Below are 71472 nucleotides of genomic sequence, written 5' to 3' on the forward strand. Positions count from 1 at the left end.
TATTTAATTTTCTATTGCTGTGAAATGAATTATCACAAACTTAGCAGCTTCAAATGATGTTTATTTATCATCTCACTGCCAGCAGAGCTTTTATATAGGGGCAGTGGGGAAGAATAGGCTTCCAAATTCATTCAGGTTGTTGACAGAATTTAGCTCATGGTGAGTGTAGATGTGACACCATTTCTTTGCTGTCAGTTGGGGGTAGAGATTGCTCTCTGCTTCTCCAGGTGACCCACATTATTACATGAGGTGGCTTCCACTGTCAAAGCCAGAGAGAGCGGCCACCTGTTCCCCTGATTGAGTCAGGCCCACCCAGATAATCGTCCTCTTTTAAGGTAGGTTTAGAGCTTTAATTAAATTCTCAGAACTCCTTCTCCTCAATACCTGTGTGGGTATTTGGTTGAATAATCAGAAGAAGATGCTCTTGGCAGTGGGTTGGGGTTTAGGATCCTGCCTACTACGCAGCCATTCTTAAACTGTGTTTCAGAAAGGTGAGACCACATGAGACATTCAGTAAAGAAAGGAGTGGTAGCTGGGTCGTTTGGGGACTCTCTGGGTTGAGCAGAGTGAAACCAGTTCTGTGAATGAATGGGTCCCAGCCACTACTATGCCCTTGTGTCATCAAGATATGCAGGTATTCTGCCAGAATACCTGTTATTCTTGATAACTAGTTTGGGATACACTTACCAAAATTTTTAAAAAGGAATTTTAGCTATTCGTATAGGCAAAGAGCCAGGATGACTCATCAGAAATTTCCTATATCTTTATAGGTCAGATTTAGAAAATCTGGTTGTCCCCACTGGCCCCATTATCCCCAGGCACCTCCAAGGTGTAGTCCTGGATCACCCATTGCTAGAAGGAGATAGTTGTCTGTGACCAACAAAGGGACCTGTACTCTGCCTCTTCCAAGTACTATGTCCATAATACATTAGGACTCCATTATCTGTGGGGGTGCATTCCAAGGTCCCCAGCGGGAGCCTGAAACTGCTCATAATACCAAACTCTATAGAGACTATGTTTTTTTCCTATACATACCTGCACTCCTATAATAAAGTTTAATTTATTAACTAGGCATGACAATAACTAATCATTAAATCGAATAATTATAGAAATATACTGAAATAAAAATTATGTGAATGAGTCTTCTCTCTCAAAATATCTTACTGTTCTATATTCGCCCCTCTTGTGGTGATGTGAGATGACACAAGGATGAGACACACCATGAGACAGGGATTTGAGTGACAAAGGCATTGTGATGTAGTGTCAGGCTGCTGCATTAGGGCTACCTGCACACAAGTACAGACATCGTGACAGCTGATCTGAGAACCAAGATGGCTGCTAAGAGACCAACAGGCAGGTGGTGTTAACATGGATATGCTGGACCAAGAGGTGACTCATGTCCCAGGAGGGACAGAGCAGGAGGACACAGAGTTGCTTCACACCATTTCGAATGAAATGCAATTTAAAACTTATGAATTTTTTATTTCTGGAATTTTCCATGTCATAGTTTCAGACAGAGGTTGACTGCGGGTAACCACAGTAAAACCACAGATGAGGGGGACAACTGTATTATGACACTAGCAACCCAAGAAAGCTACAGTTCCCAAAGTCTAATGGTGCTGGGAGGCAGCCCTCAGTTTGCTGTGGTCAGCCCTGACAGGCCAGAATGAGGTCAACACCTAGGAGGGAAGGGAGACAGGAGAGTTAGGCAATCCCATGAAACCCAGCGGCTGTCCATCTTGCCCTTCTAGGTGAGCTTCTCTGATTACACCCACAAGCAGAGGCAGATAGGTCCCTAGCAAGCTGTGGTCACTTCTGCCTGCCCCAGGGCCGTGTCGGCAGCTCTTTCAGCAACTATCCTACGGATGTACCTCAAGCAGAGCCTGCAGTCACTCTGTTGCATCCAGGACAGGAAACTGGTGTGTTTTATATTATAAATCTACTCTGACATCAACCCCCAGAGCATTTTCGCTTTGAATCCAGTCAATGTCCCTCTATGCTTGATTTCAAACTGTGGTTTGTTTTCCCTTTAAGAATCCCCGGGCCATCTTTTGGGTAAATTGCAAATGTGTTGTGGGCACTCTGATAGACTGCAACTTCAGGCTGAAGTTTTGTCTTGCTGGAGGCAAGTGATTAAACATTTTAATAGTGCAGCCAACTTATCAATAGACCTACCATAAATAAATAAATAAATAAATAAACGGATTTCCTTCTTTCAGTTTGTGTGTTTCAGAGTATTGTACTTTGGGGGTCAAATGTCTGTCAAAAGGGCTGGGCACAGTGGCACACACCTGTAATCCCAGGGGCTCAGGAGGCTGAGGCAGGAGGATCAAGAGTTCAAAGCCAGCCTCCGCAAAAGTGAGGCACTAAGCAACTCAGTGAGACCCTGTCTCCAAACAAAATACAAAATAATACTGGGGAAGTGGCTCAGTGGTCAAGTGCCTGTGAGTTCAATCCCCAGTACAAAAAAAAAAAAATTCTGTCGAAGATTTTTGAAGGCCAAGTTTGACTCTGAACAGCCTCAGAGTTTCTATAGGGCACACAGCGTCATGCCCATCATACACAGCCCAGGACGGTCCCCTTGCCCGTCTAACTATCCAGTTCAATATCACCATGGTGCTTAAAAGGTTTTTAATACAGATATTAAATATATCCACATCATCGCTTCAGTGAGAGTGTGAGCTGTGCCTTTTTCCTCTGGGGTCTTCTAAGCTATTTGCTGCTGACATTCGCTATTAAAAATAAACCTACCCCGAGGAACTAGTCATTTTACATGGTATTAGGACTAATGTTATCATTTAAGTAGCTGCAGAGATTTTCCAACTACAGAGGCCCAGATAATGATGGAAACATGATCATGTGGGATGATCTTTCTCGCAGAAATGACTTCCATCAACAGTAATATGTCATTTGGATGCTTATTTAAGACTTATGCTATTGAACAAATATTGATGCCTTCAACTGAGTAAAAAGGCATCAATGCCTTGGTTAGATAAAGAATCAGCTGTGCTTCTGGGGCTCGGGACCAGGCTGCATATGAAACGATATCCCGGAAGCCTGTGTAGTGCGTAGAGGGAGAAGGAGGAGAAGAAGGCAACCCACTTCAATCCCCCCACCTCCCATTTAGGAACATGCCAGACAGGCTATAGATAAGTTTAAGGAATCTGCATAATAACCTTATTAAGGAGATAATATTTTAATACATTTTATGGAAGAGGAAATTGAAGTTCATCCAGTTTTCTTAATATGAAATTCAAACAAGGTCATGCTAATACATGGCAAAACCTAGAAGTGGAGGTGGCTCTGACTTCAAAGTCTGTATGCTGGGGCTGGGGATGTGGCTCAAGCGGTAGCACGCTCGCCTGGCATGCGCAGGGCACTGGGTTTGATCCTCAGCACCACATAAAAAAAAAGATGTTGTGCCCACCGAAAACTGAAAAATAAATATTAAAAAATTCTCTCTCTCTCTCTCTTCTTAAAAAAAAAAAAAAAAAGTCTATAGGCACTTTACCAATGTCGCTCTCGCCCACTGTGGACAGAGCAGGACTCTGACAGCTCTCCCTACTTTACCCATAGGACAGGGAAATAAGTCTGCAAGGTCATTCACCATCCACTCTTCTCTTCTGTTGATTTGTATGATTCATCTATTCAGCTACCAGTAAACACATATTTATGGAGTTTCTGCAATGTACTGGGTGTTCAGTTAGATACAGAGCAAATAGAAACTAAAAAGGCATTAGGTCAGCCAGGTGTGGTGGCACCCATATAATCCCAGCCTCTCAGGAGGCTGAGGCAGGAGGATCACCCGTTCAAAGTCAGCCTCAGCAATGTAGGGAGGTCCTGAAGCAACTTAGTGAGACCTTGTGTCTCAATAAAAAGGGCTGGAGGTGTGGCTTAGTGGTTAAGCACCCCGGGTTCAATCCCCAGTTAGGTCCCAGTCACAACTAGAAAACCAGGTGCCCACGTGCAGGCCTGCATCCTTTGGTGGAAACTGGATGCTCCTGCTGGGTGACTGTGCCCCGTGCAGTTTTGTAGCCCTTTGACAGAACAGACGGGAGCAAGGGCCTTTCCCATGCCTATCAGACAGGGAGTTTCCTCAAAGACACAGACTCCATTACTCCACATCTATAACTAGCTCCTGTTTAGTGGCACCTGCGACCTGCTATGACTGTCACTCAGCCCTGTGACATCATCCACAGTCTACTGGGATCCACTATCTACTAAACCCAGTTTACAGATGAGGAAACGGAGGCTTAGAAAGATGAAGTAATTTATCCAAAGGCACGTTGATGGAATGATGCAGGGGAGTGAGGATACCGGGCCCCATCCTTGACTTTCTTCACCTTCCCATGAACCTCTGAGACAAAAATAATGTCACCTGGGAGCCACCATCTTGACAGACCCTCAGAGGGAGGTGACGTTATCGAGTCCATTTTAGGATGAGCATCCCTAGACGGGGAGCTAGATCACGGCCCAAGTGCCAGAACTTAAAGCTGAGCCAGAAGGTTCCCACCCATGATCCCTCTCTGAGAGGGAGTAACTTGGCTTTAGTGATGATGGATCTGCCTGTCTGGCCATGATGCTGTCACCCTGGGGACAGAAGTCTTGTTAAAGGTGAAACATGGAAGGGGCTTCCTCCCCTGTGTCCCTCACCTGCTTTTGAGATGCCAAGATCCCTGCGGCCCCAGAAGCTCTGGGGCTAGTGAATGTGTCTCTTCAGAAAATCAAAGGGCTCTATTCCATACTTTAAAAGAACACCAATTTGCAAGAGGGGTGCAGAGGGGAGGGAGGGGCTGAAGAGCAGGCTGCAGAGCCCAACTCCTGAAGGCCGGGCGGCGACAGGGGTAGCGCCTGGTTAAGCTGCGCAGCTGGCCTGATGGGATTTGGCACACGCGGGCCTGTCTCACTTCCAGTCATTTTTACCTGCTGCATTTGCATATACATATGATATCTGTTATCCTAATTATATCTATTTTCCCAGGTACAGACAGACATACCCCAGAGTTGGGGTGCCCATTAGCAAATCACACGGGCCTCCGCAGCTGTGTTTTGATTAGCAGAAAAGGTTCTTTGGCATCAGAGAACTGAAATCACCTTTTTAGGGTATGACAAGTGCAGCCGAGCGCCTCGCAAGTGAAAATCAGAGGTTTCTCCGAGGAAGGAGCGAGAACGACCACAAAGAATTAAAAGCAGAATAACCTTTAATGGTTTCAACTGTGAAAGCTCAGTCACGCTTAAGGCCTGCCATCCATCAGACAGCGTGGCCTTCCAGGATCTCTTCAGGCCAAGATTCCCACATAGGCCTCCCCGGAAGGAGGGGACAGAAAGGGGAGGCCCAAGGGGAGAGGACCCACCGCCTTATGCAGATAAATGTGAAGAGGCCAGGGTGGTTTCAGGGGAATTGTGAGAGCATCATGGAGCTGCCCCAAATGACTTGCAAATGATATGCAAATCATCATGCAAATCACTACAAGCCCTCCTTTATACCTGTGGCTCATGAGCTCCTTTTTAGTCTACATGTAGGTAGACTAAAAATTTTACCACATTGATTGTTGGAAATTTTTATCCCAATTTTTTTTTTTTTTTGCAAAAATGTACAGTTGCAACTATTATGTAAAGCTTTTAAAAAAAGTGTGATGGTATTATTTAAAAATCATTTATTACTACATTGTCTTTGGTGCAAGACTAGGGTGCAGGAAGTACTCATGAATATGCTTTAAAATTGAACAATCCAAATCGACACATATCCTTATCATTTCCTCTTGACATTTTAGTGAACATTTTTCTGGTCTAGGAAAAGAAAAAGTTAACACATTAGTTGTTATTGATTTGTTCATTAGGGTTGAAATATTACACTGGGGAAAATTTACTACAGTGTTGTAATTTATGGACTTGGAAATCTTAATCTGCGTCCAAAGGTTCTGTGCTGCTGTCTTTGGTTTCATTGTCTGACCTCATCCTCAGTGCCACGTGTCTACGTTAGTTCCCTAACCGCAGCACTCCAAACAAAACCACGCAAGTTGGGGCTTTTGGCAATTCATTGACAATGCGCATGCGCGGAGGATTCTAGGCCTTTGGCCCTCAGTGTGTGGGAAGACAAATGGGCATCCATTCGCAACCACGGGGTGCACTGCTGCTCTGTTTACCTTTTAAGCAGAGTGAAGAACAGACGGATACCTTGCGATGGTTATATAATTGGTTATAAGCCAGTTTGGGGACAGAAGAAACCAGGGTGTGACAATTATGCAAAATACAATAATTTCATGATTGCATGTTCTAACTTGCACTTGTAGACCAAACTCCCTTAACTTCCTTGAAAAGGTTGCACCCCTCCTTTATGAATGGGTCAATACCCGAGGTGTTAGGCAGAGTCTCTGTAATACAGGTTGTAATACAGGCAATGTGACCCCCTATTGTACTTACCTAAAGTCAAAAAGCCAGACTGCAGTTGAACCACTCCTTGAACCTTGATGCCTTAACTTCAATACCAAACTATTCCTCGTGGGGAATGATAGATAAAAATAGCAATAAATTAAAGAAATTCTAGCTAGAATAGGAAATAAGATTCTTCTGACTGATGGCTTATCTTGGCTGGGATGGTTTAGATGTGGTGTCCCCCAAAAGCTCATGTGTGAGACAAAGTAAGAAGGTTTAGAGGAGAAATGATGGGGTTGTAGCCTTAACCTAATCAATTAAGTGCTCCCTGATGGGATTAACTGGGTGGGAACTGGAGGCAGGTGGGGTGTAGCTGGAGGATGTGGGAATTGGAGGTGTCGCTTTGGGGTATATATTTGTATCTGGCCAGCAGAGTCTCTCTCTGTTTTCTGATCATCATGTGAACTGCCTCCCTCCACCATACTCTTCCACCATGATGTCCAACCTTATCTTGAGCCCCGAGGAATGGAGCCAGCCACTATGGACTGAGACCTCTGAAATCATGAGCCCTTAAATAAACTTTTCCTCCTCTACAATTGTGCTGGTCAGGTCTTTTAGTTACAGCAGTGAAAAAGCTGACTAAAACATTGGCCTTTACTTATTCTCTTACTGCACCCCTGAAAATACTGTGTTGCACTAATAGAGCCCAAGATGGCGCACCAAGCTGTCTGCCACCAGATGTGGTGCTCAGGAACACGCTGGCTGCTGAGGCAATGCCTCCACGGGCTGGTTCTGCCACTGTACCACCATCCTCTGGGTGTGTCATTCAGTCCTTAGGACACAAGCCCCCTCCACTGAGGCACCCCATGCTCCAAGGATGTTCTGCACGGGCCTGTTCGTGGTCTCCTCTGCAGTCTAGCCCTGCTTCTCCTGGGAGCTGTTTATTCCAGAGCCGCATGGGAAAGTGAGGGTAAATTCCAACCTCTCTCTCCCTAGCCAGTCCTGACGTCAGCTCTAAGAGTGGTGTCTGATCCCATTCAGGACAGCACTTCCTTCTCTCAGAAAGGCTAACAGAAAAACAACAGCCTGTGGAAGCTTCTATTCATTCACCCAGGCATTTCCTCACTCCAGTCTTTACCAACCCATACTGTGGGCAAGGCCCTGGTGGGACCCCCACGAGGGTGAACACAGGTCTCACCATGGGGTCACTTCCCTGCAACTCCCCCAACTGTGGCTGACTTAGGCCAACTGCTCTCTTCTTACAGTCTTGGTGTGCCCAGCAGAGCTCAGTGGGAACATGAGGTGTTGGTGCTACAAAGTACCAACATCCAAAAGAAGAGGGACTGGATCCCATTCCCCCACTTTATAATGAGAACTTGGGGCCCAGCAAAGGGAGGGGACTTGCCCAGGGTCATGTGGTGTGTGGCTGGCAGCACTGTCTGGGAGGCTGGCTGCATCCTCAGAGGCTTCCCCCTTCCTTGTGCAGCTGCATGTAGCCCCTGCCCTCCCACCCCTCCATCCTGACCCCCAGGGCTCTCGTGAGAATGAACAAGACCATTCTCCCAGGAAGGCATGGTGGATACCAGCAGGGTACTGGTTTCTTGGGACATTCCAGTTTAATCGCTGTGACATAGATGGTGTTCCAGGGAGCACCTAGGGTTGCCAGGGCCCAGCCAGTGACAGAAGCACTACAGAGCCTCCAAACCCATCCAGGTGGAGCTGATCCCCCACTTCATCATTTCCCATCTATTGTGTTTCTACTGATCATGACGTAGTTCAGCAGGTGCCACACGGGTGACACCTTCTCCAGTCGACCAGAACTGGACTGTTTCGGTCAATGAAAACCTCATGTTTATCTCAAGTCATCCCTCCCAGGGGACATCACAATAAATGACTAGCACTGAGCCTGAACATGCGCCAGGCCTTCAGGGAAATGCTTCCCAGTTAAGCTGCACAACAACCTGCAACCAAGGCCCTTTCATCTGCCAGCATTGCTGGCTGCAAGCAACCCAAGCCGACCGCTATCACAGCTGGAGGAAGTTCATGGGAAGCATGGTGTGGGCTTCCAGAGTTGTCAGAGGGGGGTGGATCCCGAGGCTGGGGAAAGGAGTAGGGATTCCGTGAGCCACAGGAGCTAGGTGGACTGCTTTGCCCTCTGCAGCTGGTCATGGACCTCTGCCCTTGAGTCCTGTTCTTTTGCTGACCTGATTCCTTGTGGGTGTCCCCACCTCTACTTCGACAGTCAAAGTGGCTTCCATTCATCTCCATGTCTTCCCTCAATCAAGATTTTCTGAGCTTACATCAAGATCTTCCATCTGACCTGGGTGCAGTGGCGCATGCCTATAATCCCAGTGGCTCAGGAGGCTGAGGCAGGAGGATCGCAAGCTCAAAGCCAGCCTCAGCAAATTAGCAAGGCCCTAAGCAATTCAATGAGTCCCTGCATTTAAATAAAATACAAAGTAGGGTTAGGGGTGTGGCTCAGTGGTTAAGTGCCCCTGATTTCAATCCATAGTACCCCTCCAAAAAAAAAAAAAAAATCTTCCATCTGGCTGGGCCAAGGCAGAGAAAGGGATCTCATGGGTTGATATTGTAGTGCATGGAACTAATCATAGGCCTTTCAGGGACCCTTGAAATAAGAACTAAAATAGAACATCCAGCATTCTTGAGTAAGGCGACCTCTTCTAGGTAGCCCCATTTTCTTCCATGAGGGAGTTAGAAGTAGAAGAAGCCAGTGTCTAGGGGGATAGGATGGAAACAATGCTCAGGAAGAAGTAGAACAAGACTTGTGGTATTGCAGTGTCCAATTGTGAGGGGGGTTATTGAGGCCCTGTTGCATCTTTCCTGAGATGCCCCAGTGTGTTTTAGTCCCCTTCTTTTATAAAGTGTTTCAACTGGAGTTTCTGTTGCTTGCAACCCTTGGCTTCCTAATGATGCAGCACTGCTCTGGCAAGTCTCTGCCCTCGGCCAATGCCAGGCCCTTGGTTCCTTGTCTGCCTACCCCAAAGTAAGAGCCATCAGGGGTCGTGCCATAATTATATTTGAAGGAAACCAAGTCACTGGCTATGTTTAAAGACCACATAAAGAGAACCTCCAGGGGTCGGGGGAGCTGGTTAGCAAGGCTCCAGGGCAGGGTGTCTACGATAGATATGCTTTGGCCAAAGATGGGTAAGATGTTAGAGCTGAGGCTGGGCAGAGCCATGGCACCTCATTCATCTTCATTCTATTTACACCACTGCTATGATAAAAGCATTATTAGTTACAGAAAGAGCTGATCTTGATCACAGGTATCGGTACGGTATGTGTATTGACTCGCCCAAGTTCTTCTTCTAAGTGAAAGATGAGTTAGACTCACACACACGTATGGATATTTAGGTGCATCTTCCTTCCATGTAGTGAATTAGGATCAACTCCCAATCTCCATTCCACCCCTCTGTCTCCTTCTAAAGGCCTTGCAGTTTGGGATTTGGCTCCAATTCCAGCCCTGGGTCTGAGGCCACGCACATTCAGCAGGTGTTTGAGCCATAATCATGCATCCCAAGAGTATTGATCAATGAGACTCAAAGAGGTGTTTGCATGAAGGATCTGAGAAAGTGTTTTTCATAAGCTTTAAAGCAAGCTTTTCCCTTTTCCCAGTGGGACATCAACAGGAAAGCAGGGAGCCCCGACACCTGCAACTGCCACCTCAACCTCAAGGGCCCCACCCTTCAAAAGAGGCTGGGTGTGGGTCCTGATGCCATGCCTGAGGCCTTGGATTAATGAGCTCCAAGTATGGGGGCTGATAAATGCAGTCCGGTCACTTGCCGCAGCGTATCCTGCTACTGTGTGAGCTCACCCTAACAAAGACAGAGCAGCTCAGCCATCGGGAGCTAAAGCTCTGGAATAAGAGAATTCTCAGTGCAAATCCCAGCTCTTGTCCCTGTTGCCTGTATGAAGTAGGACAATTCGCCCAACTCTCTTGAGCATCCATTTATGAATCTGTGCCTTAGGGGCATTCATGCCACTGTGGTGGTCACTTATCAATTTGGACTAGCTAGTCCACCATCTTCAAACCTCCTTTTGGTGACGCCTCAATATTTGCAGTCCCAGTGAAAGAGAGCCCGTTTGGGATGCACAATGGATAAGACCTCTTTTTCTGCCTTGGCCCAGCAGATCTTGATGTAAGCTCAGCAAATCTTGATTGAGATGAATAGAAGTCAAGTTGACTATAGAAGCCAGAGGTAGACACACCCACAAGGAAGTCAGGGCAATGAGAGAACAAGGACTCCAAGGCAGAGGTCCAAGACCATCTTCAAAGAGCAAACCACAGTCCGTCTGGCTCTTGGAGCTCACTGAGCCCAAACTCCTCTTCCCACCCTCATGTTCTGCCGCCCTGACAACTCTGGAAGCCCACAGCATGCTTCCAATAACTTCCTCCTGCTGCGATATGAATCAGCAATGCTGGCAGATGAGAGGGCCTTGGATGCAGACTGTTACGTGGTTTAAATAGGAAGCATCTCCCTGAAGGCCTGGCGCATACTTGGGCTTGGTCCAGGTGATCTATTGTGCTGGCGCCCTTGGAAGGATGACCTGAGATAAGCATGAGGTTTTCATTGACCAAAAATGATACCCAGAATCCTCGACACAGAATTGGCAACATTTCCTCTATGCTTAGACCTTGGCTGCTTGGGGTCTGGTGCTTGCCATGTTCACCACGAATTGGCAACCCTTGGTGGACACAATAATACGGAGTATGAACCACCCAACAGCCCAGAGCAAACAAACGGGAAAGCTGCGTGATGATCTTGGCAGTGAATTCTCCTTCTTCACTGTGGTTTGCTAGTTCTCATGTTAAAATCTCTTTACAGCCTCAGGACACCCAGCCAATGGGTAGTACAAGGATGTCCCAGCAAGGAACGAACAAGGGCTCAGGGCAGAAGTCCAAGGCCAACTCTGGAGAACAAACATCTATCCCAGGGGTGTTCTGCAACCGCTTGGCTGAGCCTTTTATCACCAGGTATGCTCACCAGTGGTTGAACCCGTCCCTTCCTTGCCTGACAGGGGTGAGCCTCGGATCAGTAAGGCCTGTAGCCACATTTGGTGATTTGGTACATTCCAGATGCTAAGTGATCACGGCCATCATCAGGATCAACAGCATCTCTCTCCTTCCTAACATTTATTGAGCTATTGTTATGCCCCAGAGACGGGCTAAACATTTTACACGTGTGTGTTGATTTAATCCTTACAAAAACCTTCTGAGGCCAAGCATTATGATTCGTATAAACAAACCGATGCTTAGAGAACTTGAGTGATGGGGTTCATGATTCACCCCCAGGTTTGCCCAGACCCCTAACCACCCAGCTCTAGATAACCCAGCTATATTTCTCCAGGCGTGCCCCCTCCTCTCACCCACCCCCTCACATGCTCAGACTCTAATTTTAGCCTTCCCTACTCTCTGTGGACCTTTCTCTGCAGCCTGAACAGCCACAGAACAGAACTTTTGCCAAAGTACCTTTGCGTTTTTATTTGTAAGATAGGTTTTATGCCCGGGTTGGGGCTAGTGGCAGATCCTGTCTCTTCTACATTATAAAATCTTATGTACATGCCATAAAAACGTCCCCTTGGTGCTTATGGCAATATATTGATCATGGTCATTTAATCTTCTGTGCAAAGTCAGAGGGTCGGGCACACACTCCTTTCTGTGATTCCGGCCCACAGGCTTGGAGCCTGTAAATCTCCCCTTCCATTGGGGGGGGTTAGGGGGTAGGGGCAGCAAAAAAAAAAAAAAAGATTATTTATGAATGGGATTCTCAGGCATTCTGCCCCAGATTAATTGCTTTCCATCCTATTGAACAGAGGTTGGTGGGGAAAAATGAATTCCAGCCACATGACTTTGATGAGGAAAAACCTTCAGAAGAGGCCCTCTCTCCCAAAGGCTGTGGCGCGTCCAGACCAGGCCGTGTGGGGAGATGCAGAAGGGTGTACATCTGCAGTGCTGGAGGGGGCGGCGGCGACAGGGACCACCATGCTCACTCCAGGGAGCAGCTGCAGCCCCCGCAGCGCACTGCCCAGCCAGCAGCCCCGACATTTTTACTACTCTTGTCTTGTTCCAGGGAAGCAGCGGGCGGATCAATAAGATGCCTTGACAGAGGTGCCCGCAGCACGGCCATTTCTCAGGCCAGACACTGATGGCACCTATCACTAGCAATAAAAGGCTGCCGGACACAGAATCGGGTCTGTCCCAGCGCAGACCTGTCCACCCCTCTCTGATAAACATCTCCCGCGTGGGCCTGCTGCAGAGAAACCATTTCCAGGAGGCCAAGTGCCCAGCCATCGAGGGGATGCCACTGGAGAGTCTGCAGTGTCTCCCGGGAAGGTGCTTGTAGAAATCCTTTCCAAATTAAATGACTTGAGGGAGGCCAGACCTCGTCAGTCCTTCCTTTTTTTTTTTTTTTTTTTGGAGAGGAAAAGGCATTGTTCTGCCAAATTAGTTGCTTAAAGTGCTACTTCTCTCCCACCCTCTTCTCCTGGGTTTGCAAAAATAAAAACAAGGCTGTCTGGCCACTGCAGCCAAGGCGTGTCTGAAGGTTCTCTCCCCAGGTCCTGGCAGGACATCCCTCCCTGATCACCATCAGAACAAGGTGGGCAGTAACTGAGGAACTGAGGTCCGATTCTGAAGCAGATGGCAGAAGCAGACACGCATCTCCTGGGCCCTTCTCTCCCTTCACCCCACAGAGATTGGCTGGGAATCTGGATACACCCCACCGACATCATCTTTCCTATGAAAGGCAGGTGGGTAGGAAGAGAGGGCAGGGAAGCCCTCACTGACCTTGGGTTTGAACTCAGACCCCTAAGAGGAACAAGATGTAAGAAAACCACATAATGAAAAATTTTTACTCCAAAGTCAGCAGAGGAGACCTGTAGAACATTCTGAGGTACCATGAAGGAAAGCGTTCCCTACAGAATGCTTAGGGAACTATCTGAGCCAGGGTTTTCCAGTCTGGGCACTATGAAAGCTGGGATGCCATTAGTCTTAGTGGGGGTGGGGGGCATCCTGTGCATGTTCAGCAACCTCCCTGGTCTCTGCCAGTGGCACCCACCAGTGTTAACAATCAAAAATATTTCCAGATATTGCCAAACGTCCAGGGGCTGGAAGTATTGAATACTGGTGCTCCAAGCAAAGGTGTGGAGGTGGGCAGCAGGTGGCTATGTCCAGGAGCTACAGACAGACAGTCCGGAGCTGGGAATGTGGCTCAGTGGTAGAGTGCTTGCCTCGCATGCATGAAGCACTAAGTTGTATCCCCAACACCATAAAAATAAATAAATAAATAAACATGCCAAAGCCTGCGTCCTTGATGTCCAAGTCACTGACCTACGGAGAAAACTAACCACCAGCAGCAGCAGAGAAGCCATCTTCCCTTGAGTGCCTATCACATAGCAGGCATGTGCCAGATGCTCAACGCACACCGTCTATACCAAGTTATTGGTGCTTATTAATGTGAGTGCTAAAGATGACCCTTCATCACAATGAGTCTATTGCATCCCAAAACAATCATCCGGTCAGTTAACCATGTTGGGCCAGACTCAGACCCTGAACCTCTGACATGGCTGTCACAGAGGCTGTGGCCTCCCCTCTCCTCCAGGCAGACTAAAGGCAGCAGCTGGTTAAGACCAGAGAGGACTGGTCATGGATGGCTCTGGCGCTGAGCGGACCTCGTGTGCCCGCTGGCTATGAGGTGCCAGGCTGCTCCAGGGCCGCTCTGGTCCTCAGACTGGTTTGATCCGTCAGCTGGGATCAGCCTGCAGCCCCATAACTCCAGAAACAGGCTAAAAGCAAGGAGACGCTACTTTGGTAGTTTGCCAGAATAATTTCATGGTTGCTGAGTCTGTCTATACCGCAATTTGGGGGCTTAAGAGTTTGTCTGACTGTTTTCTATTTCAATTTTTTCTACCAAGATGTTTTGGTTAAAACTTACACAATTATAAATTATCATTATTTCTTAGTCTATGACTGATTGAGACAAACCCCATTGGCTTATTACCAAAGATGACCCTTCACCACCACGGGTCTATTGCATCCCAAAAGAATCATCCCATCGATCAACCATGTTGGGCCAGACTCAAACCCTGAACCTCTGACGCGGCTGTCACCAGAGGCTGTGGCCTCCCCTCTCACACAGACAGAGCATCTAACTCTGTGACCAGCCAGGACTTGACCTTTTAAGGTCTTTATGTTTCCAGGCAGAAGAACAGGGACAGTCACTACTACCCAGGACTCTCAAATGCCAGCCCAGTGCCACCTTCATCCGGCCAGTTCTTGTCTCCAGATCAAATGGGACCAAGGCCCAGAGAACTCATAGGGTTGGAGTGCTTCAATAGGACAGTGACAATTTCCCTTTCCCATTCAGATTCTTTATAGACGGTGAGGCGCAGAGACACAGGCCCTTAATCCCAGGGACTCAGGAGGCTGAGGCAGGAGGATGTCAAGTTTGAGACTGTGCGACTTAGCACCCAAAACAACAATAAAACCCTATTATTTATATACAATATCCATTTCTGATAGTTTTTGGATGAGAAAACTAATTTTACTGACATAGTGAAGTATACTGAATGTATATACCCAAAGCATACAATTTGGTCACCTTTAAAATAGGTACAGAAGCATAGAACAATGACTACAATCAAGCTAACAAGCATTTCTATAACCTTGAAAAGTTTCCTTGGGCCTCTTGACAACCTCATTCTCCCTCCTATTCTATCCCTAAGCAAACAAAAAGCCACTAATGTTCTTTCTGTCCCTGTTTTCCAGAATTTTATAAAATTTTCTAGAATTTTACATGAGTGAAATTATAGTGTCTGCACTCCTTGGGTTCTGGGCTTTTTCCACTAAGCATAATGTTTTAAATTTCATTTTATTTTATTTTGGGTACCAGGGATTAGATTGAACCCAGGGGCACCTAACCACTGAGCCACATCCCCAGGCTTTCTAATTTACTTTATATTTGAGACAGGGTCTCCCTAAGTTGCTCAAGGCCTCACTGAGTTACTGAGGTTGGCCGTGGACTTGTGATCCTCATGCCTCAGCCTCCCAAGACACTGACTGTTTTGAGATTCCTCCACATGGAGGCAAGCATCAGTGGTTCATTCCTTGTGCATTGCTGAGCTGTATTCTACTTGGTGGATATTCGACTTCTGTCTTCTCTATTCAATTGGAAAAAAAAAATTAATTTCCCTAATCCACCTGAATATATTCTAACAAGGAGGAAGGGAATTGAGGAGGAAAGATGAAAAAGGAGAAAATTCTTCCAAGCTCATTCCCACCCCAGGACCTTTGCCCTTCCTCATTGCTTGATCCGGAATGCTTTCCAAATCTTGGTATACTTAACACCTTCCTATCCACATCTCAACTCTCAGATCACTTCTTCAGAGGCCTTCCAAGATCCCCCAGATAGTTTTTCCTATGCTGCAATCCAAGTCACTCTCTGTCAAATCATTTAGTGTTATTGTTCTCTAAAGTATTTATCATTCTCTGACTCTATTAAATCTGAGTGTCTGTGTGTGTGTGTGTGTGTGTTTTGGTGGGGGGGGTGGTATTTGTTTATTTTTGTTTGGTTTTGGTGCATCCCCTTCTTTAAAATACAGGCTCCAGAAGGGTAGAGAAGGGACTTTGTGTGGTTCACCATTATATCCTTCCTGTCTAATGTACTAACTGGCTTGAAATAGATGCTCAGTAAATATTGGTTAAATAAATGCATAAGTGAATAGATGGATGAATGAGAGGGTAAATGCACCCTATAGATCAATTTGTATTTCTTAAAGTTATAAAATCTTTGGTTTGGAAAAAATCCCAGAACTCCCTAATATAAAGAGGATATTTCAATGCTACCCACCAGCACCCGCGGTTGCTTGCTGTTGGAGTCAGAGGCCTGGACGTGGAGACCGGCTTGGGGATGTGGTGAGCAGGCTGCCTGGGTGGTGCTCACTGGCTGCTGCACTCCCACAAATCATCTGAAAAGCTAAATCATGTTTAAATCCCCCTGACTGTGGCTACCGGGAACTATGAAGGACACTCACGCATAATTTACATACTGCCAAGGTCCTGAGAGCCTCTACATAAAGCCCCCGTGGGGCCCCCAGGCACTATTTTTGAGCAGGACATCAAGTGACAGATTAAATGGAGTCTGTTCCCCCAACACCAGGGGAAAAGGAAGCCTCACCCTCCACTTGCTGACATCTGCAAACATCTTAAACCACAGTTGCTGTCAGATGCCTCCTGGGACAGCCAGTATGACATGGGACCTGGGACACACATGCTCCCGTCCCTTCCATGTCACACAGCTCCACGGCAAACAGGTATGTGTGCTCAGACTCTCATTCCTATTCCAGATTCAAACCATAAAAATTGTTTTCCTCTCAATGCACAGGAGAAGGGGGCTTTGCAAGGGCACTTTGCCTTCTGCCTATAAAATGTTGGATCATATTTGGTCACAACATGATGATGACACTAGTAATGAATCAGCCCGTGCAGCAACCATTAGAGGTTCTGAATCCAGACCCAACAGACATATTTCTGAGGGCAGAGCAGCTCATAAGCGAGGCTTTGCCACCCCAGCCATCACAGTGGGCTGCAGAATGTGCTACTGTAATCACCAGGTTGAATTTTTATTATCTGACAAAATGGAAAGCAGAAAAGCAAGGCCTATGACACTCCGAGTGGTTTATATATTTGGGGGACCCAAAGAAGAATAGTACTTTTCTTATTGTTTTGTTGTGTTTGTGCACGACTCAGAGGAATCTCCACAACAGAGCCAAATAGAACGACCAAGTGAACACAGGCTGGCACATCAGCAGAAGGCCACTTACATGTCCACCGTGTTCAAGAACCTTCCAGAAACATGAAGATGGTCTGTCTCTGGCCCAAAGGACCCATATGCCTGATTGGACTTTGGTTCATGTGTGATCTGCTTCAGTGGTAAATTTCTTTGTTAGTGGGGACTTCCTGCTAGAGCATGAGATATTCTCTGAGAACTTACCACTACACTGTTCCCTTCACCCCTATCACTGAACCAGGCCATAACACACCCCCCAGGAAATCATCTATTTCATTAGTTGTTTGTAAGCAAGGAAAGGAAGGCCCATGTTGACTTTCCATTTGCATCCTCCATGCCTAGCACATTACTTTGTTGAATGAATGAGTAAATGGATGGATGGACAGATGAATAGAGAATGATGTTTTAGCCACATTATATCATTTGAGCCTTACAACAACCCTGGGAAGTAATGATAACAGTTAACACTTACATTGTGCTAATTACATGCCAGTCACTATTCTTAAATCTTCATACATATTAACTCTTTTTTAACCCTCTGGAGCCCTAAGAAATGAGGGCTATTATTATCTCCACTTAACAGATGAAGAAGCTGTTGCAGGCATTGAGGTCGCACTGCTAGCAGGAGGCAGAGCAGGCTCCGGGGTAGGTGCTGGGTAGCACTGTACTTCTCCATTAGCTGCACTTAATGGAGCAGGAAACAAAGCAATGTTAATTTCAATAAGGCTACCTGCTACGGACACACAGGCCTAGAGAGGTTAGAGCCAGGAAGTGAACCCAAATAGCCCAACTCAGAGTACACCTTGGAGAATGTGCCCCGTAGCACACATGGAAGAAGGCCGATCCACTGCAAACAACTGAGATCAGAAGAAGGAGCAGTGTCCTGGAAGCCGGGTGAGAAAACAGGCACTGGTTTGCTCTGCACCATCCTCCCAGAACAGAGGTGTCACAGGGTCCAGGAAAGAAAGAAAAAACAAAAAAGCAAACCTGGAAAACACAGGCTCCATTTCAACTCTCCTGAAATCATGTGGTTTTGGTTGCAAAAGGGGAAATTCGCGGGCATATCCCCGCGTTCAGTCCCAGAACATTCATTCCAGCCTGAGTCAAGGTCAGAGAAGACCTGGGCAAAGTTCTTGCAGAAGTTACAAGAATCACAGGCTACGCAGAGCTTGGAGAAGACCTTTCCAGAGATTGGATTTTACCACCAACTCTGCCCAAGAGTCTGGGACAGTAGGGCAACCCCTGATGACAACAGAGGCCAGGACAAAATGAAAGTTTACAGCCATGAAGAGGAAGAAAAAGCATTAGTGTGTGAGTGTGGTTGGGTTCATAACTTAAGAGACAATTGCTTCTCTTTAAGAGGGCACATGGAAGCAGGCATACATGGGTTTGGCATTTGGACAGGTTAGTCTCTTAAATTTCCAACTACACATTAAGCCAGATGTTAAGTTGAAAAAAAAAAGCAGTATTGTTACCTTGTCTGAACAGATGAGAAGATTTGGGAGAAAGAAATTAAAGTGCAATAATTAAGAAAGCTTAGTCGGGGCTGAGGATAGGGCTCAGCGGTAGAGCGTTTGCTCAGCATGCACAAGGCCCTGGGGTAGATTCCCAGCACGAGGTGGGGAAGAAAGGGAGAGAGAGAGAGAGAGAGAGAGAGAGAGAGAGAGAGAGAGAAGGAGCAAGGAGGAACAGGGAGGAAGGAAGGAAAGAAAACTTGGTCAAACTGGGAAGGAGGGGATAAAGGGGGTGAGAAGAGACAGGTAGGCTATTCCCCTCCACCTCCACTTCCCACCTTTCCTTATACATATCTGAAAAGGGAAGGCAGCAGGTTTGAACCCAAAGGCTGCACAGGACCGACTGAAGTTCATTAGAGAGACAAATTAAAGCTACAACTTTGACTCACATTGCAGTCCCAAGACTAGAAACACTTCTCTCCCTCAGAGGATTGAAAAAGAAAAAGGAAGGGGAAAAGAAAAGAAAGGGGAAAATAAAAAGAAGAAAAAAAATAAAAAGAAGATCCCTCAAAAGTCAACAGAGAGAAATCCAGAGAAATGTTCCCTCTGAGAGTCATAGTTCAGCTGAGACATGTGGGATTTGCAAATTACCACTAATGTGAGTGACAGGCAGGCCTTGCTCTCAGGCAAGTGCCTGTACCCTGGAAGGGTTCTGAAACCAGACCTTATTGTTTCATTTTTTTCTACCAAACTGAAACCAAAAGGTGCTTGGCCCCATGAAAACGGATGGGGAGAAGCCACTAGGTAAGGTTTCACTGCAAACAGCCTTTTTATAAAATCAAAGCGCACATCTCTGAAAATTTTTTGATCTACTCTTTTAAAATGAAAGTTTTGCTGAAAAAGTCATGTAGTATGATTAAAAAAAAAACTTTGTTGCAAGTGATATGCTACATTAGTTGTCTAGGCACCCCATAGGGAGTCATTTGAGAGGATCTCTTTTAATGAATGGACAGGAGTTTCCCTGTAGAACTCGGTCCCCTTGAAATGCACACACAACCAGAGCACTGGACCCCTCAGATCTCACACCTAGTTTCCAGCTGAAGACACTAATGAGAGTTAATCACTATTCGCTGGATCCTGAGGTCCTGCTTCTTGAACTGGACGGGAATCTGTGCTCCCTTCTGGGCTTCTAAACTTCCTACTACTAGGTTTCAAGAATTAGCTACACTCTTGTGTCTTGGTGATTTTCTTTCTTTCTTTCTTTTCTTTTTTTTTTTTTTTTTTTTCTTTCACGCTCGGAAAACCGCAAAGGGATTTAACCAAAAAGGAAGCAAAGGTTTTCTTTTTATAAATTCGATTAGTCTTTTCCACTCTCTCTGCCTCGGGACATTTCCTTTGGGAGGAATTTTATACCCAGAGACCTCTTAGCGAGGCACTGTTGCATGCGGGGCGTAGTGAATTTAACAGCAACATGCTCAATGTGGACGGAAAGTAAAGATCGGCAGGCACTTGCAGTCGCTAACCAAGTCACTTTTTGAATGCTGGTGTGGGAATGGCCCTGCAGGGGAAGAAAGACGAAGTTTGCCCGGGCAGGCAGTTTAGGATCCAGGGCTGGGGCGCATACGGGTGGTTACCAAGACCACCTTCAGCTAGTCAGGGCCGAATTTCCCGCCTGAGCCGGCGCCGGGGCGCCCGGTCCTAGCGCTGCACCCGGCGCCCGTCTGGAGATAGCCCTTGGCGGTGGGCAGGGGGAGGCCCCCCAAAACTGTTCCTTTTCGCCTCCAGGACTCTGCTGCGGAGTAAGCGAGCATGCCAAGAGCGCACAGCTAGCATCGACCAGGGGCGGGGACACCCACCAGACACTGCTATGGCAGGCCTCGGGTTCGAAGCTTCTCTAGGGTCAGAAGGGAATTAGGGTTTGAGCGACAGCAGATGGGTTAGGAGGGAGTTTCTGAAACTCCTAGAGAGGCGTAGTCCTGGGTTTGGGAAATACTCGAACCCGCGGAGGGTTTTTCCAAACTTGTTCTTTGCTATATGCTCTTTTCCCTGCCTTCCTCTTCCTCCCACGACTCCAGTCCCAACCCTGGAAGATCCCTAAGGACTAGGGTACGTGCCGCCTCAACCTTTCTTCCCTGTTCTCCTTCCTCAAGTTTCCAGAGACAGAAAATACAAATAAACCCCGGATGGTTACTGCGGGTGCATCTAGGTACCCCACCCCCAAACAGACACACCACACACACACACACACACACACACACACACCCTCACCACCCGCTGTGACCCACCCACCACCGGGTAGGGGAGGGATTGGGAACCTGATCTCCGGGCTCCTGCCCCGAACGTTTCCCCATCAATAACGTTGATACCATCGATGCTCCTCCTCCCCTGCCCTCCCGGGCGCCGCTGCCGCCTTTTTGCCGCTTTTTGCTAGGCGCAGGAAAATGAAACCTCCTATACCGCTCTCCTGGCCTCGGTGGGGGGCCAGCGGGGCCTGGGCCCGAGACTTAGGAAGCTGGGTCGCCGGTAGGGCGCTTGTGGGGGGAGGCAGGGGGGACGTTCCCCAGGTCTGGGGTAGGGGGCCCGTCCTGCGAGGGTGAGACGGGAAAGAGGGTCTGGGTCCCAAGCAAGGCCTCATCCCATGCCTGAGGTCAGACTGGGCCTGAGTAAGTGAAGGGATGCAGGTAGAAGCATCAGACTTCGGATTGGGGTGCCTCCAGGCGCTCTCCGCTTCCCAGGACTGACAACTGAACGAAGTCCCCAAACCCTTTCTCTAGGAATGCGTCTGGAGCCTGGAGCACAGCCCTTGGGCCCTGACAACGCACCAAGGACACTCCAGGTCTTGGGAAAACTGAGGCGGACATATGGGTAGAAAGACATCAAACCCCCAGGATGGGAGTCTGCAGAACGGCCGAACGCCTCCCCCGGGTGTGGTTCCCCTCGGTCCTCGAGGTCGCGACCCTGGCGCAGCTGCTGCATTTCTTCGGGCCACCCCGATTCTCTATCGCGAATCATCCCTTAAGTACTCGCCCTCTAGAGGAACCCGCAAGTCCCAACTTCTTCCTCCCAATTCCCACAGCAGCTGTCCCCATTCAGGGGCTGGGAGGGCGCAACCCCAGGGAGAGCGCTTAGGTCTTTGGAGAAACTGGACGTAGCGGCAATTATCGCTGTGGCACCTAACTCGCACTCGCTGCTTTCTTCCGAACCTCTCAAAAAATAAAAATCACCCCTACTGTCTTCGTTTTTTATTGATTTCATTATTTCTTAACATCGTGGCACGCGGATCGTCGCCAGCTCCCTGACACTGAAGCGCCCGCATAAGCGAACCACGGAACTTGGGCCGGAGACAATGGCCCGTAATTGATGTATTGCCACCAACAATAAAGACCAATTCTCCTCTCCCCGCCATTCCGTCCGTCCCCTTCCTCCCATCCCCCCTCTCCTCCGCCTCCCCTCTCCTTTCCCGGCCACAGAGGGAAAGAAAACAAACAAGAAATTAGCTGGGGACGCCAAGCGTAGAGCGAGACGCCTGCCTCTACGCCGTCGAGGACGCAAAAGAACGAAAAAAGTTATTAAAGTTTGGATTCCCCAATTAATTCGTCTCTGAGCTCCCATTTTTAATTAAACAGCGCGAAACAGCTTTTGAGTATTCATTTGGTTTGGTTGGTTGTGGTGGTGTCTTGCGGGGGAGGGAAATCTCCCCCCCCCCGCCTTAATCTTAATCACACATAGAGCAAGTAACAAACACGTGTGAAACTGTTCCCCGGAGCTTCCCGCGGCGCACACGGCGCGAACCGGGATAAAGGGTTTGCGGGACCGCCAACTCCTTTAGGTTCCTAACAGCACGCGGTGCCCCGGAGGCCCGAACTTTCAAGAAGCCAAGAATGTTAGAGACGGATGTGGGAGGCTCCAAACGCAAGCGTACCGGGGAAATGTGGGTGCTAGTGCACGTGGCCGCGTTTGGGTACCCGAAAGAGTGCGGGTTGGTGTGTTTTGGAGGACCCCTGTTTGCGGAGTGGGGGGGGAGGGTGCGGGATTTACACGTGCTCCTGCACACGTTCCCGAGGGTTTGGGGGAAGCAAGCCGCTCGCACCCCAGGAGCGCACAGATCTATCTTTGCCGAGGGATCTCTTTAAATATTCAGTGAGAAATAATGGCATTTGAAGCACCACCTATGGAAACATTATTATCTTCATTCTTCAACATCAGACCCACTGATAGCTTCGTTTGTCTTTTTATCAAAATCTACTGTACCCAACATGACCTGGGGAGAAAGAGAGCGAGGCGGGGAAGAGGGGAAAAGACCGAGCCACAGAGAGAGACGGAGGGGTTGTGTTGGCGACCGAGCAAGGGCAGAAAATAAGAGGGAGAAAAGGTAGAAAGGGCGAATAGGGAGAATGAAAGAAGGGATAAGTTATACCAAGAAAAATAATAAAAAGTCAGAAGATAGAAAACATTGAGCTGCAAACAAAAAGATTTAGACCAAAAAAAAAAAAAAAAACTTAAGCCAAGAGAAAAAGAGTCATTTAGGGGAGCGCGGTATGGGTCCCAAGTACCCGAAGCTCTGCTCGGGTGATTGGTGCCCACTTCGCGCGAACCGACTGGGCAGTACCCAGACTCAAGGGCGCTCCGGAATTGGGGCGTCCTTATGAGCCCTCTCCTTTCCCGATCGCGAGATAGGGCAAGGATTGTGTATCTGCCCCCCCCCCCCCGCCTTCCCCCATTATTCAGCCGAAGTTTAGTTTAGTTTAGTCCTTCTGGTGCAGGACTTCGGGAACCTTCGAGCAAGGAGACCCCGAGGCGCGAGGGGAAGAGCTAGGCTGAGCTGAGGACGGAGCTTCAGGTTCGCGGGCGTCTGAGCCCGGCAGAGGGAGTGCGGGACCGGGGCTCCGGGCTCCAGGGCGCGGGTAGGGTGGCTGCATCCCAGCTCCGGGCGACGGAGATAGAGCGAAAAGTTTGGGCGCCGCGCTCGGCAAATGCCGGAAAAGTGGAGGCGAGCTTCTGCTCAGCCAGGGAGCAGCGGATAGGGACCCCCAACCCTCTCACTCCTGGCTCAGCACCGCCACCTCATCTCAGAGGCAGGGGGGAGGTCCCCTCCCCCAGGGTAGGGAGCCCAGGGGTCGGGGGGACTGGCCATGCCCTGGGTCAGGGACTGCTGAGCCGCGCCTCCCAGGCCCCAGGCGCGCCACCACGCTCAGGATAAGCAGCAACCCCTCCCCTCCCNTTACTTCTCCGTCCCGGCTTTTCCAGGGAACCGAGCCCAGGGAGAGCCAAGCCTCGGCTGGACCCCGGCGCCCCTCGGCTGGACCTCGGGGCGTGGGTGCAGGCAAAGGCCGTCGGTGCCTGCCGACGCGGGGCCCCTAGCGCTCCCTGCGTCGCTCCGGGGGCCCCCAGGCTCGGCCTCGCCGCTCTGGCCCTGCTGCCAGCGAGAAGGAAGTTTACTTGGTGCTGGTGGCTGAACTTAGAGCGTGTGGGGAGCTCGCTGCGCCCCTCCTTCCCACGCGCACACTCCCCCTCGGCCCGCAGGGCGAAATGAGGTGCCTTTGTGGGTTCCGAGCTGTAAGAAGGCAAGAGACCTGGGTCGAGGCGCAGCACCCTGGGGTCGCGGCCCGGGTGGATACTCTTTGCTGCCGGTTGCTCCCTAGACAGTGCAGGGAAACCGGGTGAAGTATCGAGTTCCTGCTCCCCAAATTTATTCCCGCATCTTCTCCCAATACATGCACCTAGAGCCTCCCCCTCCCCAAAAATCTTGAGGCTCGGTGTATGTCCTCTCTGAATTGTGGTGCCCAGGACTTCCAGACCGGCCGAGGGAAAAGTCGTAGGGGAGTTTTTCAGGGCCGGGGAGGAGGAGCAGGTAGCCAGCCGGAGGAGACGACCCCTGACACAGAGGAGCAGGAGCCTTCTCCAATGGAGGCTTCAGCTGCGGGGTCCCGAAAGGAATGGACAAGTCCAGAAAAAAAGTTTGTGTGAGGTAACTGCGGCCGAGAGGAGGAGAGATCCGGCCAGGGCATTAGGGATTCGGAGGGAGGATACCTACTACTCTTCCCTGATCCAGAAGGTGTTCCCGGTAGGGGCCTCCGAGCTCCCAGGCCTAGCGCCCGGAGGCGATGGAGCGGCGCCGGGGCTCCGGTCATTCCGGCGAGATTCTAGTCCCTCAGCTGCAGGAGGACGAGGGGCATCCTCGGTCGGGGCTCCGTGGTTCTGGATGCCTCTAGGGATGTTCACATCCCGGGGGACTTTGGGGGGTACGGAGGAGGGCGCTGGATCCCAGTAGAGCTCCTCCGAAGCGTGCCCTTAGGTCGGCACCTCGGTCCACCAAACTGCGGCCGTCCTTCCCCAGAAGCCTGCCTTTCCAAAGGTCTGGGGAGCAGCGACCGATGCAGAACACAGCAGCGGAGCAGAGAACCCCCCTCTCCCTTTACCTGGAGTCGGGAAAGGGGACTCCTGATGTGGGATCCCTGTAAAAACCTGGGAGACTTTAGACCGATTCAGAAGACTGCTTACAATACTTGCTCCTTCCCAGCACTTTCTTGAGCTTGAAGCCTTGTCTCTGCGATGTCTCAGTCCTGTGCAAAGAACCCCTAAAACCCCACTTTCTTACCCCAAAAGGAGCCCCGGGTATGCAGGATAGACCAAGGTGAAATTACCCAAGGCCTCAGCAACCAGTGGTGTATTTTTCCGGGTTTTCTCAGCTGGTTTCTTAGGCTTCTCGCCCCCACATCAGTGTTTCCTAAAGTTTCTAGTGAGACCTTTGGCTCTCTAATAATACTGTTTTTAAAAGCTAACAATCTCTATTCGAAAAACCAAACCGAAGAGAAGACAAAGTTCTTTAGTCTGTTTTGTAAATCTGGACTTTTTTTTTTTTTTTTTTTTTACATTTTTTCCACCAATATTAATAATAATAATGACGGGGTTCAGAAGAAATGATGCTTGCTAGTTTTTTGCCTTTAGCCTTCTGGATCTGGAATTTTTAATAGTTAAGGCTTCTCATAAAGCGATAGCATAAAAGGAGTTCACTGCCTCTTACCATTACTATTTATTAGTACTATTTTTTTTTTTTTTAGTTTATTTGAGCTTTGAGGTAAGTTAATTAAGTAACTGAATCAAGTTTCCTTTCTCTTTTCTTTTTCTTTTCAGTTCTTTCTCTTTCTTCCTTCCTTTCTTTATTTTCCTCCAAAAAGCTAGTTCATTGTGCTAAAAAGCAGTAAACTGTTAGAGGCACCCTAGGAAATATCCCCCTCCCGGCCCCTTTCCTCACCTCTCCCCACCCCCTCCTCTTTTTCTTCAGTAGTAATGGTTTTAGGTTATGACTGTTTTTACATGGTTGAACAATAAGTTTGGGGAGAAGTTGCCTAGAGGGTAGATTTTGTAATAGGGTTACAGGATTTAGTGTGTTGTAATAATATTAGTACACAAGTAATCCTCCCTAACGCGTGACGTGCAGGAGGGCCTAACATACCCCAGTTCTTTTTATTTGGGAGTAGTTGTGAGATAAATGCAATTGAAAGTTCATGACATAGCTCAAGGTTACTTTAAAAAAGTCACCTTTCTGCAATGGATTCAGTAATCTCCATCCTTCTCCCCACTCAGAACACACACACTTCAAGGAGTTGTTGGTGTTTTGCTTTGTTGCATGTAGCAAGGTTATTAAATTCTTGGAAGGCAAACCCTTATTCGAACATTCCTTTCTCTTGTGTCTTGAGATGTTCTGAAAATACGGCAAATGACATACCTGTCAAATGTTACCAAATTCAATCAAGTTTATGCTCTTCTTATACTCCGGGACCTCAAATTTTAGGACTTCTACCCAGAGAGAAACCTAGAAAAGTTTGTAGACCCCAGTTACAGTAGCCCCCGAAAGAGTGACTTTCCTGCTGTGTTGTGTGTCCTGTGTGTGTGTGAGTGTGAATGCACTTACAAAGAAAGCCCAAGGGGTGCTAAAGGGCACTAAGCTAAAGGATGGCTTCATTGCATCCAGTTGGAGAAAAGAAGATCATTTGGTCGATCTGAGAATGTTGATATTTTCTTCTACTCTAATGCAACTGTGATGCATGCTGGAAACAAGCTAAAATAAACTTGACAATTTTTGTTTTTTTATAAAACCAAGATCACGGCAAACGTGAATTGTCTCAGATGATATTCAACAAGTCTCAAATTACTTGGGAGAAAGATGACCGCCACTGGAAAGATTATTTACCAGGATAGATCATGCTGAGGAAAGGGCATATGAGAATCCAGTGATTTTTATATATGTATTCTTTCCTACAGCTTTGGACTTCAAGCCTATGTGTATATTGGGTTTTTCTTCCTTTGGTGGTATTTTTTAAGATTCCTGCAACTACACGGTGGGCCTATTTAGACTCCTTTCACTAATTTAGTTTTTTGGTGCTTAGCTTTTTCAAGAAAAATGTACTATGGAAAGAAAAATAAAAACATCATGAATTGCAGATAAAACACTAACTCTTGTATGAAGTATCATAAAAATCCCTCTTATTTATATTAATAATGAAATTCTATTATTTACCAAAGTGATTTACTCATTGTAAGCAGCTTAATGGCAACACATTGATTCCTGGGACCAAAAGGTTAGAGAGAACTATAATTAATTGCTTTTTTTGAAAAACCGACACCTGCAAGATAAGGCAGTTGGAAAGAATTCATGTTTAATCAGGCCTATTTTAAGTTTGGCATAATGGAAGATTCTGGATAAGAAAATGCAAACTGTCTTTTGAGATTTGTTTCGGGCTGCAGATACTTCCTAAAAGGTTTTTTTTTTTAAAAAAAAAAAAAAAAAAAAAGCAAAGTCTAGTTGAGCATGAGATAGGTAAAAGTGTGAAAATGAATTTGTGATACTGAGTGTTTGGTGGTTTATTTAACATCAAGTTTCCCCCCCCCCCTGTTTCCTAGGCAGAAGTGCTGAATTATAGGTTATTCTTTGGGGTCTCTATTTCTTTTCTTTCCACTTTTGGAGGTATCTAGTTGTCTTTACCAACAGTTCTTTCTTTAGAAGGCAGAAATCCATGTTTTTATAGTGGAGATTTTACCAGAATCTAGGGAAGAAATAAGCAGACAGGTTACATGTTTTTGTAATTATTAAAAGCCAAAGCTCTATGTAGTACCAGAACAAATTTCTCCTAGAGACTAAACAAGCAGATAGCCCTAAATTTTAAAATATTCTTAGATGGTCAAAACATGTAGTAGTTTAGCAGTTTAGTAAAAGAGATGGTGAATTAACCTAAAAACTGACCCCCCCACACACACACCCAAGAGAAAAAAAGTTTGTGTGCCAGGCTTTAGAAAACCTAGATGTGTTGAGCTGTTTTAACCTTTGCTAGTCTCCTCCCATGCAAAGGTGACAAGGTCCAGATCATAATATGTCCTTCAGTATCTTCCTAGTGACCCCCAAATTGAGTCTTGCTAGTCACTTAGCAGGAAGTTAGTAGTTTATTTTAGTTTCACCTTATCAGCTTGGCTTCTTTTCCTAACCTTATTCCCCTGTCACCCTCAGATGCCAGACCCCCAAAGGGGAAGATTGACAGGTAGTTCCCATAGCTCAGCTTTACCCTCAAACAACAGGGATTTAGTTTCTTGTGCCTTTGCCAATGTTTATGTAGTCAGAGTTTAGATCTCGCCTTAAGGAGTCTCTCTTTTACGCGTCACTGGAATAGGAAAGCCACAAAGAAGTTTTTGAACAAACCCTTGCAACTGGAACCCCATCTAGTGTTCACTTTGATTCATCCATGGGGAAGACGTTCCCCCCTTTCATTTATTGTGTGAATGAGGTGGGCTTGCATTGCTACTTTGAAAGGAGTGTCTTGTCCGGGTTGTTATTTTTTTCAGAGATTTCTCTTGTAGTCTTCCACGCGAGAACACGCTAATCCTGGCCAGCACACTGAGAGAACTTGAAGGGGGCCGTCACTTTTGTCATTAGGTTGCACATTGCATAGAGGAAACTCTAGACATTTCAGAAAATATGCACAGCATATGCTATAATGTTTACAACTTTTTTGGAATCTTAAGTTGGACATTCAGATCGAGCCTTTTCCTAGGTCTGTGCAAAAGAAAGAAAAAAAAAAGGATCAATCAAATTAGCCTTTTCCCGAAAAGGAATAGCCTGTTAAAATTATGAGCCCCAAACCCACTATTGTGAGAGGTTCTAATTTTAAAAATGTTAGCGCAGTCTTAGGTGATGGGAAGTACAGTGAAGAGTCTTTCTGAGGAGCTCCAAAAAAGATAACTAAATCTGGTAGAGTTGGGGTTTTTTTTTTGTTTTGTTTTGTTTTGTTTTTGGCGTGTGTGTGTGTGTGTGTGTGTGTGTGTGTACGCTTTGGTTTTTTTCCTTTCCTGGCTGGCTAAGCCTTTCTGTGTGGGGCATAGTTTTATTTTTATTTTCTCAGTAGACAGATATGCTAGAACACTTCAATTTTCTGCTTCTGATTCTGCAATGTTTGGTTCAGAAGATGAAAAACTGAGCAATTTGAGTTGGGCATCAAGTACCTATAGAGAACCACAAGAACTAACACATCTGGGATTTTAGGATAAATTTGGTGGCAGTATAAGATCACTTCCTTCCCCACCAAAAAGGCCCAGCAAACATCTTCTTGTGTGTATATACTCAGAAAACCACTGTTTCTTAAATGTTCCTATCTGACTAGAATTACAAAATTAATCTGTATGCAAAATCCATAGAAAAAAGAACTGGAATGTTATTTTCAGCATAGAACAAGGAACAAGACAACTGTATTTACTATAATGAGGTCACCAGTTGCAATCCTGTGTAACAGATTATTGAGAAAGATACAAGATAGCAGAGGGTAGGATAGGAAAAATGAATTAGAACATGTTCTCGTGTGTGTGTGTGTGTGTGTGTGTGTGTGTATCTTATTACAACTTGAAGTATTCCTTTTGGTAGTTAAAGATTCATGCTAGTTTGTGTGTTTTGTCTTCTCTCTTTTAAAAAAGTTGTTCCACTGGAATTCTATTCAGAATGCAGACAGATTTAAAGTTAGGTATTATTACAATGTAGTGACACCTGCTTTTAAAATACATCAAAATAGATACCAGGATTGGGGGGGGGGCAGTTGGGGTGTTCATAAACATCAGGAAATTAAATTAGTTGACTCTACAGTGAGATCAAATGTCAGCTTATTAAATGCTGTGAAAATCTGAGCTAAAACATAGTCAACTTTTTGACACAAGTCTTTCTTAGAAGCAAGCCGGAATTCAGTTTTAAGCATCCATATTTTCCATCCAGTTAGCACAATCTGAAATATAAAAATGTTCAGGTTGAGAAACTTGAAAATTCTCAAGTGAGTCTCAAAAGCAGCACAAATACAGAATTGGAGTGCAGGAAGGTACTGATCAACTGAATCCTGTAAAATAACCTTCCTTTTTATTTTCTTTATATATATTATGAGAATATCAGATGTTTGCAAGTTATAAAGAATTAAAATGCTCTTTAATCGTGAGCACAGATGTGCTAAATATTTGAAGCAACTACATTGTAATGTGTACAATTGATGAAGTCAGTTTTCTGATTCCCTTTGCTAGTTATTTAGTTCTGAATCTGTCATTATTTGTCTAAGCCCAGCTGACCAAGCAAAACTGTGTTTTAAAGTGGCTTTATGTTTTGATAAATGTGAGCTGGTTGAAAAGTATTTTCCACTGAATGCAGAGCTTAATAGAACATGCTGACATAATAGTTTTAATGCATTTTGTTGAAAATGTGTGAACAAACAGAATAGCTTTTGTTCCTTCATAATTGGCTGTAAAAGTAGATGGAAACATAACCATTACATATGGAAATGTGCAAAGAGAAAGAAATAACATTTCTGTTGAATATATTAGGAATTGCATTTCCTAGTTTAAAATAAGCATCTGAAATGGATGCATCATTTAAAATTGGTTGTCAAAATAAGAAGCTTTAAACAGAATTTTTGTCACATTATTTTTGTCGCAAGTTAAGCAACATAACTTTAGCAAATTTCATTTAATATTTTGTTTATATTATTTTAAGGCAAGGGGAGAGACAGAAAAGCAGCACCTTAAATGTGCATAGGAATCTGGTGCCAATTAGGATGATTAAACATTAAATTAAAACTGGATCATTATTGGTATTTTCTGCTGCAACTACGGTTTGTTTGGTGTTGTTAATGCATTTTGCACTCTAACCTCGTGGAGATTAAAAGATGGGTATTAGGAAAGCTAGCTTATTAAGTATAACTTACTACTAAAATAACACTCCCAGTGAATCGAGTGTGCATACATTTGGCATACTTTACTGGGGGTTCTGATCAACCTCAGCATTACTTTAGGCAGATAGAGTTAAGGAATTTTCACAAGTTAATATTTAGATGTTAGTTATATTTTCTGAAATACAGAACCACTCAAGCTTTTTAGATGCTTAATACAAAAAAAGGCAAACAGCTGGCTCTTTTGAGTAGACTAAGTTTACTGAAAAAAAAAAAAAAGACAGCATTTTGATTTTGCATGTATTCATATCCGCAATTACTTTTTTCCCTACAAGTTTTCTGGGAGATTCAATTTGGAAGTCATGGAAACTACCTATTATCTGATTCAGTTCTGCAGAAAAGCATGCAGGGAGGTAATCCTTGAATTAAACAGTTTTTTTTTTTGGTTTTTTTTTTTTCCTCCACAGCCTTCGGAGATGACCACACACCATTTGTACAACAGAAGTTGGTGTTCCCCATGCTGGGCAAACAATGGGACGCCATCCTGTCTTTGAATAGGATGTTAGCTTGGAGTTGGAGATTTTTATGTTTAATTTACAAATGGATCTTACTGAGGAGACATCTGAGCAACCAGTGGAAACAAACACAAAATAAAGGGATTTTTATAAGAAAAGGTTCAGGACAATCTGTTAAACAATTGATAACAGTTAAGAGCAAACTGTTTTTAAAGGCATTCAGTCAAGGAGAATTGCAAAGCATTTCCAAACTCTGCAGCAAGCATGATTTCTTACAGGATGGGAGAGCTCTCCTTAAGTTGATATTTAATCAGAAATGTGAATCTCATGCCAGTTTTTACAGATAGAACACTTTTGATGAAATATTTAGAGGCGCGATGTTGCCATTTGGAGCACAGAGGCGTATTTTCCCTATTGGTGGAATAGTAGCCAGGGTGGCATTCTTTAATTTTAAAAATAAACACACCACAGGGTGATACATAGGTGCCAGGCAGGCCTTGTAATGGATTATGATCATTGTGTTTCTGTGCATTGTGTGTGTGTATGTGTGTGTGTGTGTGTGTGTGTTGCTTTCCCTTTTGTGTTCAAGTGAGTCTTAAGGAGAGCGCCCAGGAGGATTTGTTACTGATGTGACTAAAGTGTGTTTGTCACGGATCAGACTTTGCTCAGGTTCGAGGTGGGGGCTCGAGGTGATTTTCACGTTGTCAGTCCACGGCTTGGCGATATGCATTTCTTTTCCCCCTTGTCAACAACTGATTGAAACCTGAATGACTACAAATTAGTTTAGTGACAGAACAAACTGTCACAGATATCTTTGAATCGCTTGAAAATTACTAAGGTTGACAGAAACTCAAGAGCCTAAGAAGTCCTCAGGATGGTTGCTGGACCCTCTCTGGATGGGCAGATAATCGGTTATATAAAATATTGGAAATCAATATTTTGCTATGGAATTTCATTATGTACCAATGTCTTCCGTTCATAGTATTTTATATTTTGATGAATTAGCTGAAGGCCATCACTATCTGGGATACTAGATGGATGGGGGGACTCCTCCACACCCTTAAAAATTAATGATGAGTATCCCTAGGTAATATCGATTGGTTTTGCAGGCAGTACAGTTTTTGAGTTTTGCAGTTATAAAAAAAATAAAATAAAAGGTTAATTATTTTCTAAGTCATCGATGTCAGCGAGTCCTGGCTCCCTTTCTAACCCTGCGCCCTTTGCTGTTTGTAGGAGACACCGAGAAGGGTCAACCAAGTCGTCCCACTAAGAGCAAGGATGCCCACGTCTGTGGCCGGTGCTGCGCCGAGTTCTTTGAATTATCAGATCTTCTGCTCCACAAGAAGAACTGCACCAAGAATCAATTGGTTTTGATCGTCAATGAAAACCCAGTGTCCCCACCCGAAACCTTCTCTCCCAGTCCCCCTCCTGATAATCCTGACGAACAAATGAAAGACACCGTGAACAAAACCGATCCACCAGACTGCAGCGACCTTTCAGAACCCAAGGGACCTGACAGGGAGGAGTCCATGGAGGTGGAGGCCCCGGTCGCTAACAGCTGCAGCAGCGGGAGCGGCCCCACTGGCCGCACCACCCCACGCTGTGACGGCGGCAACTCCACAGGTACCTCAGCGATCACAACCTCTCTACCTCAACTCGGGGACCTGACGACACTGGGCAACTTCTCCGTGATCAACAGCAACGTCATCATCGAGAACCTCCAGAGCACCAAGGTGGCGGTGGCTCAGTTCTCCCAGGAGGCGAGGTGCAGCGGGGCCTCGGGGGGCAAGCTGGCCGTGCCCGCGCTCATGGAGCAGCTGTTAGCGCTGCAGCAGCAGCAGATCCACCAGCTGCAACTGATCGAGCAGATCCGTCACCAAATATTGCTGTTGGCTTCTCAGAACGCAGACTTGCCAACCTCTTCTGGTCCTTCTCAAGGTACTTTACGAACATCTGCCAACCCCTTGTCCACGCTAAGTTCCCATTTATCTCAGCAGCTGGCGGCAGCAGCTGGATTAGCACAGAGCCTCGCTAGCCAATCTGCCAGCATCAGCGGTGTGAAACAGCTACCCCCAATCCAGCTACCTCAGAGCGGTCCTGGCAACACCACCCTTCCATCCAGCAGTGGCACTTCTCCCCACGTTAACATATTGGCGGCAGCAGTTACCACCCCGTCCTCTGAAAATGTGGCTTCGAGCGCGGGTGCCTCCCATGTCAGCAACCCAGCGACAGTCTCAGCCTCATCCTCACCAGCTTTTGCAATAAGCAGTCTATTAAGTCCTGCATCTAATCCACTTCTACCTCAGCCGACCCCTGCTAACGCGGTTTTCCCCAGCCCTTTGCCCAACATCGGAACAACTGCAGAGGATTTAAACTCCCTGTCTGCCTTGGCCCAGCAAAGAAAAAGCAAGCCACCAAATGTCACTGCCTTCGAAGCGAAAAGTACTTCGGACGAGGCGTTCTTCAAACACAAGTGCAGGTTCTGCGCGAAGGTCTTTGGGAGCGACAGTGCCTTGCAGATTCACTTGCGTTCCCACACCGGGGAGAGGCCCTTCAAGTGCAACATCTGCGGGAACAGGTTCTCCACCAAGGGGAACCTCAAAGTCCACTTTCAGCGCCACAAAGAGAAGTACCCTCACATCCAGATGAACCCCTACCCCGTGCCTGAGCATTTGGACAACATCCCCACCAGCACCGGCATCCCCTACGGCATGTCCATCCCTCCGGAGAAGCCAGTCACCAGCTGGCTCGACACCAAGCCGGTCCTGCCCACTCTGACCACTTCCGTCGGCCTGCCATTGCCCCCGACCCTCCCGAGCCTCACACCCTTTATCAAGACGGAAGAGCCAGCCCCCGTCCCCATCAGCCACTCTGCGGCCAGCCCCCCGGGCTCTGTCAAAAGTGACTCTGGGGCCCCCGATCCGGCCACGAGAAGCCTGGGTGGCCTTCCAGAGGAAGCCGAGGGGTCTGCTCTGCCACCCTCCAGTGGCAAAAGTGAAGAAAGTGGCCTGGCCACCAACTCTGCCCCTACAGCGAGCAACAGCACCCTGAGCTCCCCGGCGGCCGATGGTGGCCCGGGAGGTGCCACCACCTTCACCAACCCCTTGTTGCCGCTCATGTCAGAGCAGTTCAAGGCCAAGTTCCCTTTTGGGGGACTCTTGGACTCAGCCCAGGCGTCAGAGACATCCAAGCTGCAGCAACTGGTAGAAAATATTGACAAGAAGGCCACTGACCCCAATGAGTGCATCATCTGCCACCGGGTTCTCAGCTGTCAGAGTGCCCTGAAAATGCACTACCGGACACACACTGGGGAAAGGCCCTTTAAGTGTAAGATCTGTGGCCGGGCTTTTACCACCAAAGGGAACCTCAAAACCCACTACAGCGTCCACCGGGCCATGCCCCCTCTCCGCGTCCAGCATTCCTGCCCCATCTGCCAGAAGAAGTTCACCAACGCGGTGGTCTTGCAGCAGCACATTCGAATGCACATGGGAGGCCAGATCCCCAACACCCCCGTCCCCGACAGCTACCCCGAGTCCATGGAGTCTGACACAGGCTCCTTTGATGAGAAAAATTTCGATGACCTAGACAACTTCTCTGACGACAACATGGAAGAGTGTCCTGAGGGCAGCATCCCAGACACACCCAGGTCGGCGGACGCGTCCCAGGACAGCCTGTCTTCTTCCCCTCTGCCCCTGGAGATGTCGAGCATCGCTGCTTTGGAAAACCAGATGAAGATGATCAATGCCGGCCTGGCCGAGCAGCTGCAGGCCAGCCTCAAGTCCGTGGAGAACGGGTCCGTCGAGGGGGACGTGCTGACCAACGACTCGTCCTCGGTGGGTGGTGACATGGAGAGCCAAAGTGCTGGCAGCCCAGCCATCTCAGAGTCTACCTCCTCCCTGCAGGCTCTGTCCCCCTCCAACAGCACCCAGGAGTTCCACAAGTCGCCCAGCGTCGAGGAGAAGCCCCAGAGAGCGGGGCCAAGTGAGTTCGCCAATGGTCTGTCCCCCACCCCAGTGAATGGGGGGGCTCTGGATCTGACATCTAGTCATGCCGAGAAAATCATCAAAGAAGATTCTCTGGGAATCCTCTTCCCTTTCCGAGACAGGGGTAAATTTAAAAACACTGCTTGCGACATTTGTGGCAAGACCTTTGCTTGCCAGAGTGCCTTGGACATTCACTATAGAAGTCATACCAAAGAGAGACCATTTATTTGCACAGTTTGCAATCGTGGCTTTTCCACAAAGGGTAATCTGAAGCAGCACATGTTGACACATCAGATGCGAGATCTCCCGTCGCAGCTCTTTGAGCCCAGTTCCAACCTTGGCCCCAATCAGAACTCGGCGGTGATCCCCGCCAACTCTTTGTCATCTCTCATCAAAACAGAGGTCAACGGCTTTGTGCATGTTTCTCCTCAGGACAGTAAGGACACCCCCACCAGTCACGTCGTCCCTTCTGGGCCTCTGTCATCCTCTGCCTCGTCCCCGGTCCTGCTCCCCACTCTGCCCCGGAGAACTCCCAAACAGCACTATTGCAACACGTGTGGCAAAACCTTCTCCTCGTCCAGCGCCCTGCAGATTCACGAGAGAACTCACACTGGAGAGAAGCCCTTCGCTTGCACTATTTGTGGAAGAGCATTCACTACAAAAGGCAATCTTAAGGTACCCCACTCCACCTGCTCCCCGCCTGTCCCCCTCGGCCCACCTCGCTGCCACCAGTACTCTGTAGTACAACATGCTCCTGCATCGTCGGCCCAGACACACAGGGGAAAATGTTTCCCAAAGGGAACCTGCTGCCCTGCACGCAGCAGGCTGGGGAGAGATGGGGGTGCCTGTGAGGGTCGGGATAGTGTCAGGGAGGAGGACAGCCTGCAGCTAGCTGCATGTCACAGTGCCTTGAATAATTTGGTACCTAAGCGAAGCAGCGGCCTCTCTCTGTTGTCTCGCTAAGTGCACCAAATGAATTGCTTTACCTACCAAATAAGACAGCCTGGTGTTGCCATGGGGTATTGATTAAAGACCTCCATGTGGCCTGTGTGCTGCCCGTATCACTTAATAATTACGGTTCTCCTTGGTGTATGCAGCTATTTTTCATAACTATGCAGTCCAGCATGGTTTGTTTTTCTAGAAACAATAACGTCACTGCTCTGCTAATGGGTATTATGATAATTGATTATACAACATTTCCTACTGATATGTGTTGGAAATAAAGCAAATATGCTTACATTCTAGAGCAACAGTTGAGCGCTCTTACTGTGTACATTTTTCTGTTGACAGAGTATTTCTCTGGAGATTGCTGCCAGTAATGCAAGATGAATAATTACTTTCTGGCTTTTCTCTCCATATGCCGGGCCCTCCAATGGGTAATCAGTGAGGGGTACTTTCTTTCCATCTGAAAAGGACATTTATAGGGTAAAGGGTGTCAGATACAATACTTACCACTGCAATGAGAGTGGACATAACAATTCTAACCCTGAAAGGAGCTATCTGCGACTGACTGGCCTGCTTGAGGCCATTATAAGCTAAATACGGGTAATAAAAAAAGAGTAAGCAAGACATCTTGCCCAGGGAGAGGAAAGACGGCCCAGGGCTGCGGAGACCCAACACGTTATTACTAGTCCTCGGGAGTGGATGGTTCCCGTTCCCTGCTCCACCGTCTTGTCATATAATAAGAATAGACATTTGGGCCACTTGCTTTGTCAGTGTTGGGATATGAGTTGAGACAGATTCAACTATTAACTTCTCTTTCTTTTGGTCTTTCTTTTTGTTTTCTTCCCCCCACCCCCTGCACACACCGACCCCACATCTCAGGTACACATGGGCACGCACATGTGGAACAGCACCCCTGCGCGCCGGGGCCGGCGGCTCTCTGTGGATGGCCCCATGACATTTCTAGGAGGCAATCCTGTCAAGTTCCCAGAAATGTTCCAGAAGGATTTGGCGGCGAGGTCAGGAAGCGGAGATCCTTCCAGTTTCTGGAATCAGTATGCAGCAGCGCTCTCCAACGGGCTGGCGATGAAGGCCAACGAGATCTCTGTCATTCAGAACGGTGGCATCCCTCCAATTCCTGGAAGCCTCGGCAGTGGGAGCAGCTCACCTATTAGCGGGCTGACGGGAAATCTGGAGAAGCTCCAGAACTCGGAGCCTAGTGCTCCTCTGGCCGGCCTGGAGAAGATGGCAAGCAGCGAGAACGGAACCAACTTCCGCTTCACCCGCTTTGTGGAAGACAGCAAAGAGATCGTCACAAGTTAAAGCAGCAGCAGTTCTACAGACGTAGCATTCCTGTTCAGAATGCGACCTATGGTGGCCTCCTACCCCTCGCCCCATCCCCCTTCCTTTTGGTCCCCCGGGTCTATGAACTACAACATTATGAAGACATTCTTTTGTACCTTGTTCAACTTCTAGAGTTCTAAGAAAGCTTATTTATTAGTGATATAACCTTGCTTTGCGAACAGAATGCAAGCATTAACTTTGGTCTTCTGTATTTTGGACTAAATACTAATTGACTAGAGTGCTATAAACTTGCTGTAACATTTATGGCAATTGCAAGTTGCCCTGCTAGGCGGTCTTAATCTGGCATTAACTTATTTTCTATATCCAGTTTAATATGAACCTGGTGTTGATGCAATGCCTCAGTGATGCATTAGGTCTCTAATAAAGTCTGTATATAAATGTACACTTTGATCCTGCTGGAAAATTTTATCAGCAAACACATTGTCTAATCTTTCAAAACAGATTTAAGGAAAGGACTGAGAGTACACACCGAACAGTGTGGATCTTCGAAAGGTTTGGGGTTTTTTGTTTTGTTCCATTTCTATTCTAAAATTCAACCTGCTTTTGTTTTGTTTTGTTTTGTTTTTGTAGATTTAACCATTTCCGTTTTGAACTGCTCTTTGTATTGTGCTTTTTACTTGAGGTCTCTTCAATGTTAATAAGTTTCTGTACAGTAATAAGCACGCAGAATTCTTTATAGAGAAAAAAAAATCAAGTGTTGTTTTGGTAGTTGAAACTGAGACGTAACATTTTGCCTTGTAGGTATATTCACAATAGAAAAATGTGTGCTGGAATTTCACAATGCTGCTAAGTATAGCATCTTGAACAACCTTCAGTGGAGAAAATGTAGATGCTCTTGTATATACAATAAGAAATATCACTTTCATTAAAATGTACATATGTTCCTTACAAGAGCAAATGCTTCTTCTTGATCAAGAGAGCAGGTATAGTGTTTGTTTATTTTGTATTAGGTATGGAAGAAAAAAAATTGGACTGTTACATGCACTTTCTTGGAAAGTTGAAAGGAAAGGGGGGGGGTCCAATTTTCTTTAACATTTAATACTTACTAACAACAGAGATACTGTAATTTTACTCAAGTAATCAAATACATTTTTTTTTGCAACAGATAAAACAGCATACTGTGTCTGTGTTTTCAGAGTGCATTTCTATTTAGCCAGGCCCCTACATGTATTTTAACATTTCCCCAGGTGCCAGTAAATTGTGTATGTGAGCTAGTATCTTTCTCTAAATAAGAAATTGTAAAAGGCATAACAGAAACGAGTTTGAATGGGCCTATGTTTCCTTTTCTTTTGAAATTTGGAGACCCTAGATACTTCCCCAATATCCATTACTTGTGTGAGAATGTATTTTACAGTCTCTCTACCCTCCTCAACCCCCATTCCTCAAGAAAAAAACATGAAATAAAATATTGTCATTGGAGATCTCATCCTGACAGGTAAGTTTCCTTAAGCAGGATATTTGGATTTAGATTTCAGCTTTAACTCTTCTGGTTTCATTTCACTTGATTCAGTGGCCTGTTTTTTTGTTGTTGTTTTTTTTTTTCCCCCAGGCGGCTCAGAGCTGCATTGCTAGAGAATTCCCGATGCAGCAGGGTTATATAATCTGACTCTGAAACTGGGCCTCAACCCAGTGAGGTCAACATGTTCTTTATTTAATTAGTCTTTTAGGCATTTAAAAGCACATGCATATTTAAAAGAAAAAGTCTATTATAAAGGATATGTAGAATCGACTTGAATACATTTCATCAAAATTCAATTTGATTCTTCCTCTCTCCCTTTTGTTCTAGGGAGAAACGTTTTTTCTTCCTGTGCAGGAATTTGGGGTGAGCCATATGACAGTGGAAGTTGGGTCCACGTGGGTTGGTGGTGTCTTTTTTTCCCCTCAGGGAGGTGGTGAACTGTGGTAACCGGTGGCTATCCCCAGGTGAGTGTGAAAGCTTTGGGCTGCCTTCCAGTGGAAGTATCCTTTGGGGCACGGGTCACTCCATGGCCTCTGCGGACCTTGTCATTAGACTTCACTGCTGCAGGGTCGAAAGGCTGGGACGCGCAGAAAGGCGCCCCAAGCGCCAGCTCAGCCTCTAGGCACCTTCTGGGTGTTGGGGAAGGTGGGCGGACCCCAGGCCCTCTATGCAGGGGTGGGAGTGGATGTTTCCGAAACCAAAAAAGGACAGAGATGGGGGTGTGAGCAGCGTCGCGATGCAGAGAAGCATCCCCACACCTAATCACCCCAAAATTTGGACAGGTTTTCTATAATTCTCATCTCTCAGATCTCATTCCTGCCTCCCCAGCAGTGACCTTTTCCCCCAGTGAAGACAAGGCCGGAATTGCATCCAGAGCTCTGGCTCCACGAGGGCCAAATAGGGTGATTTTCTTTCGTAGGAGGTGACCATCACCTCCTTCGGGCTGGGCTGGGCGTGGCGAGGAGAGGGTGCCTGGGGCTGCGTGCTCCAGGGCCCGGGCTCCTCTCCGGAACCGACCCTGGGGATCTCCCAGGGCGACTGCAGGTCGCAGGCCCTGCACCCCTGCACATCGCCCGCCCTCTCCAAAGGGCCCGGGAGGCCGTCGCGCGATGCTGTCCCCCATCCCACCCCCAGAAGCTCGGCGGCTGCACCCCGCACTACCTCTGTCACCAAAGCGCGGTCCCCGCCCCCTGGTCTCCCGGGTCCCGCACGCTAGGCTGGGTGTGGGGGTCAGGCCCTGCGTCACCCGGGGCCACAAGTCCATTTCCGAGAGGCGGGCGCTGGGGGGCGGGGAGCCCAGGCACTTTTTTCTTTTCCCTCTGCCACCGACCTCCTCCCTTCCAGCGTTTTCTGGAAGTGCGTTAAGGCAAGCAAAAGTAGCTTTTCGTTTGCATAGATTTTTCGGAGGCAACCGAAGCCTTTAGGAAAAGGTCGTAGACTCTCTCTCCCCCTCCCTGTCCTCTCCCCTTTTGTCCCTGCCTATCCATTTATCGATTGACTATCTTTCTAATCTATTGATCATTACCTGCCCGTTCCCCTTCCCATCCATTTCCAAAACAAGAAAGTGCCTCGGCCCCACTTCGCCTCAGTGTGATAAATACACTTAGCCTTGCAGCTCAGCCTAGCAGAAGCGAAATGGATTTATATGTATAAAGCCACACGGCTGGTTTTAAGGCCGATAATGGACGCACCTCCCCCTCTTCGGCTCCCCCCACTCCCGCCACCGCGCGCGCGCTGCTTGGCCTTCCTTCCCCCTTTCTGGAACTTGAGGTGCATCGTGGTAGTTTTGGAATCTCCAAGAACCAGATTTCAGTGCATTAAGAAGGGTGGTTGCAGAGTGGAATGACAGCCAAGTTCGCAAAATTTGGGGACTAAAAATATTCACCTTGGTGACATTTTTTCCTAGTTCTTTTTTTTTTTTCTTTTTCCTTAAATGAGAATTGTTATAAATACAGAATAGAACAGCGGTGCCCATCACCCCAAATTTACAAACCTTAGGAACTTTTTTTTTTCTTCCCGTTTTTAACCACTTGGTCCTTTCTTTCTGGTTGTGTCACTGTGGTTCTTCTATTCTCTGAGCCTTTCCTTCCTCTCTTCATCTTTTTTCTATTTCCTCCTCACTCCATCTCCACCGCTTCCCTCCTCCCCAACACGGGTTTCCCTCTTCCTCGAAAATATACTTGAAAGGACATTTTGGTGATTGACAAGAACCTGGAGAGAAAAAAAAAAAAAAGGAAGAGGAAACCATGAGGCACCCAAGCTGCCCAAGAGGCCACTCCTACGGGGGTCTTGGTGGGGGTGGGAGTGGGGGTGAGGGAGGGAGGGTCCTTTGTAGATCCACTGGACTTAGCAGAAACCAACTTTGGGCTTTGAGATTTCACATGCCTGTCTTAGCAGGCCACGTTTATTTAAATGACTTTCAAGGGAAAGAGAAAAGAGGGGAGAACAATCTTTCTGAATTTTTTTTTAAGGTGTTCAGACAGAAAATCCTAAATGATTTGCAGTTGACATAAATTTCTAGCAGTAGATTATTTGCTTATTGTTTTTGGCGTGTTGCGAATGTCAAGAATTGAGAGAAGCTTAAAAGAAAAAGAAAAACCATCCCACTCTTGTTAAAACTTAGCAGTCCTGTTAGAAAAAATAAAGGCACGGACTCTTTAGTGGGAATTACACACTCAACCCCAAATGAAACAAATGTCAGAGAGGGTAACAAAGTGGAGGGGAAAGCCTAAAGTGAATTTCAAAGGACTCCACAGTAAAGCGCAATCTGAGATTCACAGAAAAGTGGAGACGGATAAGACAGGAATTAGGTCATCTCGTCCAGACCCCAGGAAATATGTTTAGATCAAAGCCTGCTCTGTTAGCATAAACAAAACGGGACCCACTGGGCCCTACCAATATTTTCATCTCAGTGCTAAGAGCTGCTAATCTAACCAGCTCTATTTGATGAAAGGGGGTAAAAATTACAACTGTAAAAATGAGCAAGTAACAAAAATGTTCTGTCAACTAATATAGGAAGATAAAGATTTAGATTTGAGCTAAAAAGTAACAAGATTCAGGCCCAGATCAACACAAACTTCCTGGAATTTTAGCACTAAGTAAATTACCTAATCCTAACCCATTGTTCCCTACCCCATGCAATTGAGTATGCCAGATGATTTACATAAAAAAAAAATTGTTAAGTTTTAACTACAGTCTAAGAACATTGCAGGAAGCCAGGCTTTTGGGTTCACTAATTCTAAGTTCCTTAAGGATCTATCTTTTGCTGCCACCCCCACCCCCTAGAGGCCCCCACTACTGTCGCTGCCCCCCCAAGCATTGTCGGGGTAGCATGCCAGCCTTCACTGTGTGGAGGCTTCTTTAAGCCCACCCCTAAAGTTTGGTCTCTCTTTCCAGTGTAACGGGAGATTGACAGAGGCCGGGAGTTTATGTCATGTAAGTCTGGCTCTGGATCCTCGCAATTCGGCAGCGGTTGATATTTTAGCAGCTAAGCCCAAGTCTTGTGTAAGACTTTCTTTCACCGCAGAGTTGATGGCCTTAAACCAACTGCCAGGGGAAAATTCAATAGATAGAAACATCCAGAAAAGAGACAGGAAATCCCAGAGAAGGAGAATTCACCCTGGCTAAATCCAGGGTTGTAGTTCCTTGCTGAGTCTGGTTTCCTCTTAACTGTTTAAACATATGATTTGGCTTCTCCTGTGTTTCTGCATCCATCTGAGCTCAAGTTCAACAAAGACTCAAGGACCCTGTGTCAGCTTGGCTCTGGCTCTCCAAGAAGCCAGGACAACTTCCCAGAGTTAGGGAACAACGTGAGGGGGCTTGAGAACACTGTCAGGAACAGGCCACCTTCTGTGCTTGGGGCCCCCCCCCCCCCCCGGGCAGCTCACCTCACAGAGGGCAGTTCCAGGATCCGCTTTTAACCAATGTTCCGTGGGCAGCTTAGAAGACGCAGGGCACAAAGTCAGAGGTGGCACACAAGTTGATCCTTTTTTGTTAGAGCCAGGGTGGGACCTTGTCCAGCCTTGGCAGGCACAGCTAAATCCTGACACTGTTTGGTCTGTTAGGACAGGGACACCAAGACCAAGAGCCACAAGTTGGAATCATGGCTATGTATGAGGTCCCTGGCAGTCACCTATAAACAGGGGTGAACTTGCAGACGAGGAAGCCCCCACTCCTGATATCAGGAGCAGGCAAAGAAATACCACGCTGGTGAGCCTGCACAGATGCTTCTGTTTTCTGAGTTTGAAGGGCTTCACGTGTCTCTTCTTGCTCCTGATTGATAACGAGCCATTGAGCAGATGGCACAACTGAGGTCTGAGAGCAGAGAAGTAACACTTGGACACAAGGCGTCACCTGGAGCTGTCGCTGGCTTGATGGCCAGCCCTGGGTGTTTGGGGATCAGCGCCTGATGGGTGGCACGGTTTGCCCATCTGTGCCGCAAGCTAGACCGCCACCCAGTAGCTTCAATCACGCTCCTGTCACCTCCTGGCCTTCCTTGAAGTACCTCCCACGCTGTTACTCTCTCAATAATTGGAGTTAAGTTGATTCCCTTTTTAAAGCTTACGAGTATTTATCTTAGTAGGAATGGGGAACATTAGTTTCCCTTCTCTCCAGCAATTTTCTAATCCTGTGCAAGAGCAAAACCCTTCTAGGGTGGAACCACTCCACTGAGGAGCCCCACATCAAGCTAGCACGAACACACCTTCTTGCTCGCCAGCCGCACCCTGTCCTTCTCCCCAGCTGCCTCGCGGCTGGCATGTGTGTGAGGTCTGTGGGTTTGAAGGGGTCCATTTCCGACCCCCCACCTCCTCATCTGTGGACACGCACCTTTGAACTGGCCCACGTCTTTTGCTGTGGACCCTGAATCCCGAGTGCATTGTGAAATCAGTACAGCCGCTCCGCCACCATTACCTTTTAATGCAACAGACGAAACTGGGAGAATATGGCACATAGTAAAGGTCACATGGGGCTTGTGAAACATTGTTGTTGTTGTTGTTGTTGTTTTTCGGTTGTGTCCAGGTAGATGGCACAGTGTCTCATGCATGAGACAGAGTTTTCTAGCAGCTGCTTCTGCAGGGACAGAGAGGCCTGGGGCTGGGTCCTGGGGCTGACTCCTGTGGGTTCTCCCTGCCTGGGCTGCTTCTGCACGGACAGCGTGGGTGGCACAGCAAAGTCAAGGGGGTTCTCCTTCTGCCCACACTAGTGCAGAAGAGGTTAAGGGGATACCGCGGGTGACTGCAGGGAGCTGCACTGTCCCTGTAAGATCCCACCCCCATGGATCATTGGGCCCAGCTCTTGGTAACTAAGATAACACCCCTCCCCAATCCTGCCATTTCTAAGCATCCTTAGTCACTGTACTCTCTGTGGGGTTTGCTGTAGCCTAATAATATAGAAGTCTGAGAAATCAGCTCTAGAAGAGTTGCTTTAGAATCTGAGACCCTGGGGCAGGGTGTGTAGCTCCCCCGTGACCAGGCATGTGAGAGGCCTTGGGACCTCTCGGGACCATGGAGGGAGAGGGGAGAGGGGAGAGGGGAGAGGGGAAGACCATTCCGATTGGGAGGTTGTCTAAGGACCTAGACAGAGATAAGACCCAAACACACACACACACACACACACACACACACACACACACCCCTACCTGAATCTCCAGAGCCAGGAGTGGCCCACAAGGAACGTCTCTGGATCTATGGAACCTGAGCTGAGAGCAGGGCCTGACTGACTTAGATCTATCCCTGTGGATCTGGTGGCAGAAGTACCACACCCAAGGTCAGCCTGGGAGTTGAAGATCAGGATACAGAATCACAGCCTTGACTCTCAGCCACGACTTCTTATTCAAGTTAGGACTGAGAGTCCCCCAAGTTCATACGTAATATCGGCGTCAATTCTTCAGCTCTTCTGCGTCCTGCGTCCACACCCTTGGCCACCTAACTTGCACTGCCTCGCTACCTAGGGCAGGTGGACTTCCTGCCTGTTGGCTGTACCCAGGGACTAGGTAGATGCACATGCTAGATGCGATGGTGCGCCATTTCCAAGCAGAGGCCTCGGGACATGTGTGTATTTCCATTTGTGCCTCTACATGCCACCTGGCCTTGGGAAAAAAATGGAAAGCCCCTTAGAGCACAGCCATCCCTGGCCAGGCCTGACCTGGATCAGCCAAGCCTCAGCCAGCCATCTGACATCTGGCATCTGACTCAGTTGAGCCAGGCAGAGCCTGCCACACCCCCTACCTCCCCCCACACACACCTGTGGCACAACCAGTCGTTGTCTTAAACCATTAAACTAGTTGAAGGTTTCTTAGCATCAGCAGGGCTAAGTAACCCCATTTCAATAAGATGTATTTAGCAACTTCCTAAGTTTCAAACACATTCCAGATGCCCTCCTTGAATCAACTCATTTAATCTTTACATTATCATTGAACCCATTTGATGGATCAGGAAACCGAGGTGCAGAGAAGTTATGGTAGATGTCTAAATTCACATGCCTGATAAGCATCAAGAATTTAAACCCAGACTGCCTGGCTCCGGAGCACACCTGCTGGGTTCTTGATGCCTATTGCTACCTCTTGCCTGGTCACAAATCTTCCCAAGAAGTCTGCTACCAGTCCCTCCTAACCCAACCTCAGTCCCTGAATTATGAAATAAACAAGTTTCATCTCTGTGCCTTTCCCTTTCTGATGTTTCTTGCCCTACTCCATAGGTCTCTGGAGGAGAAGAATCCTCAGGGATTCACAGGCAAGTGATCAGCTCTTTAAACACCTGTCTCCCAGGAGAACCATCCTGCTCGGAGACCTCCAGCTCGCCAAGTGCAGACAGAAACAGCAGGGATCCGCACTAACTGTGGGTCCACGTGCTCATTCCATACCTCCCTCCAGCGAGCAAGGGATGCTTTACGCATGTGATAATCCTTATCTTTTCCACAGAAGAATGATCCGTCCACTTAGAAGTGAGGGGGCTTTATCCTCCTTCCCTTTCCCTCTCTTGTGGGAAAGTTAATCAACAGTGTTTATTTTTTTCACTGACTGCAAATCATGCATTCTTCACAAAAAGGGGAAAAAGTTCCTTCTGAGCTGTCACTGTAAAAAAAAAATCATTTATAAGCGTGAACAGCTAATATCTTTTGGTCTCCCATCAAGAGAACCAGCGCGATTCACATTTTCTTACTTGCACAAAGCTCAATTTGAAGATTTCTGGAAAATCAAATAAATATTTAGAGGAGTCACTAAAATTCAGAAATTTAGGAAATCTGAGAGAAGAGATCAGGTTTTTAAGGTCTAAGGTGCCACTGGAGGTGAGAAGGAGTGGGAAGGTTGGCAGTTGAGTTTTCTTCTTCTCTTGGCACCTGCCTTAGTCCATAACTGAAAAGCTAAGGCCATTTTTGTTTGTTTATTTGTTTGTTTGTTTATTTGGGGGGGGACGTGTGCTGGGCATGGAACCCAGGACGGGCCCATGGTAGGCTAGTGCTCTACCCCTGAGCCACATCCCCAGCTCAAGACTGGAAGACTTTGCATTTATAAAGGAAAGTTGATTTAGCTCATGGGTCTGGAGGCTGGAAATCTAAGATGGGACAGTCACATCTGTTGAGATTCCTGTGCTGCTTTCTGATAGATTGGAAAGACATGTGGATGTGTACAGAAGAGAGAACCTGACAGGTACTTGGTTTATAGCAACTGGTCTTCTAGAGGATGAGTCCATTCCCTAAAAGTCATGAATCCCACTAATCCACCTAGTCACCTCCTAAAAGCCCCACCTCCCAACACTGCCATCATGACAATCGAATTTCAACAGGAGTTTTGGGGTCACAGACCATTTTCAGTTCATAGCAGTGTGCATCCCATGACTGGCCAATGTAATGATTTCCCAGGATGCTCTAAGGGAACAAAACCCCGGAAAGGAGAGTCTCTCATCTTTGGAGGCTAAAGTCTGAAATCCAGGTGTTGACGGAACTGTGCTTTCTCTAGAAAGTATCACCAGATACTTTGTCTCAGCTTCTGGTGATACTGGCGACCCTCAGCACCCCTGGGCTTGCCCACACAATAGTTCAGTCTCTGCTCTCATGGTCACATGGAGACCTTCCTCGTCATCTTGTGTGTCTCTCTTCTTCTCTTACAAGGACACTAGCCATATTGAACTAGCGTCCACTCTAAGCCTCATCGTAACTTGATGACATCTGCAAAGACCGTATTTCCCAACACGTTCCCACATACAGGTCACAGGTTAGATGGAGCCTGTCGTCGTAGCCCAGGTGACTTACACCAAGGACCTGCAAGGACGAGGGAGAGTGGAAGGAGCGTTGGGTGCTTTGGAGTTAGATCCCACAGCTCAGGAAAATAATGACTCTGAAAGCTCAAAAATTCCCCAGAGCCTGCCAGCCCCAGTCTGGAGACTCACGGGCTGTTTCAGTTGGCTCATGGTATTGTGTGATTGACAAATTTTTAAAACTCACAACTTTTATAAAATTTTCGATTTCCAGATTTTTTTTTTCAAATATCAAATGATCAAGAATTTTCTTCTTCCTGCATTTCCACGAGCAGCTAGCATCGTGGCATGACGGGTCCCCTGTGGAGGACCCAACCGGCTCTCCACTTTTCCACAGTCCCCACCCAAGCCACCTCACCTGCCACCTGCCTGCTGACTCTGTAAGTATGACTTTCTACAAGCAAGGGAGGGCGCTGAGAAGGTCCTTGCTTCAGTGCTGAAGGCAGCGACAGAGTGACCCAGCGAGGGAAGGTGGCTGAAATGACAGGCATCTTCCAGGCAGAGAGACAAAGACGGCTGGGAGGGCCACTCATGGCATGCGATGTTCAGGAGGAGGACCCTGCATCCCTACAGACCTTAGTCCTCGCTGGATGTGGTAGGTAGAGACAGAACGGGATGCACACTGACACTGGGCCTCGAGGGGGTAGAGGGAGCTCTGTTGTCACGATCCCCCTCCCCAGGAAAGGAGTTGGGCTTCTCAAAGCCTTTGCACAAAGGGAACAATATATAATATTTATTATAATATATATATATATATTATTCTGATATGACCTCATCAGAAGCTCATGAATGTTGTGGAGAAGTGGTAAGGCCTTTGAGAGGTTTTTGAGTTACAAGGGATTGTCCCCAAGAAGGGATTAATGTAGTTTCTCACAAGTGTGGTTGGTATAAAGTAAGTTGGGCTTCCTCGGCTTTCTCCTCTCTCACTCTTTTCCCTGTTCTACTATGAGGCTGTCCCTCAAAGCCAAACAGATGTGGGCACCTTTTGAGCTTCCAGAACTCTGAGCCAAAATAAACCTCTTTCCTTATAAATTATCCAGTCTCAGGCATTTTGTCCTAGCAACAGAACACGGACTGAGACAGTTAGTAAACTATTAAGCGCGTGTCCTAAGTGCCAGGTGGTTTGGTAAACACCAGGATTAACCTCTGTGCTCACAGCATGGCAGAGACCACTGTGTGAGCCTTCAGAGTTCAGGGAAGTGTTCTAGAAGTCCCTGCACAGGACACTGAACTGTGACCACAAAAGGGCAAAGGTCTCAGGAAAGCCTTCTAGGCCCTGGAAATGTGCCTGATTTGCTGGCTGAAGTTCATTCTTTCATGCGGCAAATGTTTAGTGAGCACCTCCTCTACACTGGGCACCATTCTAGAAGCTGGGAGTTGTCAGGGACCAAATCTGAATACATATCTGCCCGTGTGTTTCTTATGCTCTTGCAAAATGGCTGGGAGGGTGGTTCATGAGGCCTTAGGCAGCTGCTTTTCTGATGGCCACTGCACTTGCCAATCAGAACAGGAATGACCGCAATGACAACAGTGATTGCTATACAGAAAAGGACGTTCTTCACCCCGGGGGACCAAGAGCAGTAAACCCAAGCAGCAGAGGCTAGCCCTGAGCTCAGGAAGTGACCTCATTTTCTGCCAGTCCGGAGGACCAGAAAGCCCTCCTGCCCCAGGAGTCCTGGATGCAGGAACAGCCCCTTCCTCAGAAGCATCACTAAGACAGTCACAGGCTGCCCCAGAAAACCAAGCCAGATGGCACCCACTGCTGACCCAGTCCAGGACACTTCCCCGGTCTCCTTCCAGCCTAAATTACCTCCCACTAGGCTCAGGGACAAAGATCAGGTCCTTTCCAGAAGAAATACTTTCATAACAATGCAGGAGGAAACGCAGACACGGTGGGGAGAGCCCCCAAGGAGTGAGCGACAGGTGGCCTTCCTGTCCCTACATTCTTATTCAAGGCCTGGTGGTGTCAATCCAGAACACCTGGGGGGGGCTTGTGCTTCACTGTGGAAGCAGGGGCCCGTGGGGGACCGGGGAAGAAAGGCTTTCTGTCACCTCCAGCCTTGGGCACCCTACTTTAATATTCTTTCCTAATAGAACGCTGAGTGGAACTCGGGCCTTTTCTAGGTCTGGGCTCCTTTAACGCATGTGGTGCTTTGGGAGTCAACAGAGTGTTTATTCTCGAATCAGCGATGGTTGCTAGAAATAATAGCTGATCAGTTTCAAAGGACAAAGAGATAAAGTCAGGAGCTGCAGCCAGTGGAAAGAAATGTTTGATTAGTGAGAGCCACGGAATAAGCCCAGGGCTCCTACCAACAGGGGCTTCTTCTGATCCCTGAGAGGACAGAAGTAGGGCCTGTCTGAGAATTAGCAAAAGTTGTGACATTAAAAAGTGAAAAGCCCCAGGTTAATGGGGGGGGGAATAAGAAAAATGACATTTTATAAAGCAGAGTGAATAGATACCCACACAGTGTCAGCCGGACAGGTTAAGTTTTGCAAAGCATCTTGAGTAATAGGAACAGAGCAGGAAGAAGAGTCGAGATTATTCAGGGTTAATGGTCCAAGTCTATTTATTCCACAGTGTCACTCTCTCTCTTTTTTTTTTTTTTTTTTGGAGTCTGGGGGACTGGGCAATTGAACTCAGGGGCACTCAACCACAACCACTGAGCCACATCCCCAGCCCCATTTCATATTTCATTCAGGGTCTCACTGAGTTGTCTTAGTGCCTCCCTGTAGCTGAGGCCGGCTTTGAACGCGCGATCCTCCTGCCTCAGCCTCCCGAGCCTCTGGGATTATGGCGTGAGCCACCATGCCCAGTTTCTTTAGGTCCTTTATAGTGCCGTGGCTTAGATACTGCTTGAGTTTGTCCCCCAAAGACTTGGGTGGTAGGCGCTCCGTCCTCAGCGTCAGGGTAGTAAGAGGTGGTGGATCTCCAGAAAGCAGAGCCTCATGGAAGCTGGTGAGAGGCATCACCCTCTGGAAGGCAGCTCACAGGAGTGAGTTCTTCTAATGCAAGGGCACGTCCCATGCTTGGCCCCATCTGTAGGTGGCTACTTCCCTTTCTGCTTCTCCACCGTGTGTGACACAGCCAGGGGCCCCTCATCAGTCATGCTGTTTGGACTCTCCAGACACAAAATCCTGAGCCAAGGAAACCTCTTTTCTTCATGCCTCACGCAGCAACACGAAATGGACCCACACACATACTTTTTAATATATGAAATTCTAGCCCAGCGTAGCAACTACTTTTGCTTAGCTACTTTAATGAAGAATTTTCCCTGTCTTAAAAAAAAAAACTAAAGGCAGAATGACATCTATTGTCCAGTTGATGAACCTTTACAAAGCCAAGTTCAGATTCCAAGGGTACAGTTTAGATGCTACAGTCACCTCCAAGGGGGGTTAAACCTAACCTAACCTGGAGTCGAGTCTTACTTATCTTTTTTATTGTGGCTCCTTAGTTTCAGAGAAAAATGATAGCATAATCAGGTATGTGGTAACTCTCTCCTCTTTTATCACTAAAAATCATCCTCTTCCCATCTTGCACTCTATGTAAGTTATTATGATATATAATGTTACAGGAATATATGATATGATCATATTTTTATCATGATAAAAAATATCATATTTTTTTTAAAATTAGTGCTTCTCAAACTTCCATGTGTATTCAAAACACTTGGGATGTGGTTGCTGAAGTGCCTGTTCTTGTTCTGATTTAGAAGGTCTGGGTTGGCATCTGAGATCTTGTCCTTGTCACCAGCTCCCAGAAATGCTGCTGTGACTGATCCATGGACCACGCTCTGAGGAACAGGGGTCTGAAATGAGCTCACTCACCAACTCTGGCCCACCACTCCTATAATTGGTGGTGGTGGGGGGTGTTTCTGAAATGGGGTCTCACTGTGTTCCCCCTGGGCTGGCTTCAAACTCACAAGCCTCCTGCCTCAGCCTCTCAAGTAGCTGGGATTATAGGAATGAGGCACAGCATCCAGGTCACTCTCATAATTTTTTAATAAAGAGAAGACTCTAGAACTTGAATTCTCACATTTTATTGAAATCACCTTGAAATCTTGTTGGCAAGCTCTGGGATCTTAGCTCCCCCAACCAAAGTCTGGTTCATGACTGTCACTCCCTGTGGCCTAGACCTAAACCTGGCCTAGGAGAAACGTGCCATTAGGGTCCTGCCAAATTCCCAGCCTGGGCTCTAGCTAGTCTCTCCTTACAAAGTGCCAGCTCCAATGGCGTCTTCTTTGAATGTACCAGGCTTGTTCTGTAACTCTTTATCATACTCTTTGGTCTCAGTTCTTTTTTTTTTTTTTTGGTACCAGAAATTGAACCCAGGGGTGCCACATCCCCAGCCTTTTCTTTTTTTAATTTAGTGATACGGGACAGTTGAATGCATTCTGACACCGACTACACAGATGGAGTCTAACTTCTCATTCTTCTGGTTGTGTACCAGGTCCATAGTCATATATGCACATGGGCTATTAATGTCTGATCCATTCTGCTCTCCTTCCTACCCTCAACCCTTTTTAATTTTTTATTTTGAGACAAGGTCTGGCTAAGTTGCTTAGGGCCTCACCTGGTTGCTGAGGCTGGCTTTGAACTTGCAATCCTCCTGCCTCAGCCTCCCAAACTGCTGGGATTATAGGTGTGCACCACCGCACGGGGCCTTTGGTCTCAGTTTGGATGCCACTTCCTCAGAGAGGACCTTCCCTGACCGCCCAAAGTAGTGCTTTCTCCCCGACTCCCTCTCTTTAACACCTCTTCACGCTTTCTTCCCTTCACAGTTACCGTTCATCTTTGAAGTTCTCTTGTCTCTGTATCAGCTGATCAGGTTACTGTCCTGTCTTCCAGGATAGCAGGAACTCTCCCGGCCTTGTTCCCCCACCGCATCCCCAGTGCCCAGGACAGTCCTGGAGTGTTGAGTGAATGAATGAGTGAATGAGGGCACCCAGGTTGAGAAGCCATGTGTGAAATGAACCATGTCGTGAATTCAGGCCTAGAAAACTCAAGGCTGCAGAGAGAAGCTTGTTTAAAGAATTGGAGGAGATTTCTAAGCATCACTGTGCGCCCTACAGTGGGAGGAAGGAAACTGCTTTAGGAATACAGGAAGCCAGCAGGTTGTAGCTTTTCGGTTTCCTGGGTTATGCTCGAATTCGGGACTCCCAAAAGACCACCAGAGACCAAGATCGATGTAAACAGCAAAGAGGTGTTTATTGCGAGCTAGCTCGGTCCTCCGCGCGCACACAGCAACTGGTGACCCTGAGAGGTGCCGAGCCCAGGGTTTGCAGCAGTTTTATACATTCTTTGGAGAAGGCAGGGACCCCCACATACATCATAGCATCTCTTAGCAAATCATCACACACCGCGGGAAAATCAAACAACAACTCTAAAACATGATTAGCACATTCATTGGCGGGAACAAGTTGGGTAGGGGTGATTGGTCAGTACAAAAGGGGGATTCATTTGAACTGATTGGTTTAAGCCAAGAGGGGTGTTCGTGCTGAACCACATGGTTTCCCAACATGTTATCAACCACCATAAACTACTGGGAGGGTCATCTGGCATCCCAGGTATTTCCCTGTCTCATGCTGATTGGTGGCTGCTAGGGGGTTGCTATGGGACCCCACCTAGCCTGACTGAGTCAGGGACACCTGGCGCAGCAGATCTCTCCTGTTATTTGTAGATAAACAACTTAGCAGGGTGGGTATGTGCCTAGGGGTGCTCTGTGGGTCTTTCCAAGGACAAAGGCCAAGTCCCTTCCTTGGACAGGCTTTGCTCTGAGGTAGAGGCTGGTTTTTCACCTGGGCTATACAACACCCGCTTTCTGGTCCTTTCTCTGTATCTAGTGCTAAAATTGTCAACATGCGTGTTCATGGCAGATGATCTGAGAAAACAGATAAATTTCACTTAGAAAAACATACGCTGCATGATTCTACCACCCATGGATAACCGCGCTTTAATTTTTGTGGCTTTTTTCCTTTTAGAATATTTCCAAATATATGGATTCTTACAGAATACATGTATGGCACATATACTTTCATATTCTGCTCTTTTATCATCTCACATTAAGGATGAACATATTCTCATGCCTATAAAGTGTCTTTAAAGCACGTTTTTAATGGGTGTTTAATATTCCATTATACGGCAGAAATAACATCATTTATTTCTTTGACTTTATGTTCAGAAGAGCACATTTCCTAGCTCTCTCTTAAGCAAAGGAAAAATGTCCAATAAGTGAATGTTCCCCTTGATTCTCCTCCAGGTTTGATTTTGGTCTCCTAACCGCCATTTAGCTAAGGTCAGAGACATTTTTGGTGGTTATAATCAGGAGGAGGTGGAGGTCAGGGATGCTACTGCCCTCCTGAAACACACAGGATGAGACTCTCAGCAAAGAATTTCCAGGTCCAAATGTCAATAGAGCTGAGGTTGAGAAGCTTGCCGTCCAGGACACAGTCAGGGTTAATATTCAACATCCACTTAAAATTCAAATTAGCATTCCACCCTGGATGTACAGGACTTTGCCCTGAGATTCCACTTCAAAATAATGTCTCTGTTTAATTAGAACTCCAGTTACTAGAATAACTGCAATAACTGATATTTTTGCTTTCATAATTCTTATTTTATTAGAGATTTTGAAAACAACAATAAAAGAAAGTGAAAGTAGAGGTTGCATTTTAAAAATTAAGTTCCAGGGAGGATCCTAATGATTTGGAGTTCATCCTCCATTGGGTCAATGCTTTCCCATAGATGCTGAGGCTCAGAGTGTTGGAGAGCACAGGGTGTTGGTATGCCACAGTCTGGCTGGGCACAAAATAACCAAGCCGCCAAGAGGCACTTGTAGGTTCAAACAGGAACTCCTTTATTGCCAGAACTCCCGCGAATGCCACCCACGCGGCCCTTCCAGGAACACCCCCAACCGAATATCCCTCCTCCAGAATTTCACCAACCAACGTGAACTCCCCAGGAATCCCACCCCCCCAACTCCAAAGTAGCGGGCACCCCAGGCGGACAGCAGGGGTCTATATACAACTGAATAGGCAGCTTAACTTAACCATTATCATCTCAATGGCTCCTTGGTGTCACCTCTCAACCACTCCCTTCTGGCAAAAATGCCATGCGTCATCCCGACTCCGCTGTGGCCCTCAACATTGGTAAGACACTTCTTCTAAGACAGGGAAGTGATTCGGTCATTATAGAAATGGAGTTTCTAAGTCCAACAAAAGGGTTTGGATAAGCACTTAGTTGGATATTTGGAATCCTATTTCCTGAACCTTCCCTTGAAGAGAGGTTTCACTCCTTTACTGGCTTTTGCAGTTTTTGTGTTTGTAGGGGAAATCCACACTTAGTAACCTAAGTTATCCAAACCACTTTCCTTCCCTTCTGTTGAGAAATATCCACATCTCTTTTATCCAAGATTTAGATCTTTGAGATTTTACCGGACCTTTGCTCAGAGATCACTGGTATAGAGATAATTTGCTATGATGCACCCCCATGGACCACCCAAATACCATTGGTTCCATGGAGAACAAAGAGAATGTTTGCTATTCCTTTGGGTCTGCACAGATTCTTTCTGGGATTGATTGTGAATAGAAAAGGAATTTAACTTGGAAATGTATGGAATTGCATTTCAGATATTTACAGGATTAAACGAAAGGCCTTCCCAAGGAGAACATACCAAACTCCACAAAATCAGAAACCACTTTCTGAGCCACAGCAATAGAAATGCAAACTTTAGTTAACACAGAGACAGAATTTTAGAACCCTGAGTGGTCAATGATTCACACCTTGAGATCAATGTCCACTGTCCACCTCTGAGTATTGCCCTGTGGTCAACTTCACCTTTTGTAGTATTTTACGCAGCTCACCTGCAGAGCCTCTGATCTGGAGTGGTGAGAGGAGCCTCCCTTGCTTTCTGGTCATCCTTGGAGAGGAAGGCATCTTTCCTACTCCTCAGCAGCCCTCCCCAGGCTTGGCCAACAAGAACCCATCTCTGGACTCTCATCAGCTGCATCAGCTAATGACACAGACTGTATCACTTGGGGGGGCCTAGGAGAAGGGGGGCAGAGAAGAGCTGGTGAAGACAGAGCTGTTGAGACTGGAAAACAATTTAAAATAAGCAATCACCGGCTGAAAGAGAATATGTTGGCTGTTAAATAAGAGATGGATAGGAAGTCAATTTTCAGGTCTCTCTCTTTTAGGTGAAATGCAGTCTTTTTTTTTTTTTTCCCCTGCTCTTAGTCGGCAACCTTTGGTTTCTAAACGCTCATTTTCTTTGTAATTTTCCATTAAAACAATTGATTCAACTGCTGAAAATGATATCGCAGAGCTTTCAAGATTTGCAAGCTAGCCAGGTGCAGTGGCACACACCTGGAATCCCAGCAACTCAGAAGACTGAGGCCTGAGGCAGGAGGATCAGAAGAGAGAGGCCACGCTGGGCAATTCAGTGAGACCCTGAGTCAGAAATAAAAAGGACTGGGGCTGTAACTCAGGGTAGGGCACTCCTGGGTTCAATTTTCAGTGCTGCATAACAGATAAAAACACTATAGAAAGGGAAGCCCACTCCTAACCAGCAAGATAGACACATCTGCTTTAAATACACCCAAATATGCAAGTGGGAGCACAGACAATATGTTACACACACACGCACACACACGCACACGGGCATGCACACACGCACATATGCACATTTGGAGGCAACTATAAATTTAGGCAGTGTGGCAGATTGAATTTGCTCATATTCAACTGAATCCAAGGTTCAATTTCTTTGGATTGGAGTGGGTGGGTGTGGTACAGGGAGGAAGGGTGTGAGGCTAATGGGAATAAAGTTCAAAATGTGGACATTTGTCCTTCTCATTCAGAATTCCTCAAAGTATTCCAACTCAATGAATCCTGACTTATTACTTCAATTTCTCCTCTGACTCAGCAAATACCTACACCACATCTATCTGTCCACTAAATGCCATGGCAACGCTCATAATATGATATTGGCATTGCCCTGAGGGTTCAAATTGTACGTGGAGCATAAGACGGTCTTACAAATAGTTGCTGCGTAAGGCGTCAAGCTCTGGTTCAAACTGATTTTCTGATTCCAAAAGCACTGGAAACGGCATCTAAGGTCTCCTTCCAACAGTTCCAATCCGTGCTACAGGCCTCCCCGTAGACCGCACTGCCCGGATTGTGGTGGACACCTTACCTCCAGGGGTTGATGGAAACCAATTGGGTTTTTTGTTAAGACCAAGGGAGCTTTTTTGTGAATGGACTTGATAGTGATGTGAGACTAAGATTTTTTGGTCCTAGGCTCCTTTTTTTCTGACCCTAAAGAAAAATTGAGGCCTAGAAAGGACAGCTGACCTCAACGAGGTTCCACAGCTAGTGGGTTTTTATTTTTCTATATTTTTCCTGCCCCAGCATGCTTCATTCATAATCCACCCATGCCTAGATATCAAATAAAACAAAATCTTGGCTGTATCAGAAGTGTACCTGAACCTATATCCTGATCCAGGCAAGAAAGATAGACCAAGGTTCCATTGAGATAAACCACATAAAGTCCACAGCTGGGTCTCCTGCAGGACAAAGCTGGGTGAACATGGGTGACCAGCCTCATCTTCATCGTTGTCATGACTACCATCATTCTGTGTCTCTCTTGAAGGAAATCCAATCTATGAAAACCTCTACTTCGAAAACTGAGGCATTCCATTTGTGTCAAGATCCTTCACCTGACAAAGTCATCTTCTATAGCATTCACTTAAATTTTGATCGACCCTCCAAAAATTTTTACACAAAGGGAATTCATTATTATGTAAAGGGAGATATATTTACTCTCAATTTGACTCTGTATTTGCATATAACATAAGAAATGTTAATTAGATTTTCATCTGCACTGTCTACATGACAGTGATAAACAAAGATGTCCATAAAGCCTGGAAATACACATATTATTAGTTGTTTTTGTGATTTAAGATGTCCTTGACCACATTATTTATATTTACCCATGTTTCCAAACTTTATGGACACTCTGTAGATCATAAACATGGTAAACAAAAGAATAAATTACTTGCCATTTCTAGGAATTCCTAATGTTTTGCATGCTTGGTTTAGGGGGAAAAAAAACCATTTTATGATAGAATCTCTGTGTTTATAAATAAAACCCCAAAAATTTACAGAGAAAGAGATCATTTTTACTTTCCTACTCAATAATGGTTCCATAATCCATGCCCACATTATGACAAATAGTTTATTATGTTCAGGACTGGGAAATTTTTTTTTATTATCATTTTGCTAAACTTCATCCTTTTCTGAAGTTCCAAAATTAAAATCAACAGGACTGATTTTTCATAGGCATTTCTTAATCTTACAATGTAGAGAATTTTTGTTCTACAAATATTTGTAGTTGCTCTCCTTGGATGCATGCTGGAAATACAAGCAATTTAATTTTGAAACAAAAGAAAATCGAAAAAATCACAGAACAGGTTACATTCCAGTTTGGTTCTTAAAAGAATTCTGGAATTATCTGTAGGCATTAGACCACATGGCGGAATAGGGCTATCACTTTCGTGTTCAACTTAAACTGGCTCCCGGGTTCTGCGGTGACAAAATCATAGCCTGCGTGACTATCTGCCTGGTCAATAAGTGGCCACCGTTAGCCTGAGTCAGCTAATTGTGAGCAATTGGGATTATGTAGCAGGAATGACCCTCCCCTCTCCAAACAAAGGGAATCATTTTATACTGTTTCGGGTGACCACCATTCTTTCCTGGCCAGTGAGAGCAGAAGCTCAGATCATTGCAAAGTCTATATCCACAAGCGGCCAATATGGTTGAAATGATCAATTCTAGGAAAAGCAGGAGACAATAGGCAGTGGGGGAGGGGAAAAGGGGAGAAGGAGGTGAGGGAATCAGAACAAGATGGGAGGGGAAATCTAGTGCGGGGGGGGGGGGGGGAATTAGCCACCTAGGTTTGGGATCCTGAAATAGAGTTGCACTCAGTGTCTAATTTCCTGTATTTACACAGCAGAGTCTAAAATGATTCTGCATTGATTCTGAAATGAATCGAGTCACGTTCTTGAAAGGCCAGGCAGAAGCTGGGACAGCCAGCCCTCAGAAGCTGGTGACCAGTGGTGTGTAGACATGGCACTCTTCAGACAGGATCTGGGGGAGGACTGTGCTCAAGTGTTCCCTAAAGCTGTGGCAGCAGCTGCAGCACACTGGGAACAATGGTTGTCAGTGGTTAGCAGAAAGAGGGCTGGAATAAAGGCCCTGTTACCTGGAATTGATATCAAGAGAGGGGTGTGGGGTTTCAGCATTCCCCTCTCTCTTCCAAAGGGCATGCCAAAGGCACTGTGGTTGAAACAGAAACAGCAGCACTGGAAATTCTGACAAGGAATAAAGATTTGGTGCAGAGTTAGCCCAGGATTTCTGAATCTCAGCACCGTTGTCGTTTGGGGTTGGACAAGTGGGCTGTCCTGCACTCAACAGCCCTGGCCTCTACCCACTAGATTCCTCCTCCCCACCTCTCAGGCAGCCACATCCAAAAATGTTTACAGACATTGCCAAAGGTCTCCTGGTGAGGGAGGGCAAAACTGAGCCCAGTTGAGAGCCACTGTTCTGGGCCCTCCCACTCTGCTTTGGGGTTATCTACTGAGGCAAAGACCCGGGTCCAGCCCTTGAGTTATCATGCCTTCATTGTCCTAGCTCTGTACGTGGGCATTTGTGCATGGGTCAGGGTTTGTCTGTGTGGATGGGCGCATACACATTTACATGTGCTTGTCTGTATCTGTAAAATGACCATCAGAGAATATTCCAGAAGTTGACCAGCTCTTCTTTCAACAGTCAGCTCTGATGCACACAGCAAAGGCCACAGGTGGAGCCAGATGATGGACAAAAGAGATGACCTACAAGAAATTACAATGGCTAAGACACGAGCCTGGGGGTCCCTCGCTGGCCCTGCAGAGCTGACCCCTTCCAGATCTCCCTATACATCTGCACTACACTGTGACCGGCACAGTCTCTGAAGTCACAGGGAAGAGAGTGCTTACTTAGGCTCTAAAGCTGCTCCCTCTTTGCCCCCCCCCCCACCTTAGGGGGCTCACAATCCAGAAGACCAAGGCAGATGCATGGGTAGGGTAACTTCAGGACTCCTGGACTCTCTCTGGGTCAGACTACCCCAGAAGCTGTGAGGCTCCAGCTGAGGGGTCCCCCACCTTCCCCTCAAGCCCTTGCCAAGACCTGGGAATGCATTCATGTTTTTATGAAACCTGCAAATGTCAGATGGGTTTCTTGAGAGAACACTGGATCCTCAAAAGTGAATCTCTCCCCTTTCAGTTTCTTGTACATCATAGAATCAGATCCTATTTAAAAACATATCAGGAAGAAGCAAGGGGGAAATGCATCCCGTTTTAATTCACAGACAGCACAGCCCAACAAAAGCAAGCTCCTTTGCAAACAGAAAGCGGCAAGAAAATAAATTGTGCATCATCCCAGTGGCTACTGGGGTGCTGGGTCCTGGGCCTGAGTCCTCATAGTGCGCCTCTGCCCTCCCTCTGCCCTCTGCAGAGGCAGCCATAGAAACCTAGAGTTCCTCAAACAGGCTTGGGGAGGGAAATTGCAATCTCTGGCTGGGAGGGGCTGAGCAGCTGGCCTAACCCCCCTTTATAGAAACTGCCTGTTTTTGCTCTGGGCAGGAGGCTCCAGCCTGGAGCTCGGGGCCTGCCCCTGGCTTTCTCCGGGCCATTGTGAGTCCATATTGATCAGGCCAGGAAGCAATAGGGCCGCAGCAGCTGAAGCTCTGGGGTGGGCAGCATTGATCGGGCCCCCTCCCTGGGTTATTTATAGGATGCAGGGCCTGGCAAGTAACCGGCAAGAGCTTGTTTAACGAGGGTTCAGGGCGCTCTTCGCTAGCTGGTTAACTTTAAGTATTGGAAATGGAATTGATGCGCACATAATAATATTATGATTCATACAAACCACTTCTCAGGCAACTCAATATATTTCATTACCTCCTTTCTAGCAAATGTATTGATTTCTGTTTTGCGGTTTTATAACACAATTTCAAGGCTGTTGTGGGCTTAATGAGCCGTGTTCTTATGATGTTTAAAAAGATTTGAAGCTATTGTTGAAATAAATATTATGGATCATCCCCTCCCGAGGCCCCTCCCCTCTCTCCCAGCTTTCGGCTCCCTCCTCGCCCCCGCCCCCTCCCCGGCCCGGGCGGAGCAGCCAGCCCAAAGCCGGGGGCTGCAGCTTCGCGGCCCTTTGTGGCTCAGATCAAAGGACCCGAGCGCCACAAAGGCTGCCCCACTCGGGCTGCGCGGCCACACACAGCCGCACCTGCAGCGCGGCCAAATGTCATTGTCGCTTCTGCGGGGCGAGCGCGGGGGACGCACCTCCGAGGCGGCAGATGACGCTAATAACGCTTGATGGGAATTGATGGGGAAAGAGGCGCTCAGTGCCCAGGGCTTTTTATTAGCTGCCCCGACTTCTCCAGCCTCAGCCCGAACGCCTGCACCTGTGGACCCCCTTCCTCTCTGCCTTTATGGAAGTTGACAGATTTTATTAACTTTAAGGAAGAACTTTCCAGCGTGCGGAGGGCCGCAGTTTATTTTGTATTCATGCGAAACGGAAACCGAAAAAGCCATGTTTACATATTTACCGGCCCCAGTGACCTCCCTCTGGGGCTCCATAAGTCACGCTCCAGATTAACTTTGTCATAAAATTGACTGGTGCGCCAAGGGACGTTGGGAGTTTGGGAGATGTTCTTGGATGCGCGATCCTTTTTTTTTTTTCAATCGCAGAAAGCTATATTCAATTATCTAATATCTCCGAGGAACCCCCAAAGACTCCAAATGGTGCAGAAATTGGAATTCTTTTTAGAAGCGTTTGCTCCTGGGGAGAGAGAGAGCATTTGGCAGGCAACCCGAGGAGCTTCCCTGGCTTACAGCAAGGTTTCCCCAATCTTGCTGATGACCTAGAGACTTTAAAGGCAAACAGCAGAAACATCTCCAAACTTTGGAAGAGTCTATTCCTCTTGGAGATTTGGGGGTGAGGATCCGTGCATGCGTCATGCTCAGACTACCAGGCTAAGAGCACAGAATGTGGTTCATTTAGGAAAAATGATAGGTGTAGTGAAGAAAATATCTGCACCTAACCCAACACGGCTTTATCATTCTCACACTATTAGAAAAATCCGAACTGGAGGCAACTATTAAGATCTTGCTTATATCCTTCGCTGTCCACTGCACCCAGCCAGGGTGTTTCTAGGTTTTCTCTCCCATGACAAATGGAAGACCATGACTATGAAAAGTCATGTGATATTAATGATAAAGTGTTGAAAATTCAGCCTCAGAGTCAGCTGGGTATACTGCTTATTAGCTTAAAAGCGTGGAGCTTTCTGGAGCTTCCTTTTGTGTGCCAAATAAACTTCAAATGAACTGAGGATCATTTTGCAGAGAAACCCTTAAGTTGAGTGATAATAGAAAGTAGTTAGTAGAATATTACACTTTTCATTTGGGCAAACAGATGGGATGCCTGCTTTTAGATTTAATCAGGGGCTGACAGACAGGTAGGAGGCCGGCATATTTTAGTTGGAGTCTCTTTCTTTTCAGGAAAGAATGAAACTACTTAATATTCAGTGTATCCGCCACCCCATCCCCCACCAGCCCATCTATTCCACCGTACCTCGTGATCGCTAATGCCTAACTTTTTCTCATTTCTGATGACATTACAAAGTACAAAGGTCATCTAACTGCAAGTGAATCCATTTATTAGTACATCTTTTACTCTATTCTTTCCTTACCAAAGGGGAGAAAAAAAAGTATAGATATGTGTGTGTGTGTGTTTAAAAAAATAAAGCACAAACTTCTTAAATCACTGAGAAGGCACCCAAATCTCCATTTATATAGACACAGACGTAAATAAATGATTTAACAATTTGGGAGTCATGAGTCTGTGACCTCATGCTTTCTCAACTAACCTTTTAAAAAGATTTTGATATCAATTGTTTCTCTTTTTTCCCCAGAAGCATAATACGTGGTAACCTTAGCATGCACAATCTGTTTCAACAGAGGGATACAGACAAGGGCAGCCGATGGTGGATTTTAATGTCCTAGCAAAGCTTATATTACCTTGCTGGAAACAAAATCTGTCCCCCTCCTTCAAATGCAAGTCCCTGGACACCCCCATTGGAGATCATTTGTTATGCAGAGTCTTGTGAAGCAATCAAAATTAATTCACAGTGATCTTTTCACCGAACCCTCTGGCTTCTAATAATGGTCTTTCTCAACAGGTGTTCATTGTAGCAGTCTGACTTCAAATTGCCGGACTAAAGGTTTTATTCTTTACCATTTCTTTTTTAATCTCGAACTTGTAATTTACTAATCTGCAGCAGCTGCCAAGAAGGGCCCAGCTGTTTACCAGAGGGGAAATTCACCACCAAGAAGGCCCAGGCTGGGAAGAATGTCACCTTCATTGAAGTTCACGGCCTGCAGAGAAGGTGCAGCCCGGCCTGGGAAGACCAGGGACCTGAAGTTGTCTTCACTATACCTCCTCGGAGGCTGGTCTCAGATTGGTGCAGATCCCTTTGGGGTGGCTTTAGACAGATCCTTGGGTTCTGCACAAGTGAGTGAGGGTAGAACAGATTTGAACAAAGCAAAAACCACCAACAGAGTAGAAATACCGTAGGGAAGGAAGGGATTTTCAAAACCTTACATTTTTCAGGTGGGCTATGTTAACAAGCCCAGGCTAATGCTGTTGTCTTTATCAACTTCCAAATTGCCCTCCTTTGAAGGTCACTTGAAGGAAAGATGGCAGGAGTTAAATTTTCCTGAAGATTCTTGGATTTCAAGGCTGATCAGAAGTCTGGCCCTGTGTGTGTGTGAGAGAGAGAGAGGGAGAGAGAGAGAGAGCACATGAGACCAGACTTCTGATTTCCAAATTGCTAGAACTGTCCAGGGTCCCATCCCCAGAGATTCCGATGTCGTGGGTCCTGACACGGAACCTGGGAATATGCATGTAGACAAGCACCCCAAGGTTCTGATGCTTATGGTCTGGTTTGGGGGCACCTCTCATATACAACCTGAGAGTCCTTTCACCACAGCTGCCCTGCATGCCTCAGCAATCCCATCTCTACAATGGGTTCTCCCTCGTCAGTGTTCCCAGGCACATGATTCTTAGGGCAGAAGGCGGCAGCAGGGGAGTGTCTGAGGAGCCAGGCCTGAGAGGGCCACTGTTCTGGCTACCAGGTGGCTTTCTTCCTAAGGAGATGGTACATAAATGTCCTGGACAGGGGTAGATAAGGTCATCAAGAAGTGACTTCCTTTGCCACTCAGCAATTCTTGGCCTCCTGGTTTCTTTTACAAATGTCACCTACAAGGTTGCTGGTCACCTCTGGGCCTACATCTGAGGGGGCATGGCTGGGGCAGAAGAGGTGGGCACTTGGAATAAAGATCAGAGTTAAAGCACGTCCTTCCTGAAGCATGGAGACTGGGGACCCACGAGGGTTAAGTTCAGCAGAAGGGTCAGTGGTGGCCCTCAGCCCTGTCACAGACTAGGAGCCAGCCTCCTGCAAGGGCTCTCAGGAAGGAGAGGGGGTGGAGGGCAAAGCTCAGCTTCCTGTATGCGCAGACTTCTGGAAAGAATCTTTGGATTCCTTTGCTGTTTGCTGCAAAGCAGAGACACAGGCGCAAGCAGCTTCTGAAAATCAAACCCAAAGTCTCCGAAACTACGATGCAGAGTCTCCAAATGCTGGACACCAGGATTTGCTGGAGACCTCGTTGTCTTGTCGGCCACTCCGGTTTGTGGTGCAATCTCTGCAGATGAAGTCGCCATTTGGGGGGCAGGATGTCCCCATGGGCACCATTCAGGACCCGACTGCTCTTTGGCCTTTCACCAGGGCTGTTCCCTCATGAAGATGCTCCCAGAGCTGCCCAAAATCCAATTATGTCTGTAAAACTGTAAAAAAGCCAAGCAGCGCTGATGGACACGTTGGGCAGCGTCTTCCCGGCATGTATGGCCTCACTCACGTGGAGGTGGGGGAGCTGCCCCGAGCACGGGTGGCTTTGACTTCATCATACCTCAGTGATCTCCCTTGTTCTGCTCTCAGGAGTCTCTTCCATTCCGCGGAGGCCATGGAAAGGTGTCTTGGGCTCTGAGGACCACAGAACCCTGTCTCTCACTAATAGCCCACGGATAAGAGAATATTTGCTGCACTCATTTCTGCGCTGTACAAAGCCATCGCCATACATTCGAAATCAGAAAGAATGCTTAATGTCGGGCACGGTGGAGCATGCCTGTAATCCCAGAGGCTCTGGAGGCTGAGGCAGGAGGATAGCAAGTTCAAAACCAGTCTCAGCAACTTAGTGAGGCCCTAAACAAGTCAGTGAGAACTTGTCTCTAAATAAAAATACAAAGAAAAGGCTGGAGAGGGGGCTCAGTGGTTAGGTGCCCCTGGGTTCAATCCCTAGTACCAAAATTTAAAAAAAGTATGCTTACCACCCTCTTCAAGAAAACATGCTTTTGTGTGTGTGTGTATGTGTGTGTCGGGGGGTGCTCAGTGGGGAACATTCTAAGGTGAACATTGCTGAAAGGCTGGAGAAGTAAGTCTGGAGAAGTCCACTGAGCCTGGTCTTCCCTCTAACTGACAGCTCAGCATAGTTTATAAATACATAGTACTTGCCTCATATGGACGGTTCCAGAAAAGATGACCTTCATTGGCCGATGAAGAAGTCAAGGCCCAGAGAGAAAAAGACTCTTGTTCAAAGTCATACAGCAATTTCAAGATAAGGCATATAGCTCAGAGCCATCTATTGAACCTACTAATCTGTGGAACTATTAAAATTCTTTTTAAGGAAATGTTTCCCAAGTGGTCGTTCTTACATTACCATTCATTCCCTTGAATCATTCTTTTATTTTATTTTCCAACAACTGTTATGAAGCATCTAATGTGAGCCAGGTACATAGGAGCTAGGGATATAGAGATGCACACAGAAGATATTATTTATCCTTTCATGGAGCTTTCAGTCTACAGAGGTAAACAGACACTGCATAGATAATTACACAACCAACTAAATATAGTCATGATAAGTGATTTGAAAGGAGAGACCTGACCAAGTACAGGATTGAGGAAGGGACCATTAGGGCAGGTCAGTGTATTAGTCAGGTTAGCTTATGTTCTGCTATGTAACAAATAGGTCCCAAGTCCTCTGGGGGTTAGCAAGATGTTTCTTTCTCTTTCATGCTGGTCACCTATTCCTCATGAAAGAGAAACACATATTCAAGGGGATTTCTGAGCAAAGTAAGCTATGATAGTCATATTCCCAATAACTAAGGAGCCCCCTTTTCCTGCTCTTGAGAAAATGTTCCAAAGATGCTATGTGGTAAAGTGTTGGAAGCTTCAAAAAGAAGTTTTAGAAACATATGCTGGAAAAAGCTGAGAAATCTTTCCCATACTGCACCCCCTTTTCCCAATTAGCATATAAAAACATTTTTAAAGGAATAACCTTTACTAATAAAATGCTATAATCTCAATAAGACATTTCAGCAGGGGAATTATTAGATATTAATTCATGCCTAGTTGCACTGACAGCTCTCGGCCATCAAAGTTCGCCTAATAGCACACTAGGTGAGAATTAATATGCCATAATTCACGCTCTGTCATGCATTATTGCTTAAATAAGATACATGCAGAATAACCTATTCTGTTGAAATAACTGGGATTCTCAGAGTTCTCCTGGCCAAGTTATAAATAGTTACGTTAGGATCCAGAATTTTTTTGTATTACTAAATTTGAAATAAATTGCATGTATGTATCCTCATCTGTAATTACCGTGAACATTTTTCCTAAGTACTAACATTAAGCTCAGTCATATTCCATGTTTTTAAATTGAACTTAAGCAAAATCACATAATTTTCTTGAGACCAAAATAGAAATTTCTTTCTGCCATATATCATCGTATCTGGTGCTATGGCATGATATACCTTATATGAATAATAACTTAGGAGAGGCGGAAGGAGCCTGACTTAGAAGTGTGCAAATTAGAAACAAGAGAGAGAAATAAGAATCTAGAGGCAAGAGAGACTTGGGGGTGTTCTATTTATGTTATAAAGGGGTTCTGTCTCTCTGGACAACTGTAGTTACTCACAAGTGCCTACTGTTTTCCTAGTAAGGTGAGAGGGTGAAGGAGGAGGCAATCCTGTCCGGCAAAGGCTTAGAGCCTTTGTCTCTAGAAGGCCAGTATGAATGGAGGTGATGGATTCACAGTGTCCTCACAAGGTAATGCCTGAAAAGAAATGCCAAGATATAGAGAGGAAGACCACGGAGTGAACTGGAAAAAATCTGTGGTCCTACAGAGTTAGGAGATAGATCATTCACCAGATCACTAATGCATTCATCACCTATTTATTGAGCAACTATTTTATGCCAGTCCCTTTCAGAAGGAAGCTGTGCCTATCCCAGCCTGGTGATGGTAAGTTGGAAGAGCTTCATGGAAAAGGTGGTGCCTGAGATGAATCCTAAAGGATGGGCAAAAGTTAGCCAGTAAAACAGGGTTGAAGGTCCAGGCAAATGACAAGGATACGGCAGGAAGTATTCTTGGAGGTGATAATGTGAGTAGAGGTCACAGGGTTGGAGATCTTGCAGACCATGGTAAGGGACTTACATGTTGTCTCAACATGATTTTTCCTTAAGATCTAGCTACTAGAATCATCTATGAAATTGGTATCTGAGAAGGCAAGTGGGGTAGCAGGAAGACCAGGCAGGAGACCACTGTTTCAGCTGAGGAAAGGGTTGGGAGGCCAGAACTAGGTGACCATCCATGTTTGTGAAGCTAGATGATCAGAACTGAAGAGTGGTCATTAGGGATGGTCTTGCCCCTCATAGCACCATTTTAAATATGGACAAACTGAGTTCCAGAAAGGGGAAGGACACTTGTCAAGAGGACAACATATTTGGGACTCCTTCACTAGGATGGCAACTTCCTTTCGGTATCCATTTGAATTGTCAAATAAGAGAACTGTCAGTGATAGCAGAGGAGAGACCTTGTGGTGGAAGACCGGCTTACCCCAATGGTTCCCTGACATCCAGCATTTCCAGACAGCATGCAAACTCTACCACGACCTGTTACCCACTTCTGTGGGGTTTTTTTTGTTGCTGTTTGGTGTTTATGCAGTGTTGGGGAGGGAACCCGGGGCCTTGTGCATGCTAAGCAAGTGCTCTACCCCTGAGCCCCAGCCCCAGCCCTTACTTAATATCATTGACTCCTCTCTCCCTTTTTGCTTTAATAAATTTATTAAAAAAGAAAACCTCTATCACTTCCATAAACGGAAATTGAACTTCCTTTGGTATAAATAGACACAAACCTTAAAATTAACTCCATGAAAATAAAGCCATCATGAAAGTCTAGACAGTTACTCTTTTTTATTTTTATTTTTATTTTTATTTATTTATTTTTTTATTGTGGGTTGTTCAAAACATTGCAAATTTCTTGACATATCATATTCGACACTTTGATTCAGTCTAAGGCAGCGGAGCACAATAGACAGTTACTCTTGCCGACCGGAAGCCTGCCCCTCAGAGAGCCTTCGCGTTTGGGAGAGCTGCTAAGACATAGTAGAACCAAATGGAAGATTTTGCTTGTCTTCAGAGGAACAGGAAGGAAATGGAGGAGGGAATCATTATCTCACATTATCTCCTGTGAATCAACGTGTAAATTCGTAGGCTCCCGGATCACCTAAGATATGCCACGCTTTTAGAAATACTGGGCTGAAAAAGGTGAATGAAGTGTGTCCCTTGCACACAGCCACCAGATGGGTTATTGGAAGGGTTTATTGAAGTAAAACAATGACACAATGCCAAGCTGGACAACCGTTGTTGAATATAGTTATTGAAGATGCGCGATCAAACCTGTTTAAAAAAAAAAAAAAAAAACCTTTGTAAGGATATTTACAGTTTTACCATTTGGGGAAAAACAAGGACAATTCTCTGACTTGTCCCCTGGGATGGGCGTGAGACTCAAATGACAATGTTAATGCCTCAGAGCTGGGCTTGTCTCCAATGACGTCTGGATCATTCCTGCAGACCATTCTGATGACAGGAAGGAGTCAGGGAACAGCCCCCAGCCTTCTGAGGAGCAGGTTCCCTTCTGGCCAGGTGGGGCGTCTCCAGGACAGTGCACAAACTGAGCTTGGCTTGGGGCAAATCAGGTGTCCTTTGTCTCTGAAGCACATGCTCCTGGAAGGACTTAGGTTGAGTTCCCCAGAAAGCCAAGTCTCAGACACATAAACCTGGAATCCCAGCTGCTCAGGAGTCTGAGGCAGGAGGATCACAAGTTCAAGGTCATTCTGGGCAACTTGGCAAGACCCCATCTCAAACTAAAATGAAAAGGGCCGGGGATGCAGCTCAGTGGTAGAGTGCCCCTGGATTCAATCCCCAGGACTGTTTTCCATTGGTTACCATGGGCAACTGGGGCTCCATCCCAATGGGGACTGTCTGAGGAGCCCCACAGAATTCTCCTCCCCCAGGGTGGCACTGGGATGGTGGCATACTCCCTGGCTCCTGGATGTGGACAGATGTCCCAGGCACATGACCCTGTGGGACTGTCTACCTCTCCTGTGCTGAAGTTAGACAGGCCAAGGGGCTATGGCTCAGGGCACACAAGTGGATGCTTCACCCTGTCGCCTCCAACTGTGAGAAATGTGGGTAGTCGGGAGCCACAGGAGGTGGTACCCCAAGGAAGCCTTGTGCTCACACCAGGAGGTGTGATGGAGGTGCCTGAGGGAAAGGGCAGAGTCTGGTCCTGGATTCCTCCCACCTGACCCCCACCCCCACCCCACCAAGCCTTTCTCCAGGGAGCTGCCTCATCTTCCACCTTTCTGGGCAGGTTGGAGGTGGAGAACTGTCCTTTGGCCATGCAGAACTCGGATGGACAGTACTGTCTTGTTGCCTTTGTTGTTGAGCTGGGTGGAGGGCGTTTCTTGGGGCCACTGGCTTTCAGGGCTCTGTGGACTCCTCCTATGTCTTATTTGGGATTTGAGTAAGTCGGTCTTGGTGTAGGGGTGGAATGGAGGGAAAGGGGGAGGAAGTGACATAAGGACCATTGTGTGGACGCCCAAAGGGACTCCTTCAGCATCAGCCTCATCCCTTGTGCCTTTCCCCCTCCCCCAACCCCTCCCTCTGGCCTGCAGCCCCCTGAGCTCTTATGCGGCTTAAAGCAAGGCACAGGTGGAAATGAGATGGAGGGGGGATGAGGTGGGCTCCTTTTGCAAGTCTCCCGCCCCCCTCTCCTCTCTAGTTGGTCTGAAAATGATGCAGAAATGCCAATTGTCTCCTGGCTCAGTGGCTCTGCTAACCCAATCAATCCATATGAAAAGAACAGATTCAATTGACCCATCCCCATATATTTAATGATCGCCGCTATTGGACCAGGATGCGTTTCGCAGGAAGCGCCTGTCACAGACTATCGATGGTCTTTCCATCCCGAGTTACTTACTGTTGGACCTGCTTTCTGCCCAAGATGGCTGGTCTCCAGTGAGTCCCGAGCTTGTGCAAGGCAGCCAGATGCCCAGTGGCTCTGCTTTACTGTTGAATGATTGGGTTTAATTCCCGGCTTATGGATTTATCAGCAGATGCAGCTTCTTGCACGTGTAACCCGTCTGGGCTTCCCAGTCTACCTCTGAAATGTCTGGGGAGGTCTCTGCTAATCAGAAGAGGTGCTACGAAATTCTTAGACCCCCCAAATCCTCTAGATTTCACACCATTTGCAAAGCTATTCAGTGTGCAATGATAATATTTGCTACCGTCCTTGAAGTTTTTCTTTCACAGGCTTTGATTTAATAGTCACAGAACGCCCCCCCCCCAACCCAAAGTTGATATTTTTATTTGGAGGTGAGGATGCTAAGGAACATTCCAGAGGGCATGCAGGTAGCCCATGGCAGAGCCGGGATGCCAACGGGGGCAGAAAGACTGCACATACTAAGTGACCCACCCTCATATGATGACAGTAAAATTCACATGTGGTGGTGAGTGCCGTGTGGGATGCCACAGACCCTGGGATGAGACTTGAGGTGTCAGGCTTCAAACCACAGCAGCTCCAGTCTCCTGCATCCCTGGGGTTCCACTGTCTTGTTGTAGCCACATAAGTTCCCAAGACAGCATGGATTCCAGGGGATGTCTCCACTAGTAATATTGTAGGAACACTGTTTGAGACTGTTGACGCAATCACAACAATGCCCACAACGCTGTGGCTTCACAATGGAAATTTATTTCCCACGCTTCCGGAGGCTGGCAAGTCCAGGAGTCAGAGACCGAGTTCGGTGTCTGGGGCAGGCTGGCTGCTTCCTGGTTCACAGATGGTGCCTCCTTCCTGTGTCCACACATGGCAGAAGGGGTAAGGGAGCTCTCCGGGCCGCTTTTATAAGGACTCTAAGGACTCTAATTCCACTCAAGGACTCCACTCTCCTGACTGACTTAGTCCTGCCTCCTGCGCCGTCACCTTGGAGCCTGGAATTTCAAGATGGCTGGGGGTGGGATGGGGAGAAACACAAACATTCAGCTTCTAGCCAGCACTTATTCCACCATGTGTGTTTCCACCTTTTCCCTCCCTCCCCTTTCTGCTTCTTTCTTTCTCTCTCTCTCAGCAGCTGAGAGTCTGGGACTTCAATATAACACACATTCTAGCTCTTGATGTTTTAAAGAACTGCTCATAGAGTGACTCAACAAACGTTTACTAAGCCTCTATTATTTACCAAACTATGCAAGGAAAGGAAAACACTCAGTTCCTACACCTAGGAAACTAGTTTAGGCAAATGCATCAATCAATAGCAATAGAGTATAAATCCAGGGACAGAGGCCCAGGGACCTGGTGACACCGAGGCAGCACGCTTAGCCAGAGCCCTGTGGAGAAGTCTTCTTGGAGGTAGTGGTGTTTTTACTTAGCCTTGAAGAGCAGCGGCAATAAGGAGTTAACTGGAGGAAAGATAGCGTTCAAAGCTGACCCCTCCCCTCCCCTCCCTCCCCTCCTTCTTCTCCTCCTCCACCTCTTCCTTCTTCTTCTTCTTCTCCTTCTCTTTCTCTCTCCCCCCTCCTCCTCACTTTTCTTACCAGGCACTTACCACGGAGCCACATCCCTAGCCCTTTTGATTTTTTGTTTTGA

General features: G+C 46.9%; 1 protein-coding gene and 2 long non-coding RNA genes across 3 annotated transcripts; 2 read left to right on the forward strand and 1 right to left on the reverse strand.

Moving 5' to 3' along the window:
- Positions 1 to 20372: 20372 nt before the first annotated feature.
- LOC125612985 lies at positions 20373 to 21874 on the forward strand. The gene is made up of 2 exons (XR_007343484.1): positions 20373 to 21157; positions 21409 to 21874. It is a non-coding gene; the product is annotated as an uncharacterized LOC125612985 (long non-coding RNA).
- A 10695-nt stretch (positions 21875 to 32569) lies between these two features.
- Positions 32570 to 38738, forward strand: Sall1 (spalt like transcription factor 1). Its single transcript, XM_015488741.2, has 2 exons — positions 32570 to 35995; positions 37145 to 38738. The coding sequence occupies exons 1-2, from the start codon at positions 32786 to 32788 to the stop codon at positions 37583 to 37585; spliced, it is 3651 nt and encodes a 1216-aa protein (XP_015344227.1). The 5' UTR covers positions 32570 to 32785; the 3' UTR covers positions 37586 to 38738.
- A 700-nt stretch (positions 38739 to 39438) lies between these two features.
- Positions 39439 to 43070, reverse strand: LOC125612986. Its single transcript, XR_007343485.1, has 3 exons — positions 42974 to 43070; positions 41080 to 41297; positions 39439 to 39751 (listed from the first exon to the last, which is right to left on the reverse strand). It is a non-coding gene; the product is annotated as an uncharacterized LOC125612986 (long non-coding RNA).
- Between the last annotated feature and the right edge of the window lie 28402 nt (positions 43071 to 71472).

Source organism: Marmota marmota, unplaced genomic scaffold, assembly GCF_001458135.2.
Source record: "Marmota marmota marmota unplaced genomic scaffold, marMar, whole genome shotgun sequence".
In the NCBI taxonomy this organism is placed as follows: domain Eukaryota; kingdom Metazoa; phylum Chordata; class Mammalia; order Rodentia; family Sciuridae; genus Marmota; species Marmota marmota.

Excerpts from the sequence above, each read along its gene's own strand:
- Sall1 (XM_015488741.2), top strand. The coding sequence starts at position 32,786 with ATGAAAGACACCGTGAACAAAACCGATCCACCAGACTGCAGCGACCTT. Across the intron at positions 35,996-37,144 it reads CTACAAAAGGCAATCTTAAG|GTACACATGGGCACGCACAT; the intron begins GTACCCCACTCC and ends CCCACATCTCAG.